Source organism: Euleptes europaea, chromosome 2 (genome assembly GCF_029931775.1).
Source record: "Euleptes europaea isolate rEulEur1 chromosome 2, rEulEur1.hap1, whole genome shotgun sequence".
In the NCBI taxonomy this organism is placed as follows: Eukaryota; Metazoa; Chordata; class Lepidosauria; order Squamata; family Sphaerodactylidae; genus Euleptes; species Euleptes europaea.
Genome location: NC_079313.1, coordinates 2,362,081 through 2,430,145, shown reverse-complemented (window position 1 = coordinate 2,430,145; position 68,065 = coordinate 2,362,081). Strand labels below are relative to the sequence as shown.

Here is a 68,065-nt window from a genome sequence, read left to right as displayed (position 1 = left end):
CGAAGCCCGGATGGGCAGCACCTCTCGGACCGCGGCCCGTCTTGCTGAAGCGACGTTCTGTCACCTCACCTCAAATGGTTATGGCATTTCAACCAGACGAGGGGGATAAACTGTGACTGACAACCAGCGCTGGAGGGTTCCCAACCTCTTGAGCAGAGCCCCTTTAATGAAACTTTAAAAAAAGAAAGAAAGAACGCGGAAAAGATAGCAGACAGCTTTGAGCTGCCCTCAGATAATTGTGCCCTTTGACAGCACAAGCGGGAATCAGACCTGACGCCCAAAGCCCGGGGGCTTAGAACGAGGGTTGCCAGCTTCCAGGTACTGTAATGAATACAGTCAATTACAGAAGACACCACGAAGGCTCTAAGTATCAATCCTGTTCATTAATCGATATAAGTAACAGTGCAAGTACAATAATACACAATGCAATATCACAATCAACAACAAAAACATAGAATCATAGAGTTGGGAGGGACCACCAGGGTCATCTAGTCCAACCCCCTGCACAATGCAGGAAACTCACAACTACCTCCCCCACACACCCCCAGTGACCCTTACTCCATGCCCAGAAGATGGCCATGATGCCCTCCCTCTCATCATCTGCCTAAGGTCACAGAATCAGCCTTGCTGACAGATGGCCATCTAGCCTCTGCTTAAAAACCTCCCGGGAAGGAGAGCTCACCACCTCCCGAGGAAGCCTGTTCCACTGAGGAACCGCTCTCACTGCTAGAAAATTGTCCCTAATGTCTAGATGGAAACCTCTTTTGATTTAATTTTAACCCCTTTGGTTCTGGTCCGACCTTCTGGGGCAACAGAAAACAACTCGGCACCCTCCTCTATATGATGCCCCCTTTACCAAACGTATGCAGATAATCTGTGCAAAGTCCACCCAAAATAGCAGTTCAAAAATTCCAGAAGTGTTCACATCTAGTCCGTTATGTCTTCTTGAGAGCTGAATAGCTTGTTCAACAGACTGATAATAATTCAGGTCACCCTTCTATTTAGCATTACGTGATACCACGGAGGGTTCACAAGAGCAGGCGTGATTCCACGAATCCTCAGTGAACCCTCCGTGGTATCATATAATGCTAAATAGAAGGCTGACCTGAGTTATTATCAGTCTGTTGAACAAGCTATTCAGCTTTTCCTCACTGGTCTTACCTAGTCATGATAAGAATCAGGGCCAGTTCCTGGTTTTGGGCCTTCCTCATGCCCTCTTTTCCACACACACCCACATCAGCATGCCCCCACCTGTCCTCCTCCTGCTTGCAAGCTAGGGTTGCCAACCTCTGGGTGGTGGCTGGAGATCTCCCACTATTACAAATGATCTCCAGGCGACAGAGATCTGTTCCCCTGGAGAAAATGGCAATTGGACTCTATGGCATTGAAGTCCCTCCCCTCCCCAAACCTCGCCCTCCTCAGGCTCCACCCCCAAAATCTCCAGGTATTTCCCAACCCGGAGCTAGCCAGCCCTATCGCAAGCCTCCCCATCGTCCATGCTCAGTTGCCAGCACGACCACCAGCACAGCCACTACTGTGCACCACCTGCATGCCTTTCCTCAATGACGCTGGCCACTTGGGAGCACAGGTATGGGCAGGTGGCAAGGGAGGTGTGTGGGGGTCAGCGGCAGTGAGCCCCCCCATAAGCCCTGGGCCCTGGCAGGTGCTCCACCTCAGGGTATGCTGACCCCAGCCCGGATAAGACGGGTTGCAGACGTGGCTTTCATAGTTCCCAAGACCTTTTAAGCAGCGGTGGAGGCTAGGAAACTACAGTTCCCAAGAACCCCGGCCCTCAGAACGCATCAGCAAGCGTGCTCAGCAACTTTCTGAGTGCCAGGATCCTAGGCAATTGTAGTTTCCTGTGACTCCTGAATCCGCAGTAAGGATCCTAAGAAACTACATTTCCCAGAGGTCTAGGGGTCTCAATGCTACTAGTTAATGAGAACTTTCGCAGCAGCCTTTCTTATGGGGCGGGGGGGGGGGGGTGCAGAAGAAGAAGCCAGCAGGGGGTATTATGAGCTGTCAAGGGATTCCTTGATGTAGGGTTGCCAGGTCCCTCTTTGCCACTGGCAGGAGGTTTTAGGGGTGGAGCCTGAGGAGGGCAGGGTTTGGGGAGGGGAGTGACCTCAACACCATAGAGTCCAATTGCCAAAGCGGCCATTTTCTCCACGGGGACTGATCTCTATCGGCTGGAGATCAGTTGTAATAGCAGGAGATCTCCAGCCAGTACCTGGGGGTTGGCAACTCTACCTTGACACCTTGCAGTGTTTGTCAGCAGAGGCCTTACAAGAGGTTTGGGAGAAGGAAGTCTCCAGGGTTCGGTAGGTTCCTGCTGTCGTTGGTACAACGCGATGGGCCTGAGCTTAAAACGAGCTGATTCGGGACTGAGCTGAGCTGAGCCCGAATTGCACCATTTAAAGCAAGCCCGTTCCGAACTGAGCACGGGGGAGTTAGTCCATCAGTAGTCACTAATTTGAGACTCGCTGCTGGGTTGTGTCCCATTAACTTACTGCTCTGTGGCCAAGTCCCTCCAGTGTTATCTAGGGATGGTTTTAAATTTTTCATCTCAAGTGTTGAGAGCCAGCGTGGTGTTACCCGAAATGCTCTTTCAATGTGGAAATTAGCTGAGCAATCGGTAACTATAATATTTATAAAGCGGCATGCAACCAACTATACCAGAGCCTTTAACTGTGACCTTAGAATAACGACAGAGACAGTGGATTCCGAATTAAGAGAGTTTATGTTTCCAAGTGTTCAATGATGCAACACAAATATACAGAGAATCTAGGAGTTCAAAAAGGGAGGAGAGAGACATTCGCCAATTTGGCAGGAGTTCGATGACGGACTATACGATACCTTTCCTGTAGAGAAGTTGTCCTGAGTTCCAATAGACTAAGATACAGAGAAATAGAGATAGGGCGAGGGTTCCCGTGGACTCGACCAGCGAGGTGGGAGGGATCGTGGCCGGGCTGCGCAAAACCCAAACCAACAGAGTAACGGCAAATATGCCAGGGAAAGACCTAAGGTAAAATTATGGGTGTGGCTGACCCCAGTTATACTGTTTCTCTGGGGGAGGGGTGATTGGATTACCGCTCCGAGGTTCCCAGGTGACAAAAGGTGACAAAAGATGGTCGGCTGCTGGGGTGGGGTGGTGAGCATTTGGAAATCTATTCTAATTCCAGTGACTTGTGCAACCCGGGAGGAATCGGGAGAATCACGGTGATGAGCTTAACGATCTGAAACAATAGGCGCGATTCTGCTAATGTCCGGGGATCGCTGCTTCGCATAGCTGGAAGAACGAGTCATCGCTATCTTAATGTCTCTGAATGGCTTAGCTTAATCAGTCCGCTGATGCAAGGGGTGTGTGTAGATGCAGCCTACGTGTCCTTGCGCCTTCTCTGACATGGCTTCTGCTGGAACGGAGATGCACAGGAAAATGGAGTCTCTCTGGTTCGCTGGAGAGGTTGACCTGGCCTCGGTTGCTCAGCTGCCGGCTGCTCGGGATACACAGGAGTGGTCGTGTCAGTTTCATTGGCGCGCGTGAGAGCCTTCCCTGTAGTGTTTGGGGCAGGTGCGCGGCTGGAACACGACGCACACGTATGCTGTTTGCGGGTGCCATGACCAGTCCGGGAGATTGGCATCCATTTGGTAACAGTGGTGTAGTAGTGGTTAAGAGCAGTGGTTTGGAGCACTGGACTCTAATCTGGAGAACTGGGTTTGATTCCCCACTCCTCCACATGAGTGGCGGAAGCTAATCTGTTGAACTGGATTTGTTTCTCCACTGCTATACATGAAGCCAGCTGGGTGACCTTGGGCTAGTCACAGCTCTCTTAGAGCTCTCTCAGCCCCGCCTACCTCACAGGGTGTCTGTTGTGGGGAGGGGAAGGGAAGGTGATTGTCAGCTGGTTTGATTCTCCCTTAAGTGGTAGAGAAAGTCGGCATATAAAAACCAAATCTTCTTCTTCAAACAGAAAAAAGAAACTCCATTTCTATTTTGCTCCTCCATTCTGTAAATTCGAAGAAGTGGTTTTTATGCCCCACTTTTCTTTACCTTTAAGGGGTCTCAAAAGGTAAAGGTCCCCTGTGCAAGCACCGGGTCATTCCTGACCCATGGGGTGACATCACATCCTGACATTTCCAAGGCAGACTTTGTTTGCGGGGTGGTTTGCCAGTGCCTTCCCCAGTCATCTTCCCTTTACCCCCAGCAAGCTGGGTCCTCCTTTTACCAACCTCGGAAGGATGGAAGGCTGAGTCAACCTTGAGCCGGCTACCTGAAACCGACTTCAGTCGGGATCGAACTCAGGTCGTGAGCTGAGCTTGGACTGCAGTACTGCAGCTGACCACTCTGCGCCACGGGGCTCTTAAGGTTTCTAAAAGTAGTTTACAATCGCTTTCCTTTCCTCTCCCCACAACAGACACCTTGTGAGGTAGGTGGGGCTGAGAGAGTTTGGAGAGAACCATGACTAGCCCAAGGTCACCCAGCTGACTTCTTGTGGAGGAGTGGGGAAACAAAACCCAGTTCACCAAATTAGCCTCTGCCGCTCTAATCCCCCGCTGCGATTATTTATTTTCCTGCCATTTTCCAATCCCTTGTGCCGAATCTTTCCTGCAAAATCTTTCCTGCATTTTTCGTTGTTACTTGTAGTAGGCCGCCAGGTTGCCCCAACCCATTAATTGCGAACAGAATTGAGCTAATAATTTCAATTACAACTGGCTGATGCAAAGAAGGTTTTCCTAATTACAACTGTGAACTCTGTCTGGCAGTCTCTTATTGCCTGGGACTAAAACCATTTGGGTTTGAGATTTCACTTTTTGGGTTTCTCTCATCTTACAGAGTCAATTTTTGGCTTGAGTAGCTTTGTTGTTTATTTCATGTTAGATAAGCCCAAGGTAACTCTGAAAGTTAACTATCTAATAATGTTTTACGTTCTATATTTTGATAAAATCGGAGGGATAGAGAAGCCGACCCATAAAATTTTTAATTTGTTACTGAAATGTAACTTTTATTAATGATTGCCATCCAGATTTGTAGTGTTTATTTTTTTAAAAAATTGTTTTTTGTTTTATTTTTTTGTAACGGCCAGTGACCCATATGCAATAAAACTGAACTGAACTGTTGTAAGTCAACAAATCAGCATTCTGTATCAGCTGTATAAATTTCGTTTAAAATAATATAACTACCAGATCCAATGTGAACAAAACTTATCTACCAAAATACAAATGGACCTCAAAAGAAGTGAAACGGGGCACGTTCACTTGACCCTAATATTATCCAGAGTTGTTGATTTTGAAAATGGAGTTCATCTATATGCATCTATTTATTTATGTATTTAGTGTACTTTTTCTATAAAGCGCTGGTTTTGCTGCTGGGTTTTCGGATACTATGGAAGGACCGCCTTCTCCCATACTAGTCCGGCCTGGCAGTTAAAGTCTTCATCTGAAGACCTATTCTGTGTGTCCTCATCCACAGAGAGGAGGTGGGTGGCGACTAGAGACAGGGCTTTTTTGGTTACAGTTATCAACCTCCATGTGGAGCCTGAAATTCTCCCAGAATTACAACTGATCTCCATAGTACGGAGCTCATTTCCACTGGAGAAAATGGCTGCATTGGAAGGTAGATTCCACCATGGTATCATGTCTCTGCTAAGCTCCCTCTCCAGACTCCATCCTCCCCAGGAACCACCCCCAACTCTCCAGGATTTTTCCATACTCTGTTTGCTTTTAGGCACCAGGTTCGATTATTATATCTGACTGGGAGAGGGCCTATGGCTCATAGGTAGAGCCTCTGCTTTGCATGCAGAAGGTCCCAGGTTCAATCCCCGGTATCTCCAGTTAAAGGGACTAGGCAAGCAGGTGATGTGAAAGACCTCTGCCTGAGACCCTAGAGAGCTGCTGCCGGTCTGAGTAGACAGTACTAACCTTGATGGACCAGTCGTCTGATTCAGTATAGGGCAGCTTCATGTGTACCTGTATTTTTTAACCTGGTTATTTTACCACCCTGCATTTTACCTGTACTTTTCTTTGGCTAGCCCAGTTTTATGGATGTAATGCTGACCTTTTTAAATATAATGCTTTGGTTTCTGTCTGCTTTTGCTGCCATGATTTGCGTGAGCATTTTTTAATGCTGGTTTGGGGCTGATTCTATTATTTGATGCGGCTGTCTGGTTATTTTAAATGGCTGGTTGGGTTTTTATTGTTTTTAAATATGTTGTAAGCCACCTAAAGCCGTTTTCTGGAGACACGATGAAGAAATAATCTGAATGTATAATAAGATGAGCTTCCTCGGAGGTCTGTTTTGCTTAAAGGCGATACAGTGACACAAGAAATGCAATAAACTGAAGTCCAAGATGCAACTTCTGAGATTAATTTGTTTCATGTGCATTCTTTTATTGCTCGTACCCTTCAATCAGATCGGGCTCAGATTCATAAATATTCACCCATCTTGCAATACATCAAACCTTTCCACCCTGCAGACTACCTTGGATTCCTGGAAGTATCCAAATATCGAATGGCCTTTACTCTGGCGCGTTTCAATGACTTACCTTCAGATCTCCTGGAAGGCAGGTATCTCCGTACTCCCTTTCGTCAACGACTATCCCCATGCAAAACAGAGAAAGTGGGAACAATAGAACATGTTCTGCTGCAATGTCCCTTCTACAACGGCATAAGATATCAGTACATTCTCCCCATATTGTCACCCTTTCCTGGGAGATCAGAAGAAGCTAAAGTTTCCCTTCTCTTAGCAGACTCCTCTCGACAGATAACCATTCAAGCAGCCAAATTCTGCCTCTGGTCTAGCGAGATTCGCAAACGGCTAACTGAAAACCTTTCCCCATAGAAGATCTTCCCTCCTCTTCTTCAAATCATCCCTCCCAGAATCGTCAACTTTTATTATTTTATTGTATTATTTTAGCCTAACTTTGATTTTTATTCAGGGCTGATATTGTATCAAAATAAAACTTGATTGATTGACAGTGCTCATAATACTCCCGTTTCCTTGAAACGGGCCAGTTTTGGCTTCCACCCCACCCACGCCCCAATCCCGAATCTTTGGGAAAAGGCTGCCGAAACCGAACAGCCTGCCTCATCTTTTCTGCAAACGAGACGAGGATTCGTCTCAGCGACGGGGAGAGCAATCGGGCTCTGCAGCAGTCGGCCGGCGGAAAAGCCATAACACCATTACATCATAATGTGAAGTGATCTTCCCAAGAGGGGGGTGGTTGCTCGAGGTTGTGGCTGCGTGTGGGGGGTGGTGGCAGCAATAGGCGAACCAGAGCACAGTGCGCGGAGGAACAGCTCGAGCACTCTAAAAGCACTTAGCCAGACACGCAGCGGCTGGGCATGCTAACAGAACCCAAGTATGATCGTTTTTGGAACGACTTGCTGACGCCCTCCGAGAAGCCAGCCATGAGCAGCAAGGTCGCCGCGGCCACCCCGTCCCCGCCGCCCCCTGCCGCCCCCCTGGCCCACCCTTGCCCTCCTTCGCTGGGCGAGGAGCAGGAGGCCGTGACCACCTTCTGCATGTTGATCCCAAGAATGCCCCAATGGAAATTCTCCAGCCCCTCGGCCTTCCTCAGCCGCAGCCCTTCTAGCGCCAGCAAAGAGCTCTCGGCCGCGGCCAAAACGGAGAGCCCCGGTGAAGCTGGGACCGGTTCGGCATCACCCTCATCCTCGTCGGGCCTGGCTGCAGTCCTCAGTGCCTGTGAGCCGGTGTGTGCCGCACCCTGTAGCTTGCAGGTGATGAACAGGCTGAGAGGAGGGGCCAGGGGTGGGCGGAAGGCCCCTCAGGCCGAGGGGGCCAAGCTGGCTGGGGAGGAGTGGAGCCGTAAAGGGAGCTTCATCAGCAAACCTGTGCAGGGCTGGCTGCATCCCGACGAGAGAGTTTTGGGCCCGGGAGTCTCCTACGTTGTTCGGGTGAGTTGCTTCTCTCATTCTCCTCCGTTTGTGAAATGGTGTAGGCTGCAGTCAACACCCCTGATCTTCTTTGAACCTGATGTGAAGGACGAGTCTTCCAGGTCCTGCCTAAGGGCCTCTGTCAGACCCCCAGGGAGCGCATGCACAAACATTTGACCCTGTCCATATGCATGGGAGAGATGGAAGTGTTTGCGAATTTAGACCTGTCTTTGGAAAGGCATCGGGTCTCGCATCTCCTAGACTGTAGTGTATGCTTAGTCAGAAGCCCTGTCCATCACTCTGAGACCTGTAATTTGGTTGTTTAGTGATAAGGGAAATGCACTCTGCACGTGCTTGAACGCTGTTTCGTTAGCATTATGTCATACGTTCCTGCGCTTCCGGTGTTCCTGGGCCTCAAACTGCAGCTGGCCCTCAAACGTTTCGATTGGAATCAGGGCCCTGAAGTTAGAAGGGGAAGCTCCCCAACAGACTTGGCTCCTACAGCCTATTGTTAAGAAGTGAACTGCTGCCTATTTAATCGGATTTCTCCCTCCCCCTTTCTGAACGCGTTGGCCCTGATGAAACCTCTTTTACCTTCAGAATTGGAAGGGCGTTGCAGGAGAGCAGAGAACAAACCGTAGTTCTGAATGCCTGGGGGATCGGGATGGCCAGGGAATTATCAATAGGTTTCATAATAACAATAACAATTCATATAACAGAGTTGGAAGGGGCCATACGGCTATCTGCTCCAACCCCTTGCCCAATGCAGGATCAGCCTAGAGCATCCCTGACATATTTGTATGGCACTTTCAATGTTCAAAGTGCTTTACATGTATTATCACAGTAACCATTACAATATCCTTGTTAGGTAGGCCAGTGTTGTTATCCCCCATGCTGCAGATACAGGGGCTGAAACTGAGACAGTAACAGACACGAGGTCTGGTGAGTTTCTCCTTGACACGAGACGTGAACCAGCGTCCTTTCTGGTCCCCAGCACCTTCTCTCGGCAGCTATACTGAACGGATTTAACATTCCGCATTTCCTGCATCACCAGCACTGGCTCGCAGTTTATTATGACAGGATTGATAGAGAGGATTTTCCTCCAGTGATTCTGGTGTAACAGCCCCTGCCTGCGCTGCGGCCTCAGATGTGTTTACACTGCCAAATCAGAGGCTGCAGGGAGTTGAAGAAGAGGCAGACCCAGCCTCGAGCGGGTTCCTGGAGTCCCGATGCCCTTCTCTTAAAGCCAAGTGATCACCAGGGCCAAAGTGGAACATCCTTGGGCAGATTCTGAAGGCCTCAACACCTCCCAGGCTCTTTGGGGCTACTCTGTGTTGCCACTCGTAGTCACTTTCTGGGCAAAGGTTTCAGCTGCCATGGCTGGCTGTTCACCCACCCTCTCCAAGAAGAGGTCGCATCAGCCGCTTCTTCTCCTTCTTGCCCCCAACAGCTTCTTGCTTACTCACCTGCCGTCCCCACTGTGTGAGCGACCGGCTTACAATCACCTGCCCCTCCCCTCCCCACAACAGACACCCTGTGAGGTAGGTGGGGCTGAGAGAGGTGGGGCTGAGAGACTAGCCCAAGGTCACCCAGCGGGCTTCATGTGGAGGAGTGGGGAAACTAATCCAGTTCACCAGATCAGAGTCCGCGGCTCATGTGGAGGAGTGGGGAATCAAACCCGGTTCTCCAGATCAGAGTCCACTGCTCCAAACCACTGCTCTTAACCACCACGCTGGTCAAAGGTGTCTTGCGCATGCAACCTGAAGAACTAGGAATCGGTATTGGTGATCCAGTGAGAGGCCGCTGACATGACACAAAAAGCATCCCGTTCCCTAGCTCTGGAAAGGTGCTGGTCCTTCGGTGAGCCTGGAAGCATTTGAATTGTGGCTTTGAATAGCAGAGAGGCAAGGTTTTTATCTCTCTGAAAGGAAGAGAGCTTTGGAGATTGCAGCCCTGTATCCCCTTCTGGAGTAGAGGCCTCTTAAGTGAATTAGATGTTGGTGGCACTGAGCTCACCCCCCTGTTCTTAATTAATTTAGGGCTCATTTACGCTGACAGATAAATTAGGGCAGTAAACCTTGGGAGCCTCTCTCTCCTTGTCTCCTCTAGCCCTGCCCGGCAAAGATTATAAATCATTTTCTCATTGAGTAGGATCCAAGGGAAATGCAAAACAGAGTTCCAGCCCTCCGCAGGCTGGAGAACCCAGCCAGCTAACAAAGGTAGGCCCAAGAAACCAGCTTCACCAGAGAGCCAGCATGGTATAGTGGTTAAGAGCAGTGGTTTGGAGCGGTGGAGTCTGATCTGGAGAATCGGGTTTGATTCCCCACTCCTCCACATGGGCGGCAGAGGCTAATCTGGTGAACTGGATTTGTTTCCCCACTCCTCCACATGAAGCCAGCTGGGTGACCTTGGGCTAGTCACACTCTCTCAGCCCCACCTACTGCGCAGGGTGTCTGTTGTGGGGAGGGGAAGGGAAGGTGATTGTAAGCCGGTTTGAGTCTCCCTTAAGTGGTAGAGAAAGTTGGCATATAAAAACCAACTATTCTTCTTCTTCATCATCACCACCATTCTCTCATAAGCATGTTGTTTGTGCATGTATCATACAGTGCAGGCGCTGGCAACCCACAGACATGCAATGAGATAATAGAATCATAGAGTTGGAAGGGACCACCAGGGTCATCCAGTCCAACCCCTCCACACAACGCAGGAAATCCAGAACTACCTCCCCCTCATACACACCCCAGTGACCCTTACTCCACGCCCAGAAGATGGCCAAGATGCCCTCCTTCTCATGATCTGCTTAAGGTCATAGAATCAGCATTGCTGACAAATGGCCATCTAACCTCTTCTTAAAAACCTCCAGGGAAGGAGAGCTCACACCTCCCGAGGAAGCCTGTTCCACTGAGGAACTGCTCTAACTGGTAGAAAATTCTTCCTAATATCTAGATGGAAACTCTTTTGATTTAATTTCAACCCGTTGGTTCTGGTCTAACCTTCTAGGGCAACAGAAAACAACTCGGCACCCTCCTCTATATGACAGCCCTTCAAGTCCTTGAAGATGGGTTATCATATCCCTGCTCAGTCTTCTCCTCTTCAGGCTAAACACACCCAGCTCCTTCAATCTTGCCTCATAGGACTTGGTCTCCAGACCCCGCACCATCTTTGTTGCCCTCCTCTGGACACATTCTAGCTTGACTACATCTTTCTTAAATTGTGGTGTTCAAAACTGAACACAATACTCTCTGCCCTTGCCCTGAGAACTTCAGCTCCACTGAGCTGCTTCCAAATAAGTGTGCCCGAGACTGCAAACTTAGGCCAGGATTCATGGGGAGGCATTGTCCTAGGAGACTATTCCACAACGTTTTGGTATATATGTGTGAGGGGTGGGATTAACTGAGAGAAAGGAGGGAATATTTTCGGCACTTTCGCCATGTGCTCTCCATGGTGCTGAATGCTCTTCCTAGAGATTGTCGAAGGCTTTCACGGTCAGAGTTCATTGGTTCTTGTAGGTTATCTGGGCTGTGTGACCGTGGTCTTGGTTTTTTCTTTCCAGCAGCTGTGGCAGGCATCTGCAGAAGAGTAACACTGAAGGACAGTGTCTCTCAGTGTCAAGTGTGTAGGAAGAGTAACATATAGTCAGAAAGGGTTGGGTTTGAGCTGAATCATTGTCCTGCAAAAAAAGTACCACACCCTCATTAGCACATTATCTGGATACTTACAGGACAATGATTAGCGCATTACCTTTGATACTTTTTGCAGGAAAATGATTCAGCTCAACCCAACCCTTTTCTGACTATATATTACTCTTCCTACACACTTGACACTGAGAGACACTGTCCTTCAGTGTTACTCCTCTGAAGATGCCGGCCACAGCTGCCGGTGAAACGTCAGGAAAGAAAAAACCAAGACCACGGTCACACAGCCTGGATAACCTACAAGAACCAATGCTCTTCCCAGAAATGAACGCTGCTACCTTTCCACCTGCAAGCCAGAGTTTGGCCCCTTGTGGACAGAATAATCTGCACAATGGGGTCAGCCACAGCTAGCCTACCTCACAGGGTTGTTATGAAGCCAGAGGGGGGTGAGAACCATGTATGCTACCCAGAGCTTCTTGAAGGAAGAGTGGGTTGAAACTGTAGGGGAGGGTGGCTGTGTGGGGTAGCGGCCAAGAGTGGCAGACTCTAATGTGGTGAGCCAGGTTGGTTTCCCCACTCCTCCACATGAAGCCTGCTGGGTGACCTTGGGCCAATCACAGTTCTCTCTGAACTCTCTCAGCCCCACCTACCTCACAAAGTGTCTGTTGTAGGTTGAGGAAGGGAAGACTTTGAGGCTCCTTAAAGGTAGAGAAAAGTGGGGTATAAAAACCAACTCTTCTTCTTTTTCTATGCCAACTCAGCAGGGGTGACAAGGGTGGAGGGCAGAAGCTGGCATCAGCAAAGGTCTTGGAGAAACCGTCTAGGCCTCATCTTTAGTTTGTCAGGTCAGAGTTCTAGCCCAGCTATCCATTACTATGTTCAGTAATGTCACTTTGGGGGTAAACCCGGAAGTGATGGGTATGCTCTAGCACATTCCTCCAAAAACTCTATGGAAACCATAGAGTTTTTGGAGGAATGTGCTAGAGCATCCCCATCACTTCCAGGATAAACCCAGAAGTGACGTTAATCGCCTCCCCATCTTCAGCTGGCCTGCCAACATCTTTTCTGGTGCCCACCAAGGGTTTTTAGAAAGTGGGTGGGGCTTTTGCCCAGCAGGCTTCTCATTGGTCTCTGAAGATCTGATTGGCAGGGCAGATAAAAAGGCATCCCAATGAACAGGGCTTCTGCCTGAAATGTTGAAAAGTTACTATTAGAGTTATGCATAACCTCATTCCCTAACAGTGTACAAAATCAGCACCACTATGCTAGAATGTGAATACAATGTAAAATAACACAGGCAGGCCGCCGTCCAAAAAATAACAATATCTGAATGAACTATCTAATTGTTGCAATGATAATTACAATGAATACTGTAATAAATGCTGAAAAGACCAACTGAAGATTCACAAGATCAAAATACCGTGTTTCAAAAAACAAGTAAATACATACAATCCCATCACAACCAACACATCACAAAAACATGAGGAGGAATAATGTTCCAAAATGAAAGGGATGTTATATAGTCCAGTTGCTGAAAGCACGTAGTAGTGTACTCAAACGGAAAGCACACCACAGAAAATGCCAAACAGAAGCATGTAGTATCCTGTTTGGAACAATGTAAATGAGTCACATGACTGTGAGTGCTGCGTGTAAGCTATGGGCTACTGTCGCAAGATTTAGCACGTATATATTAGAAACTATTTCATAGAATTACAGAATCATACAGCTGGAAGGGACCTCCAGGGTCATCTAGTCCAACCCCCTGCACAATGCAGGAAATTCACAACTACCTCTAAGCCCTACACCCCCAGTGACCCCTACTCCATGCCCAGAAGATGCCCAAGATGCCCTCCCTCTCATCATCTGCCTAAGGTCATAGAATCAGCATTGCTGACAATGGCCATCTAGACTCTGCTTAAAAACCTCCAGAGAAGGAGAGCTCACCACCTCCCGAGGAAGCCTGTTCCACTGAGCTCTGACTGTTAGAAAATTCTTCCTAATTTCTATACAGAAACTCTTTTGATTTAATTTCAACCCGATGGTTGTGGTCCGACCTTCTGGGGCAACAGAGGACAACTCAGCCCCATTTGGAACTGAAGAAGTCAGATGACGAAACGGATTGCATCTAGAAGACCATCTTTTGCTTCTGTTTATTCCTCTTCATGTTTTTGTGATGTGTTGGTTGTGCTAGGATTGTATGTATTTACTTGTGTTTTGAAACACGGTATTTTGATCTTGTGAATCTTTATCTGGTCTTTTCAGCGTTTATTACAGTACATATTCATTGTAATTATCATTGCTACAATTAGTTCATTCACATATTGTTATTTATTGGACTGTGGGCTGCCTGTGTTATTTTACACTGTAACCTCATTCCGCGCCGTTTTGTGGCGGGCTCCGCCTCTTGCGGCAGCCATTTTTTGTTTGCGGCCGCGACCCTCTGTCAGAATGCCAAAGGGGCCTGCAGGCTCAAAAAGGGGACCCTTGTATTAAGATCAACTAAAATAACATAAAATAGTGTGCAAACTTTCACATTCTCCAGACCTCTATTTTGGGCAGGGTGGTGATTTTTCAGGGCATGGCCTTCTGATCTTAGAATGCCAGGTAGGGTTGAATAGACAAGATGGTGCTGGGTGGAACGGAGTTTGGGTTTCATGCTTGGCCTTCTGCGAAGAAGCAGCAGCAGCCGGTTCTGGCCTTATAAAGTTGGTCTGGCTTTTCAGTCTGATCAACATCTCACTCGAGTGCTGGCAGATTTGCTCACAAGGACGAGCCTCCGCTTTCCTCTCCGCTGCTTTTCTCTCCAGGCAACCCATCCTGACCCTTAAGGCCAATTTATGTTTTAATTGTGCAGAATTATATCCTGCTTCGCAGCCCAGCGGGGTTTTCAAAACGTTTGACAGGGTCATAAAAATGCAATAAAAAACCCAGCCATGTATACAACTCAAATACTCAAACAGCGGCACTCGGCTGGAAAAAAATGTACCAAAAAACAACTCCGATCTAGGTAAAAAATTATCCCACGGCAAATTAAGCAGGAGCAGCCTGCCTCAAACTTCATGAAGCGTGATCGGGAGGAGGTATGCCAGGCTCCCTGGAGGAATTGTCGAGATGCATGTTTTGTAACCACCCCGTGATTTTGAGTGTGTGTGTATGTATGTGCGTACTTTAAGCAGGGTTTGTTCGGAAGACCTCTGAGCACAGGGGAGAATCCGGGGAAGCAGGGGGCTCATAAGTAGGGTTGCCATGCCAGGTCCCTCTTCGTCACTGGCGGGAGGTTTTTGGGGCAGAGCCTGAGGAGGGTCGGGGTTTGGGGAGGGGAGGGACTCCAATGCCATAGAGTAATTTTCCCCAGGGGGACTGATCTCTATTGGTTGGAGGTCAGTTGTAATAGCAGGGATCTCCAGCTAGTACCTGGAGGTTGAGAAATGAAAAAACCTATGCTGAAAATAGTGAATGCTAAGTAGGAAGACAGCACGTGGCTCAATATTCAATTTTCAATTCAATTCAAGACAAAACCAAGGGTTAATTTATTCAAATGAAATCATACAAGAATCAACCAACAAACCAAAGTAAAAGGTAGAAGTGTTAACATCACACAATTCGCCTCGCAGGGCTTAACACCGCAGCCTCGCAGGGCTTAAGGCAGCACCTCTGAAACAAACAAAGGGCTATATACTTCAAATGCATTTCAATGTAGCCAAACGGCTATGACATATAACAAGAAAAGATACAATTTCAAAGCAGCCCAAAGGCTTATGAATATATAATCACGAAGAAAGCAACCAAAATCCTGGAAGGGTCCACCGCAAGTACCTGGAGGTTGGCAACCCTACTCGTAAGGTATTGCTTGGCCGGTTCACCCAAGTTAATGACTGTTCCTCCCCCTCCTCTCCTCTTTCAGTATATGGGATGCATCGAAATCCTGCGCTCCATGAGGTCTTTGGATTTCAACACTCGGACGCAAGTCACCAAGTAAGGACTCGCTCGCCGATCTCACTTTTTCTCGCCTCTCCCGTTCTGGTTTCCCAGAATTCACTTCTAGGAATTTTTCAACCTGGAGTTGGCCAGTGTGGGAAATACCTGGACATTTTGGGGGTGGAGCCTGAAGAAGGCAGGGTTTGGGGAGGGGAGGGACCTCGAGGGGATTATAATGCCATAGAGCAGGGGTGTGAAACATAAGGCCCGAGGGCCGGATCTGGCCCCTTGAAATAGGGTTGCCAACCTCCAGATACTAGCTGGAGATCTGCTATTACAACTGATCTCCAGCCGATAGAGATCAGTTCACCTGGAGAAGATGGCTGCTTTGGCAACTGGACTCTATGGCATTGAAGTCCCTCACCTCCCCGAACCATACCCTCCTCAGGCTCCACCCCAAAAACCTCCTGCTGGTGGCAAAGAGGGACCTGGCAACATTACCTTGGAAGCTCTTATCCGGCCCGCAAGCCAGCTGAAGCAGCCACCCTCCCCCCACTTTCAATCTGGGCTGCCGAGGCATGGGCCCGACCTGACCAAGTGACATTTATGTCATATCCAGCCCTCATAACAATTGAGTTCAACAACCCTGCCATAGAGTCCACCCTCCAAAGCGTTTGCTCCAGGGGGACTGATCTCTGTCCTCTGTAAGGTTGCTAGGTCCCTCTTTGCCACCAGCGGGAGATTTTGGGGGTGGAACCTGAGGAGGGTGGGGTTTGGGGAGGGGAGGGACCTCAATGCCATAGAGTCCAATTGCCCAAGCGGCCATTTTCTCCAGGAGAACTGATCTCTTTCGGCTGGAGATCAGTTGTAATAGCAGGAGATCTCCAGCTACCACCTGGAGGTTGGCAACCCTAGCCATCTGGACATGACTTGTAATTCCAGATAATCTCCAGGCCCCACTGGGAGGTTCACAACCCTAAATTGCAGGTGCACATTTGTGTCTTTGAGAAAAGCAGCCCCAGGGTAGGAAGTTGCAGGAGGGAAGCGGGGAGTGGTGAGTTCATTCCCCCCCCCCGCCTTTCTCAGTTGGCTCTAAATTGTGCCCCCTACTTTTCAGCTGTTTGGCAGCAATCTGCCCCCCCCCCCAGACTCCACCAAATGGCTCCTTGGGCACATTGGAAAGGGTAAAAGCAGAAGCGCTTAAGAGCATTTGGGAAGAGATGTGCTTCCCTGGGGTGCCTGAAAGGCGGGAGAAGCCCTGACGACCGGCTGGGCCTCCCTTTGCCAAGGCACGATGCGGATCGATCCCGAGTAACCAGAGAGCGATGCACAGATACATAATTCATGCGCCTCTCTGGCCCTCCTCCCTCTGACCCCAATGACCCTGGAGTCAAAAGTGCCAGCAGCTGTGAAGTTATGCAGCTGAAGGGAGAGGCGGGCAGGGGTCTCTGGCAAACCCTCTGAAGTTCCAGGGCTGCCAGCCTCCAGGGGCTGGCTGGAGATCTCCTGGAACGACAACCTCTTGATTAGGGTTGCCAACCTCCAGGTAGTAGCTGGAGTTCTCCCGCTATTACAGCTGATCTCCAGCTGATAGAGATCAGTTCCCCTGTAGAAAATAGCCGCTTTGGCAATTGAACTCTATGGCATTGACGTCCCTCCTCTCCCCAAACTCCACCCTCCTCAGGCCCCGCTCCACAAATCTCCAGGTATTTCCCAACCCGGAGGTGGCAACCCTACTCCAGGTGCTGGCTAGAGATCTCCTGGAATGACATCCTCCAGGTGCTGGCTGGAGATCTCCTTAGGGTTTCCAGGTCCCACTTCACCCTCAGTGGGAGGTTTTTGGGGTGGAGCCTAAGAAGGGCGGGGTTTGGGGAGGGGAGGGACTTCAGTGCCATAGAATCCAATTGCCAAAGTCGCCTGTCACGGTCTCTGACATAAATCTGGTATTTTGTGAACATGTGCAGAATTAATTCCATATAGAGCTTAAACACATCATGCAAACTGAGCCACTGCAGAGGTTTGTATAATGAAAGCCTGTGTAATGCAAATGTCCTTAGAACAGGCTGACAGAATTCTCTCAAGGTCAGCTCTATCAAGAGCTAACTAATTATGTCACTCTGGTCTTGTCCTTGAAGGGGAAGAGCAGAGCACCTTTCCTTATCTATCAGTAAGATGTAACTAAAATCACCTTTCTGACTCAGCTGCCAGATGTCACAATCTCAAAAGCAGAACACTTTTGCCCTTCTCAAGGTCTCAAGATATCTTAATGTACTAAGAGTGCATTAAGAGCTTAAACTGTGCTTTTTATAACTTAAAGGCATTAAAGGTTCCTGCAGTCCTATCAAGTAATATGCTTTTTTGCCTTGTGTAATCTGCTCAAGGCTGTGTGTTACTAACAGATGGTCACAAAGTGACAATGTAAACAATAATTGTGTTTTATGAGTTATATAGTTAAATATTGTGCTACAGATTTCTAAATAGTCTCATTTAATGCGTATTGTCCTAACGAAGAGGATGGTATAAAAATTAAGTATATAATGTGAACCTCAGAAATAAGTGTTTATACTTTAAGCAAAGTGGACTGAAAGGAAAGGAAGCCCATATATGGTCATGGAGACATGAGCAGCTGCTACTAAAACATTACTGCACTGCTCATTATATCTGATAAGAGGGAATAAAAGGTATCCCTCTTGATGGATAAGAAAGAGGGGATAAAAGATCTCTCTTTACTCTCAGTGAGTCTAGAAACAGTATAAATACAGCTACAGTTAGCCTAGAGAATCAGAACCTTCCAAAAGGCTCTCAGAAAAGGCTGAATGGTATGTATGGTTTAAATACTTTACTCTAGACTTTGTGAATTAGATACTTTGAACTGAATCAGAATAACTTGACTGTTATATTTTATAAGTTGGATTTTGAAACTGAATAGTATGTAAGACTTGCTTGCTTTTACTGCATACATTGCAATACATACATTGTATTTTTATAAGAGTTTTTATAGAAGTGTTAAAGACTTGATAATCTGCATTTATACATATTTTACTAGAAGTATTTCAATAAAAAGACTTGCTTTTTAAAAGTAAGTAAAGTTGTTGAGTCCTGCTTAATCAATGACTGGCTGGATAAGATACCTTCTCTTCTCAGTAAGTGAAACATTCTAAGAGCCTGTCATCTGAACAGCATTACCCGCTTCAGGCCATTGTCTACAGGGGAACTGATCTCTATTGGCTGGAGATCAGGTGTAATGGCAGGAGATTTCCAGCTAGTACCTGGAGGTTGGCAACCCCAGACCTCCTGGAATTACAACTGATCTCCAGCTACAGAGATCAGTTCCCCAGGAGAAAATGATTGCTTTGGAGGGTGCACTCTATGCCATTATACCCTGCTCAGGTCTGTCTCCGGGCGCTGCCCCCCAAATCTCCAGGAATTTCCCAACCCAGAGGTGGAAACTCTGCAGAACCTCTCCAGTTCGACTGGAAACTAAGCTCTGGAAACTAAGCTCCACTCAGAGTCCCCAAATCTACAGTCGCCGATAGATACGTCTCATCCTAGAAATGTAAATCATGCCTGGCTCACTGTCCCTGTTTCCGGTCAGGGATCCGGGCATTGGAAGCTCAGTGACAGGACAAAAAGTGTCTGAGTCCTCCATATCGTGGGAGGGCTGGCTTTGGAGATCCACGAGATCCCTTCTGTGCTTCCTCCACCCTTGGCGTCAACCATCTTGGAAACTCTCCACTCTGCACTCTCGTGTCTTTTTCATTTCATTCATTACAATCCAAGAGCAGCTGACGCCAACGTAACAACACAAGCTAAAACAAATAAAACGTATAATAAAACATATGCTGATTCTGTGAACTTAGGCAGATCATGAGAGGGAGGCCAGGAAGGGTTGTGTCAGTACTTGGCTCTCGTGACCCTTTCTTATATGCCCAGGTTATTGCCGATCGCCACTTCAGGGTCAGGAAGGAATTTTCTTCCAGGCCAGATTAGCCAGGGATCCTGGAGGGTTTTTTTTTTTTTTGGCTATCTTCTGGGCATTGGGTAGCGGTCACTGGAGGTGTTTGGGGGGTGAGCCTGGAGATCTCCCTGAATTGCAACTGTAGTCTCCAGACTACAGAAATCAGTTTATCCTGGAGAAAACGGCTGCTTTGGAGGGCGGGCTCTATGGCAGTATATCCTGCTGAGGTCCCTCCCCATACTCCCTAGGCTCCACCCCCCAAATCTCCATTCATTTCCCAACCCAAAGCTGGCCACCCTACCCCAAATGACCCTCCCAGCGTCTCATGGATGCTCTAGCATCCCCTCTTGTGGGGCTCTAAGGATGTCTGAAGTCAAGGAACACCTCTTTCCCCTTGATAACAGTCTTGAAACGGTACTTTTCTTGCAGGGAAGCCATCAACAGGCTCTACGAGACAGTCCCAGGGGTCAAGGGAACTTGGAAAAGGAAGGTTAGTCGTATCTTTGCTCCTAATTTTGTTGGCCTTGATTGTAAACATATACTTTGTATGGTCATTTTCTGTTTTACCTGTTTTATCTGTCATACTAGCCGCAAATAAAATTTATTTGATTCCCCACGCCTCCACACGAGTGGCGGAGGCTAATCTGGTAAACTGGATGTGTTTCCCCACGCCTACACATGAAGCCAGCTGGGTGACCTTGGGCTAGTTACACTCTCTCAGCCCCACCCACCTCACAGGATGTCTGTTGTGGGGAGGGGAAGGGAAGGTGATTGTAAGCTGGTTTGAGTCTCCCTTAAGTGGTAGAGAAAGTCTGCATATAAAACCAACTCTTCTCCTCCTCCTCCTCCTTATTTATTTACCTTTGTTTGCAGCCTGGTCTGCAAACTTTTGCGTCTGGTCTTTGTCCTCCCACCTGCCCCCCCCCCCAAGACAATTGCACAAAGCAAAGTTGGAATTGGGCAATTTCCACAGAAGGGTATGTGGTGAGAATTAGGGCTCTCTTGCGCATAATTTGAATTAGCGGGAAACTCTGACAGGCAGGTTCCCTTGGGTGAGGCACACAGCCCCAGTTGACAGAAAACCAAAAAACCAGTAGAATTGAAAACAGCAATAATTGGAACAAATATATCAAAGATTAATTTTTTTAATGGCAGTGTTTTGCACATGGCTATTTGGGGATTTTCCAAAGGTGGCTGGCCTGACCCCGCTGCCCCTGTTCTCTTCCCAGGCTCCTAACAAGGCTCTCTTCTCCATTCTCGGCAAGAGCAATCTCCGCTTTGCTGGCATCAGCATCGTTGTGAATATATCAATCGACGGACTGAACCTCATGATCCCCACGACTCGCCAGGTGAGCCCCGCCACTCCAGATATGGTGACTTCCCTTTTTGATATGAATATATGAACATATGAAGCTGCCTTATACTGAGCCAGACCATCGGTCCATGAAAGTCAGTATTGTCTACTCAGACCAGCAGTGGCTCTCCAAGATCTCAGGCTGAGATCTTTCCCATCACCTACTTGCCTAGTCCCTTTAACTGGAGATGCCGGGGATTGAACCTGGGACCTTCTGCATGCCAAACAGATGCTCTACCACTGAGTCACAGCCCCTCTTCTAATGGGCTTGGGAGGAGTCGGTTATTTATCATCCCACAACTAGGGAGGGGAAAATATCCTCTATTTTGTTTAAAACATTAATTTTTATTTTCACCAGTGGTTTCTGGTCTCTGCTTCTCACTGTTCTGAAGATTCGTTTGTATTAGCTGTGCATGTTGTACAGTTTTTGAATGCAAGTTACGTTTAGGTGTCCAATAGATGTAATATAATGTACCCTAATAGCTTCCATGTAATGTTTGCATCATTTTAAGAAGAGGTTAGATGGCCATCCGTCAGCAATGCTGATTCTGTGACCTTAGGCAGATGATGAGAGGGAGGGCATCTTGGCCATCCTCTGGGCATGGAGTAGGGGTCACTGGGGGCGGGGAGGTAGTTGTGAATTTCCTGAATTGTGCAGGGGGTTGGACTAGATGACCCTGGTGGTCTCTTCCAACTCTATGATTCTATGATTTAATGTGTCATGTTAATACTTTTGCCTTGCTTCAGTTCTGTTTTTAGATTTCTGGTTGGTTCACCAATCCTAGTTGTATTGCTTTGTTGATTGACTATCCCATCCCGTGGATTATATTGACTCACTCTACATAATTCTCCTTGAGTCCAAGTGAGAAAGGCGGACTATAAATGATGGAAACAAACAAACAAACAAACAAATAATATACAACGCTGATTTACTGATGCAGAAACTGTGTTGGAAAACGGGAAAATCTGGAGGAAAAATTCAGTGCAGAAAATGGCACAGAATTAAAGAACCACAAATCTGATATGCCCTTGGGGGGAAGCAAAATTGAAGCAAGGATTTAGGGCTCAAAACCACAGGGAGGACACCTTTGAAATGCATCCTTGTGCACCAGAGACGTGTCGCAACGAGGGTGTGCATGTGTGAATGAATCTTCCGATTGCAAGCAGCGTCTCCCCAGGCCTGGACCCAGGGATTGCTGAGAAGTGGCAGGGCTGTTGCCCTGTCTCCAAATGCATCCTGGCTGGATTTTGGTCCTGTTGCAAACTCTGTGGCCTCGTTTGTTCAAACGATACCAATATCCTAGGGCTGTGACTAATGTGTACCCCGTTCAGTTTTCAGGGTGAAAGTAGTGGTTTGGGGCATGTCCAGAATGCAAAACCAACATTTATTTTCAAAGGTGTCTTTTTTTTAACCCCCAAATTATCTCTGGGGTGAGCTGTCATTTCTCTACCCCTTTATGTCAAGTGTGACCAGGTGATCGGAGCATCCTCAGGAAAGCGAGGTTGCCCTGAGCTGCTCGGGATGCTGACCTTTGAATCATGAAGCTCTTTCAGATCCCTTCCCCATCTCTGCTTGTCTGTTTCCATCACAGATCATCGCGAACCACCACATGCAGTCCATCTCCTTTGCCTCAGGGGGCGATACGGTAAGGGGGTGCAGTGTTCGGTGCCAGAGGGGTGCGGAGGCGGGGGGGCACTGATAATAAAATTCAGGGGTCACAAAAATGGGGCTCACTTCTACTTATTTTAGCATTTGGGCCACCTTTCCATTCAAGCAGATGCTGACGATGATGCACGATTTGACAATCCATCAGTGCAAATCTTTGAAGAGGAAAAAAATAACACAGTAAAATCAGACTAAAACCTGTCAGTAAAAGCATAAGACAGAAAAGCTAGCACCAAGCTGGCAAACTACACCAGGGTGTTTTCTCCACAGGGACATGTGTTTATAGTTTTCCTGTGGCTGTGGATACAGAACAGAGGCAACAGGGCTTATACATGGTAGGTTTCCCTACCCTAGGCACTGTCCATATTTCTCACACACACTCACACACACACACTCACACAGGTTGCCACCAGGGCTTTCTCAGGTTCTTAAAAAAATCTGCAATTAAATATTGTTATATTATTATTGTAATATAACAATATCAGGCTTTCTGAATTCACAGATCTCCTTTTTTTTAAAGAAAGTCTCTAGCTCTTTTTTTGTCATGGGGATATATATGTGTGTGTGTGTTAAGTGCCGTCACGTCGCTTCCGACTCATGGCGACCCTATGAATGAAAGTCCTCCAAAATGTCCTATCTTTGACAGCCTTGCTCAGATCTTGCAAATTGAAGGCTGTGGCTTCCTTTATTGAGTCCATCTATCTCTTGTTGGGTCTTCCTCTTTTCCTGCTGCCCTCAACTTTTCCTGGCATGACTGTCTTCTCCAGTGACTCTTGTCGTCTCATGACGTGACCAAAATACAACAGCCTCAGTTGAGTCATTTTAACTTCTAGGGTCAGTCCAGGCTTGATTTGATCTATAACCCACTGATTTTTTTTTTTTTGGGCGGTCCGCAGTATCCGTAACCCTCTCCTCCAACCCCACATTTCAAAGGAATCTATTTTCTTCCTATCAGCTTTCTTCACTGTCCACCTTTCACACCCATACATAGTAATAGGGAATACTATGGCATGAATTAATCTAGTCTTGTTGGCCAGTGACACATCCTTACACTTCAAAATCTTTTCTAGCTCCTTCATGGCTGCCCTTCCCAGTCTCAATCTCCTTCTGATATATATATGTGTGTATACATATATGTGTGTATATTCTGATATATATATATGTGTGTGTGTGTGTGTGTATATATATATATATATGCCTCTCCCCTTATATCTCCACAACAAAAGGGGTCAGAGACTTTCTTTTTAAAAAAAGACATGAAAGCTATGAATTAAGAGAACTCGATAAACAGATTATCGTTATGACCGTATTGTGATACTCAATTGTTGACTTATTTTTTACAAACCTGGTGGCAAGGGGTGGAGGAAACAGCTGCTGCACTTACAGGGTCAGAGAAAACAGCTGCTGTGTGGACGGGGCTTGAAAAATCTGAATTTCCCTCCCACATAGCTACCTTTCAGGCTTTGCTGAAATCTTTGCCACAGGCTAGCCCGTCTCATCAGATTTTGGAAGCTAAGCCGGGTCGACCCTGGTTAGTACTTGAATGGGCGACCACTGAAGAAACCACTGAGGCTGGAGAATTGGGCTATAACTAACAAAATGCACTTCAACCAAGATAAATGTAAAGTTCTGCATTTAGGTAGGAAAAATCAAATGTATATTTATAGGATGGGGGAGACTTGCCTTAGCAGTAGTGGCAGGCCAAGTCCTATGAGGAAAGGTTGAGGGAGCTGGGTATGTTTAGCCTGAAGAGGAGAAGACCAAGAGGTGATATGATAAGCATATTCCAATCCTTGAAGGGCTGTCATATAGAGGAGGGTGCCGAGTTGTTTTCTGTTGCTCCAGAAGGTCGGACCAGAACCAACGGGTTGAAATTAAATCAAAAGAGTTTCCCTCTAGACATTAGGAAGAACTTTCTGACAGTTGGAGCTGTTCCTCAGTGGAACAGGCTTCCTTGTGAGGTGGTAAGCTCTCCTTCCTTGGAGGTTTTTAAGAAGAGGCTAGATGACCATCTGTCAGCAATGCTGATTCTGTGACCTTAGGCAGATGATGAGAGGGAGGGCACCTTGGCCATCTTCTGGGTATGGAGTAGGGGTCACGGGGGTGTGGAGGGAGGTAGTTGTGAATTTCCTGCATTGTGCAGGGGGTTGGACTAGATGGCCCTTGGTGGTCCCTTCCAACTCTATGATTCTATGAAAGCTAAAACATTGGCTTAGGCAAATCTTGCAGTCACTGCATTGTGGGACATTCTAGAAGCTGCCGGAGTCGGGATTTGGCAAGCACCCTCCAAGGAGCTGTTTGATACAGCCAAGCAGTGGCAAAGAAAGAGCCTTTGCTGGATGGTTTCCCAGAGTGCACTTTCTGTCCCTCCAGGGAGAGCACGTCTGGGTCAGAGTAGTTAGGGAAATGGGTCTTTTTGCAACTTGGAGAAGACTCCTGTTCACTTAACAGCTGAGTAGAAGAGAAAAGTGGAGTGTCATTTTACAGGGGTAAGAAACGGCACCTGCCATGATTCTCCGTAGAAGTTTGAGCCTAATAGGGAATGGGAGCAGCTGTTGCAGCGCACAAAATAATTGTCTGTCCGCCCCTCACCTCACCCCCTTGAGCCCATGAAGCTGCCTTCTACTGAATCAGACCATCAAGGTCCATCAAAGGCAGTACTGTCTACTCAGACCGGCAGCAGCTCTCCAGGGTCTCAGACAGAGGGTCTTTCACATCACCTAACTGTCTGGTCCCTTTAACTGGAGATGCTGGGGATTGAACCTGGGACGTTCTGCATGCCAAGCGGATGCTCCACCACTGAGTTACGGCCCCTCCTCAAATGTCTTAGACTGAATCAGACCATCAAGGTCCATCAAAGTCAGTCTTGTCTACTCCGACCGGCAGCGGCTCTCCAGGGTCTCAGGCAGGGGTCTTTCACATCAGCTACCTGCCTTGTCCCTTTAACTGGAGATGCCGGGGATTGAACCTGGACCTTCTGCATGTCAAGTAGATGTTCTACCACTGAGCCACAGCCCCTTCCTATCTGCCTTGTACTGAATCAGGCCCTTGGTCCATCAAAGTTAGTATCGTCTACTCAGACTGGCAGCGACTTTCCAGGGTCTCAGGCAGAGGTCTTTCCCATCACCTACTTGCCTGGTCCCTTTAACTGGAGATGCCAGGGATTGAACCTGGGACCTTCTGCATGCCAAGCAGATGCTCTACCACTGAGCCACAGCCCCTCCCCTTAGTGGGTCATGTACCCTCTTTGCCAGTTCATCACCAGTTGGGCCTGGTCCACATAGCAATGCCAGTAGGATTGTTTAGTCTTTTGACTGTGCCTGCTTTACATCTGCGTTCTGCAGCACCTGCCTCATTTTCCAGCCTCGCTTTCTAAAAATCCTCCTTCTGTTTGTGCCCTTGGGGGACGGTTCTTCGTGAATTAATGCTTCATCCACCTGATGGTAGCATTCTGGGCCAGAAATTTCATCACAAAAAAAATCGCTCGGTCTTTAAGGTGAACGCAAGATTCTTTGTTGTTTTGGCAGCCTGAAATCTTCGGCAGACGAGGGAATTAGTGCAGAAGAGGGATTTTCCCACAGGTACTGGTTTTCTCAGCCCCTGAAAAATAAGTGTCACCTCTCCAAATTAAATCCTCTTTCCTACACGACTGAAGAGTCTTTGCATCTGGTTATGCTCTGAGTGGTGTTTTGCAGATGTGACCCAACAAATTGTATCACTCTTATTTCCATCCCAAAGGAACTTTGGTTCCGTATTCATCCCAACTACTTTTAAGAAAACTTTCACGGTAAGCTCAGTCAAAAGAGCAAACGTTCCTACCACCAATGCAAGGGTTTGTCAGCTTTCAATCATCGGTCTCGCGCAACCGAGTTGGCCTTTTGCGACAGCAACCCTCTCCTTTCTTCCATGTCCAGGACACAACCGACTATGTGGCCTATGTGGCAAAGGATCCCATCAACCAACGAGGTGAGCGCCTGCCCCCCCGTCCCTCCCCATTGTGCCTGCCCCACTGCTTTAAGAAAAATAATTATGGCTGCGTGAAGAATTAAATAAAACAATGAAATATATTTATTATAAAGCGCTTATGCACAAGCACTTTATAATCAATATATTTCATTGTTTTATCTAGGTCTTGTTTCAGTCCATCTTTTGGGTACCCAACTTTGTTTTTTGGTTGGGTCTTTCCCCCCTCTGTTTAATCCACTTGCGTGAGGAATTAGCCACCTTCATGGCAACAGCTGTACTTTTCAAAACTTAAATTGTGTTGAATGTTTTTTTTTTTTGCATGTATAACTGAAACAGTACCATGCTATATTTATTTATTCATTTAATTGAAAACATTGATATCCAGCCTTTCCTGCCTAGTGCTGCCAACTCCAGGTGGAGAATTTCCTGAAGATTTTGGAGGTGGAGCCTGGAAGGGTAGAGTTTGGGGAAGAGAAGGGTGTCAGGGGGGAGTTTGGGGGAGGGCCTCAGTTGGGTAGGATGCCATAGGGCACCCCTCTCCAAATCAGCCATTTTCTCCAGGGGAATTTATTTCTGCCGTCTGGAGAGCAGTTATAATTCTGAAATCTTTGAGGATGGCAACCCCTATCCCTACCATCTGTTGTGGTTTAAGGCAGCCTTCCAGAAGCCAGAGAAGCACGCAAGGGAGGAGGGACTAAAAACCCCATGCAGTCCCCTGAGAAGAAACACCATCCAGCTATAAGAACACTTTTAGCCCAGTTCCCTCCTAGCAGAAGGGGGGGTGTATTAGAGAGAGGGGGCAGATTGAAAACCAAAAGGGCTGTCTCCTCCTCTATGAACCTGTGAAGAAACCACGGTTGTTCTATCAGGGTCTGCTTTCTGCCTCCATGTGTCAGAACTGCCGCCATATGGATAGGGGCCTTTGCAGTGGTGGCCCACACGTTGAGGGACAGGCTTCCAAAAACGCCCGGAAAGCGCCCTACCCTACTCTCCTTTCCGAGGCTGAATTGCTTAGGAGGGCTTTGGAAAGCAGCTAACAGAATTTTACGGTAGTTCTCTTTTCTGCCTGGCTTCTCTTACCTCATTTGGTTTTGTCTACAGTTTTTTTTTTTAATGTTGTCATGAGTTGCTTTGAATCCCCCCCTCTCACTTTGAGGAGAAGGGTGGACTTTAAAACATCTTAAATGCATACATTAAAATGCTGGGCACAACACCGGCTTCTCCAATCTTGGACGGAAACATAAGAACCTCAGAAGAGCCCTGCTGGATCAGACCAGTGGCCCATCTAGTCCAGCATCCTGTCTCACACAGTGGCCAAAAAGGTTCCTCTGGAGGTCCCACAACAGGCTGTAGAAACCGAGGCCTTCCCCTGATACTGCCTCCTGGCTCTGGGATTTAGAGGTTGACTGCCTCTGAACATGGAGGTTCCCTGTAATCACCATGGCTACTAGCCACTGCTAGTATACTCCAGTTGCTGAGCAGGGAGAGATCCTGGGGGCAGAGCTACACAGGAGCCTCCTGGCCTCTCTGCTATATTAGATGTGATCCAGCAGGGCCCTCCTTGTTTTGGGGAGGGATGAACCTCACCAAGTCTCGGGTACGAATTTTTCACTGCCCATGACTTCAAAACCACACCTAGGGCTGTGCAATTTTTTTAAAAACTGGATTCGGGTTTATCAAGCCTGGATCTTAATGAAGCCCACCCCGCCTGGCTTCCCCAGAGTCCAGGGAAGCGTGGGGTGGGTGGTGGGTGGACTTCATTCAGAGGCAGGTAAATAAGGGGAGAGAGAAGAGGGGGAAATTTGGCATTATTCGGGATACACTTTTTCGGCTCCCTTTATGGTCTTTGACTTGGATAACGCTCTTCTTCCTTCCTTTCCTTCCTTCCTTCCTTCCTTCCTTCCTTCCTTCCTTCCTTCCTTCCTTCCTTCCTTCCTTCCTTCCCTGAAGCGTGCCACATCTTGGAATGTTGCGACGGGCTGGCCCAAAGCGTTATCAACACCGTGGGGCAGGCCTTTGAGCTCCGCTTCAAGCAGTATCTCCATAGCCCCCCCAAGACCATGGCGCCGCAGGACAGGTGGGTCGCGGTGGCGCGAGAGACCCCTTTCCGGGCAGCGGGTGCCTCCCTTTCCCTTCCATGTTCTAAAGTGTCTGGAATACTTAGAACAGGGGGGTCGAACCGTCGAGCTGACTTGTTACGAGGGCTGGAGATGACATAAGTGTAGGGTTGCCAGGGTCCCTCATCGCCACCTTCTTCCTTTGCTGCTGCTGTTGCCACCTCAGGAGAACCAGAAACCCTCCCGAAATTCTCAGAGATAAATTTTCATCGCTCCAGGAACTTCGGAAGCGTTCTGCTTCATTTTTAATACCTTTGAGATGACACCCCCCCAAAAAAAAAATCAAATTTGGGTATAATTTTTGGCTCCGGAATACCTAAATGCACACACCCCTAATAGGGTTGCCCAGAGGCGGATCTGCTGTGAAACTAATGAAGCTTAAGCCTCAGGGCCCTGAATCCCGGAGGGGCCCCCGAAGCAACTTTTTTTAAATGAGTGAATTTCTCAACAAAATCGATGGAGTTTTTTAGTGATAGAATCATAAGCCAATGGGTTGAAGTACTTAATATTGACTTTAGAATATGCTCTAACACCCATTTCACATGGCCTCAAAATGTCCCTGTAATTGCCAGAAGCTATTCATAGCCTACATTTTGGCAGCTGGATCCTCAGATCCTTTGTTGGTTATGGCTTAATAGTTCTGTAGTTTTATTTCATCACTGTGTGTGTAAGTGCCGTCAAGTCGCTTCCGACTCATGGCGACCCTATGAATGAAAGTCCTCCAAAATGTCCTATCTTTGACAGCCTTGCTCAGATCTTGCAAATTGAAGGCTGTGGCTTCCTTTATTGAGTCCATCCATCGCTTGTTGGGTCTTCCTCTTTTCATCACTGCATGGCTCATTTTCAAGGGCTCCACCCCACCAACCTGTTCACCACCATTTGGGCCTCGAGGTGCAGAAAAGAGCAACCAAAATGATTAAGGGACTAGAGCAACTGTCCTATGGGGAGCAGTTAGGACGCTTAGGGCTGTTTAGCTTGGAAAGAAGGCGGCTAAGGGGAGACATGATAGAGGTCTATAAAATTATGCATGGTTTGGAGAGAGTGGACAGGGAGAGGTTTTTCTCCCTCTCCCATAATACTAGAACACGGGGTCATCTGCTAAAGCTGGAGGGTGAGAGATTCAAAACAGATAAAAGGAAGTATTTTTTCACACAACGCATAGTTAAATTGTGGAACTCCCTGCCCCAGGATGTGGTGATGGCTGCCAGCTTGGAGGGCTTTAAGAGGGGAGTGGACATATTCATGGAGGAGAGGGGTATTCATGGCTGTTAGTTAGAGTGGATATTAGTCATGCTGTATACCTATTCTCTCTAGTATCAGAGGAGCAGGCCTATTATTTTGGGTGCGGTGGAACACAGGCAGGATGACGCTGCTGCAGTCGTCTTGCTTGTGGGCTTCCTAGAGGCACCTGGTTGGCCACTGTGTGAACAGACTGCTGGACTTGATGGATCCTGGTCTGATCCAGCAGGGCCTTTCTTATGTTCTTATGTTCTTAAGGCCCTTTGGACCTTGTTGGATGTTGCCCTATTGTTGCTGGTTGCAAAGGGCCCCCCATAACAGTTCAAGCTTCAGTGCCCCAGAAATGTAGGTCCGCCACTGGGGTTGCCACCGGCTGGTTGGGAAATACCTGGAGATTTCAGGGGTGGAGCCTGAGGAGGGTGGGGTTTGGGGAGGGGAGGGACTTCCATAGAGTCCACCTTCCAAAGCAGCCATTTTCTCTGGGGGAACTGATCTCTGTCGCCTGGAGATGTGTTGTCATAGCGGGAGATCTTCCGCCACCACCTGGAGGCTGGCAACCCTACTCATCAGACCCTCTGAAGAAGTGAGCTGTGACTCACGAAAGCTCCTACCCTGCCAGAAATTTTTATTAGTCTTTAAGGTGCTACTGGACTCCTGCTGTTTTCTGCTATTATCAGACCGGTCCCTCAGTCCATCGAAATCAGCAACCCTACCCCCTATCTTTTTGGATCACCCACACAATATGTCATCCTCCGATCGCTGACCTTCCAGATTTTGCTTTGCTTTGCTCCGACATCTCCCCGACCCTCTTTGCTTCGTTGGTTCCCTAAATGCCAAAGTTTCTTTGCATGCCGTGTGGACAGGAAACGGTGCTCTTTTCAAAGTCCTGCCCACACCTGTACCGCTTTCCTCCTCTCATCCCCACTGGCCCTCATTTTGCCTGCTGTGCTCCAGAGGGCTTTAAAAATAATAATAGTGGCAATTGCTATATCCCCATAGAGGGGGTGCAGGGGAATGGCAACAGCAGCTGGCGAGGAAGAGCTCCAAAATATCCATTGGCATCTGAACGCCTCTGTAGGGAATGCTCCACGGAGAATCAAAGAATCATAGAGTTGGAAGGGACCACCTGGGTCATCTAGTCCACCCCCCTACACAATTCAGGAAATTCACAACTACCTCTCCCACCCACCCACCCCAGTGACCCCTACTCCATGCCCAGAAGATGGCCAAGGTGCCCTCCCTCTCATCATCTGCCTGAGGTCACAGAATCAGCATTGCTGACAGGTGGCCAGCAAGCCTCTGCTTAAAAACCTCCAGGGAAGGAGAGCATACCACCTCCCGAAGAAGCCTGTTCCACTGAGGAACCACTCTGATTGTTAGAAAATTGTTCCTAATGTCTAGACGGAAACTCTTTTGATTTAATTTCAACCATTGGTTCTGGTCCGACCTTCTCTATGACAGCCCTTCAAGTCCTTGAAGATGGTTCTCATGTCCCCTCTCAAGTCTTCTCCTCTCCAGGCTAAACATACCCAGCTTCTTCAACCTTTCCCCATAGGACTTCGTCTCCAGACCCTACCCCCTGTCATCCCTACTGGCCCTCCTTTTGCCTGCTGTGCTCCAGAGGGCTTTTAAAAAATAATAATGGTAATTGCTATATCCCTATAGAGGGGGTGCAGGGGAATGGCGATGGCCGCTGGTCGCCTCTGCAGGGAGAGCTCCGTGGAGAGCCATTGCCCTTTGGACGAAGGCAGACCTCTCTGTGCGCAACGGGATCTCTGCCAAAGTCTCAGCAATATCCTCTCCTTTTCCCTTCTGGTCAGAGCAATGGGAACGGAAGAGGCCACCTGGGGCGAGGACGACGAGACCTCCGAGCACGACTACTACAACAGCATCCCGGGAAAGGAGCCGCCTCTCGGGGGGCTGGTGGACTCGCGCCTCTGGCCCGGCACGTCTCTCTGCCATGCGCCCACTCAGCTTTCGTGCAGCAGTCATTTTGGCCAGGTGAGAAGGAAGGTCCCCCGGTGGGGCTGCAAAGTCTAGTCCAAGTCAGTTCTGGGTTTTAAAAAAATCCCTTTGGTTATCAAAAAAGTGTTGACGGAGTATGCTAAGTACTCAGAGAAGGGCCGGACTCACTGATTAAAGATAAAGTTGCCTTTATTGAGGGAACTACATTTTAGGATGGGAAAGTTAGGAGACAACGCCTCTAGCTGCCCATCTAGCTAAGGAGGGAGAGAGAGGGTAGAATGACTTCCAGAACCAGCATGGTGTAGTGGTTAAGAGCGGTGGTTTGGAGCGGTGGACTCTGATCTGGAGAACCGGGTTTGATTCCCCCACTCCTCCATGTGAGCGGCGGAGGCTAATCTGGTGAACTGGATTCGTTTCCCCACTCTTCCACATGGTGCCTGCTGGATGACCTTGGGCTAGTCACAGCTCTCTCAGTCCCGCCTACCTCACAGGGTTTCTGTTGTGGGGAGGGGAAGGGAAGGGGATTGTATGCCGGGTTGAGTCTCCCTTAAGTGGTAGAGAAACTCGGCATATAAAAACCAACTCTTGTTGTTGTTGTTGTTGTTGTTGTTGTTGTTGTCGTCGTCCTTCTTCTTCTTCTTCTTCTTCTTCTTCTTCTTCTTCTTCTTCTTCTTCTTCTTCTTCTTCTTCTTCTTCTTCGTGCCATTCTTCTAACATGAAATTCCTCCCGGGAGACACAGTTTGTCTCACTGGGGAAACTGCTGTTTAGCCCAGTATTACATGTGTAGGCTACCAATGAGACAGACAGTGTCTTCCTAGGGCCATGTTGGGTCAGGAGAATGAGGTGCGTGGGGGGGGGGGGGCTAAGCCCCCTGGCCGTGCATGTCATGATCCTGCTCCAAATAAGGGCTGCATACATTGGGAATTCAGTGGTGAACATCACTTCACAGAGTCCATTTGAATGAATGGGCCAGAGCAGGCCTAGGGGCCTAGGACCTGCTTACACACCTGGCTGTCCTGGGAAATCCTCCTCTCATACCAACCGCTGGCTGTTCACCCATTCTAGGAGATCTGCAGTCAAACCAGTGGTCAGGAAGCTGCCCGCTCTGGTGAGATCGAGGGCTCTGGGCGTACTTCTGCTCTGCCTGGCCCAGGAGACCTCGCTGGCAGCTGGGTGGTTATCTGTAGCGGGCAAAACCTCACCGGGGCTGGCAACCCCACGAAAGAGCTGTAGATGACGGATTGCCTTTATAAGCCATTTGCTCAGTTCATTTATCTGCATTAACCCTCTTTTGAAGAAAAGGTCATTAATATAAGAGTGATACATTAAAAATGAAGCAGTTCGCGAATCAATTAAATTTAACTAAATTAACCGTGCAATCCTCTGCAGAATTACTCCCGGCAAAGCGCATCGGTTTCAAAAGGAACTTTGCAGAGGATTGCGCTGTTTAACTGCATCTCGCAATAATGAGTTTAAATTGCGGGCGGAAAGGTACCGGCTGTATATTAGGGTAAGAGTTGTTCGACAGTGGAATCGGTTACCTAGGGAGGGGATGAGCTCCCCCTTTCTGGCAGTCTTTAAGCAGAGGCTGGACAGACACTTGTCAGGGATGCTCTAGGCGGATCCTGCATTAAGCAGGGGGTTGGAATAGATGGCCTCTATGGCCCCTTCCAACTTTATGGACTAGGATCTGTGAGTCTCAGGTTCGAATCTTTACTCTGCCATGGAAACTTGCCGGGGGTGGGGTGGGGGCGGTCACATACTTTCAACCTAACCTATCTCACAGGATAAAATGGGGGAGAGGAGGAGGAGAAGAAGAAGATTTGGTTTTTATACCTCAATTTTCTTCACCTTAATGAGTCTCAAACCAGCTTACAATTGCCTTCCCTTCCTCTCCCCACAATAGACACCTTGTAAGGTAGGTGGAGCTGAGAGAGTTCGGAGAGAACCGTGACTAGCCCAGGGTCACCCATCTGACAGCAATGCTGATTCTGTGAACTTGGGCAGATCACAAGAGGGAGGGCAGGAAGGGTTGCGTCAGTGTTTGGCTCTCGTGGCCCTTTCTTACAAGCCCAGGGAAATGCCGATCGCCACTTTGGGGTCAGGAAGCAATTTCCCTCCAGGCCAGATTGGCCAGGGTTCCTGGAGGTTTTTTTTTTTTTTGCCATCTTCTGGTAGGGTTGCCAGGTCCCCCTTTGCCACCAGTGGGAGGTTTTTGGGGCAGAGACTGAGGATGGAGGGGTTTGGGAAGAGGAGGGACCTCAATGCCATAGAGTCCATTTGCCAAAGTGGCCATTTTCTCCAGGGGAACTGATCTCTGTCAGATGGAGATCAGTTGTAATAGCAGGAAATCTCCAGCTAGTACCTGGAGGTTGGCAACCCTATCTTCTGGGCATGGTGTGGGGGTCACTGTGTGTGTGTGTGTGTGTGTGTGTGTGTGAGAGACAGTTGTTAATTTCTTGCATTGTGCAGGGGGTGGTACTAGATGACCTGCTGGTACCTTCCAACTCTATGATTCTACCGAACCTTTTTTGCTTCCAAGATCTAAGGAGATCGGGCTATACCATGCTGCCTTCCTTCCCACACACATGCGCCAATATCTCTAACAAACTTTGCATGTGGATGAAGACTCAAACCACCGGGCTTCCTTATTCATGGAGTCAGGGGTTGCTAATCTCCAAACAGAAGACGGCCATCCTGTGATTGACAGCTGCCTAGGTTGTGCTAACCTGGTTTCAGAACAGGCAGTAACTTCCGTATTTTTTGTTCCACAGGTTGGAAGTCCTGCCAGGAGAGACCATAGCAGTCATTCAAACCTGCACTGGGACAATGACCCACATGGTAATAATAATGTTTATTATGTGAGGAGGTGGGGAAGACACACACACAGGGTGCCTGATGACAGCTAACCTGAGATTTCCCAGCTCATACTCTGTATTTCATGTCCCTGTGGGGATAAATAATAGTGCCCTACCTTTCAGGGCTCTTGTAAGGATGAGCAGTTAACCGTGCACTTCAAACTCTGCAAGTGCTTTCTTTATAGTGATGGCAACGACCGTGGGCACTTTCACACATTCCGAATAATGCACCTTCAATCCACTCTAATCTGGAGAACCGGGTTCGATTCCCCACTCCTCCACATGAACGGCGGACTCTAATCTGGAGAACCAGGTTGGTTTCCCCGCTCCTCCTCATGAAGCCTGCTGGGTGACCTTGGGCCAGTCACAGTTCTCTCAGAACTCTCTCAGCCCCACCTACAGGGTGTCTGTTGTGGGGAAGGTAAGGGGAGGTGATTGTAAGACGGTTTGATTCTTCCTTAAGTGGTAGAGAAAGCATATAAAAACTCAACTCTTCTTCTTCTCCTCCTTCTCCTCCTCCTTCTTCTTCTCTGCTCTTTAGCGATCATTTGCAAGTGGATTTTGCCGTTTCACACAGTAAAATCCAGCTGCAAAGTGCATTGAAAGTGGATTGAAAGGGCATTATTTAGCATGTGTGAAAGTGCCCTATGACTCCCTTGCCCCCAGGAGATCTGGGTGGCAGAAGTGGGGGCGATTTTTCCTACCCTCCAAATCCACATGGCAAATCTGTGCAGCCCAGCAATCCCTCCTCCCAGACTGAGCTCTCCGAAATAACTCCACCCCCCTCAAAGGTTTTGTTCTATATGGAACCGACGTGTTTTTACATATTAGCTTTTGGGGGCTGGCGTTTCAACGTGACTTTATTTTTAGCGTTTGAAGTTTGTTGCCAAGTTGGATTTTAGCACATGGTTTTAGGGTGCATTATTGTCATAAGCCACCCTGAGCTTTAAAAGCCCCCCTGATTTTGATCCTCACATCAGCCCTTTGAGGCAGATTAGGCGCAAAAGATAGTGAGCTGAGGGGGGATTCAAAACCAGGTTTCCGCAGTCCCACTTGGCCACGCTGCCCCCCCGAGTTCTTCCGATGCACTTTGTGCCGTAGAGATGCCCTTTGTGTCTTCCAGGCCAGAGCTGCGACGGTTACCTGCAGGCCGACGGGAAGCCGCTGTGCTCCCGAGACTATGAAGAGCACATGTATGTGAACACCCAGAATCTGGAGAACGGTGAAGCAGATGCCGTGCGGCACCGTGGGCCTGATGAGAGCCCCACGAAAGACCTCTTTGATATGAGTAAGAGAGGGGGCCGGGAGAGACAGGGAGGGCTCTGGTTCTAATTTCGAAGTTGTAAAAACACACACGCACACACACACACAAGTGTTGGGAGCACCGAACACAACACTCCTCCCACCCTGCAAAGTTGAATAATAATTTTATTAATATCATCTGCCCACTCCGAGTGATGCTCAAGGTGCGTTACATAAGAAGGGTGCAAAAAACATACTAATCGCAGCGGGTGGGGGGCTGGGGAGAGAGTTTTACAATTCTTTTTTCGGGGGGTAAAGTCTGAGCATGAATTTGGGGGGTGCGGATGGCAAAGTGCGGCGCCAGCGTGGTGTGGTGGTTAAGAGCAGTGGTTTGGATTGGTGGGCTCTGATCTGGAGAACCAGAGAATCTTCACAACAACCTTGTGAAGGTGGGTTAGGCCGAGAGATGGCGATGGGCCCCAAGCCCATTTGGAAGGGTCCTGTGGTTGAGCGAGGGATTTGAACCTGGCCATCCCAGGTCCTAGTCCGACGCTCGGACCACTGCACCAAACCAGTCCCACGTCCTCCGGGAAGAGGCACTGCCCCTGGGGTTTTCCTCCCTCCAAGGACTCCCAAAGCCAAGAACTCCCAAAGAGAAAGTTCTCATAGTGACTTTTCCCTGACATAGTCCAATTGTATTGCTTGCTCCAGTGCAGTCAGAATATCCCAGGCCCCTTGAACCACAAAGAGTAGAAATTTCTTTCTTCTTCAAGCTGAGCTTCTCACGAGTCGGAACTCTGTCCTTTGTACGTGCCCGGAGTATACAGGGTGGTCTTGGAAAGGGTGCCTTTACACGGTTGCGACCAAACCCGAGCACACCCCAGTCTCTTTCTTCCTCAGGGCCTTTCGAAGATGCCTTAAAGCTTCACGAGTCCATGTCGGCTTGCGGGGCGGGCAGCAGCCCCCCGATCGAGGACCAGTGGCCCAGCCCCCCGACCCGGAAGGCCCCGATTGCCCCCACGGAAGACCAGCTGAAGCAGGAGCCTTGGTACCACGGCAAGATGAGCCGGCGGGATGCGGAGAGGTTGCTGCAGACGGACGGGGACTTCCTTGTGCGGGACAGCATTACCAACCCTGGCCAGTATGTCCTGACGGGCATGCACAACGGGCAACCCAAACACCTGCTCCTGGTGGATCCCGAAGGAGTGGTAAGCAGCTGAGGATGGAAGGGCCATGGAGGCCTTTTCCTTTGGCCCACTCCAACGCATGGTTGCCTACTCGTGGGAATGGTCCACTCAGTCAAACCACCTGTCCCTTTGGGAAGGATCCCCTGCCGTGCGTTGGCTCTGACCTTCCAAAGAAAGCGATTCCATAATGCAATCGCATGCTTTCCAGAGCTGAGGCAGAATCCCCACTCTTGCACATAAAGCCAGCTTGGGGACCTTGGGCCGGTCGCAGCCCTCTGAGAACAAATTCTCGACACACAGGAAACTAACCTTAAGAGGAAGTCAAAGCTAGAGCCCTGGTATATATTTTATTTTTTATTTATTTTGACAAGCAGTCTGTCATGCAAGTCCTAGACATGGTTAGGCTGAAGTCGTTCTGGAGAGCCGGGTTCGATTCCCCACTCCTCCACATGAGCGGCGGACGCTAATCTGGTGAACTGGGTTTGTTTCCCTGCTCCTCCACGTGAAGCCAGCTGGGTGGCCTTGGGCGAGTCACAGTCCTAGCAAGTGTGGTGTAGTGGAGAAGAGGGGTGTTTGGGAGCAGTGGTCTCTGATCTGGAGAACCGGGTTTGATTCCCCGCTCCTCCACAGGGCGGCGGCTAATCTGGTGAACTGCACTTGTTTCCCCACTCCTCCAAATGAAGCCAGTAGGGTGACCATGGGCTAGTCACGGCTCTCTCAGCCCCACCTACCTCACAGGGTGTCTGTTGTGGGGAGTGGGAGGGAAGGTGATTGTAAGCCGATTTGATTCTTCCTTAAGTGGTAGACGAAGTCGGCATATAAAAACCAACTCTTCTTCTTCTTAGCTGCTCGTTGCCTCCCTGTGTGAGTCACTGTTCCTTCCCATCTGGAATTGTGCTCATCCACTGAGACTTCAGTGGAAACCTTCCCCTTTGGAAATGTACCAGTAGATCTTTTCGGCTGCTGAGCATGGCATTCCTCTGGTTTTAATCGAGGGTTGTGTGTGTGGGGTGTGGGGGACACTGTGTCTTCGCTGCCAGCCGTTTGGGAAGCCCCCTGGGGGTACCAGCGTGAGTTTTGGTGATGATATGGGGATATCGCTGTGAGCGTTAAAACAATATTTTGGAGAATTCGGGATGTTGGCCAGAGAGAGTTGGGGGCAGAGCTTAATTTCCCAAAGGAGAAGGCCATCGACCATAAAAGGAGGGTTGTTCCTCCATTCCCAGTGCGCTGATGGTTTCCGAGCTGCGGAAAGGCACTCTGTGTGTGCTCAGAGGCTCTTTCCTTATACAGTGTGGCTTCTTGTTCTTTAAGAAAGGGTGTGGCCACAGATGGGGGCATGGCGTAGCTGCTGAGTGGGCGCGTGGTTGAAGGAAGAGGGGTAAGGGGACCAGACCAATTCTGCAGTCCCTGCATGAGATTTCCCGCCCCCTTCCGTTCAGCACTCTGACTCAGATTAAGCCGGATGGCAGAGACAGACCTGGGACCCTCTCGCCCCACAGAGGCTAAGCCCCCTTTCCTCTTCTGCCGCCCCAGGTGAGAACCAAGGACGCCTTATTTGAAAGCATCAGCCACCTCATTAACTACCACCTACAAAACCAACAGCCCATCGTGGCTGCCGAGAGTGAGCTGCACCTACGGCAGGTGGTGAAAGGGAAGCTGTGACGATCCGGAAGGTACCTGATGATTCCTCCCTCCCTTCGGAGGAGGGCGCCTTTGTCAAGTTGCGCATGACCCAATGCGCTTGCGGAACTCCCGGCCACTGGGCGCGATGACGGCTCCCTAGCAGAGGCGGCTTTTTTGAAAGAGTTTGCGCAGACTCACGGAGGAGAGGGCTACTGACGGAAAATTAGCCGCGATAGCTAAATGGAACCTCCCTGTTCAGAGGCAGTAGACCTCCAAATCCCGCCAAGCGGAAGGTGAGCAAAGCCAATCGGACACATTCAGGGCCTGCTTTTGAGCGCTAGACTGGGTGGGATTCTGACCCAGAAAGAAGGTGATGTGAGGATACCACCGTCGCTCTACCATAATCCAGACGAGTACAGTGTGTCAAAAGCACAAAACAAGAATCTTTTGATGACAGTAAATTAAAACAATAAATTTAAATTGAATTCTCTCGATATTTCTGTTATTTTCTGTTACCGTAATGGAGGGCCCCCACAAGGGACCACAGGACCGATCAGAAACCTTTCTGGGCAAGAGCCCCACCTGGCCCCACCCAGTATCTAAAAACGCTTGCTGGGCACCAAGAAAGGTGCCGTCGGGAATCACGGCACCCCACGGGCCCCACGTTAGGCAGCCCTGCTGCAACGCGAGGTTAAAAGTTAAACAGGCCCTCGAGACAGCAGCGGGATGTGGAGTGGGTGACGGGGAACATCCCAGCCCCCCGCCCTGAGCGCCACTGAAGTGGGAGGGAGAAGCAGCAGATTTATGGGCAGGCAAGGGGAGGTATCAGCCACATGAAGCTGCCTTATACTGAACCAGACCCTTGGTCCATCACAGTCAGTATTGTCTACCCAGACCGGCAGCGGCTCTCCAGGGTCTCAGGCAGGGGTCTTTCACATCACCTACCTGCCCGGTCCCTTTAACTGGAGATGCCTGGGGTTGAACCTGGGACCTTCTGCATGCCGAGCAGATGCTCTACCACTGAGCTATGGCCCTTCCCCAGAACACATGAAGCTGCCTCATGCTGAATCAGACCCCTGGTCCATCAAAGTCAGTATTGTCTACTCAGACTGGCAGCGGCTCTCCAGGGTCTCAGGCAGAGGTCTATTCACATCACCTACCTGCCTGGTCCCTTTAACTGGAGATGCAGGGGATGGAACCTGGGACCTTCTGCATGCCAAGAAGATGCTCTGCCACTGAGCCACAGCCCCTCCCCTAGGTGGCATCGGGGCTGCCAGGGCTCCTGCTGAAGCGCCATGTCGGCACCCAGCTGTTAGTGGAAACCGGTGTGGTAGCCGCAGCCGTGGCCCTGACTCCCCACTCTCTGCCTACTGATGCCTGCTGGTAACAGCCCAGAGAGCCAGCGTGGTATAGTGGTTAAGAGCGGTGGTTTGGAGAGGTGGACGCTGACCTGGAGAGCCGGGGTTGATTCCCCACTCCCCCACATGAGCGGCGGAGGCTAATCTGGAGAACCGGGTTCGATTCCCTACTCCTCCTAGGATTGCCAACCTCCAGGTAATAGCTGGAGATCTCCTGCTATTACAACCAATCTCCAGTTGATAGAGATCAGTTCCCCTGGAGAAAATGGCCACTTTGGCCATTGGACTCTATGGCATTGAAGACCCTCCCCTCCCCAAACCTCGCCCTCCTCAGGCTCCGCCCCAAAAACCTCCCGCTGGTGGGGAGGAGGGACCTGGCTACCCTAACTCCTCCACCTGTGCGGTGGAGGCTAATCTGGAGAAATGGATTTGTTTCCCCACTCCTACACACGAGGCCAGCTGGGTGACCTTGGGCTAGTCACAGCTCTCTTAGAGCTCTCTCAGCCCCACCTACCTCACAGGGTGTCTGTTGTGGGGAGGGGAAGGGAAGGAGATTGTAAGCCGGTTTGATTCTCCCTTAAGTGGCAGAGAAAGGGGGTTACCGCACTTTGTATTCCCAGCGATGTATTAAGGGTTTGAAAATGTTATAAAAAACATCGCTTTAAAAGGGTTTTTGGATACCATGGCTTATAAATGGTTGGAAGACTTCTTCACAGCTAAAGGGGCCAAACAAAGTGCAAACAGTATTTTTTATAACGTTTTCAAACTCTTAATACATCGGTGGGAATACATAGAAAGTGCGAACAGTATTTTTTTATAACATTTTAAACTCTTAATACATCGTTGGGAATACAAGTGCGGTAATCCCCAATGTCGGCATATAAAACCCAACTCTTCTTCTCTTCCTCCCCCTTCAGTGGTGCTCATTGGTGGCGGCCAGGACATTTCCCTGCAAGGCATCCCACAAGCCACTCCTGCCACTAGATGACGGTGGCTAGGTGGGCTGTGGGGGCAACCCCCGTAAAATAACTAGGCGTGTCGACCTCACTCTGAATCCCACCCCCCCTTCTCGGGGCATCTGGCTGGCCACCGTTGGAGACAGGATACCGGGGAAGAGGGGGGCTCTCTTTGTTCTGGTCCACCCCAGTCCTCTGCTGCTCTCCGATCCCAAGTGCTCCTTGGTTTCTGCGGACTGGGTCCCTGCCAGCCGCTGTCGGCTCTCCAGTTCCGCCTACTCTTTTTTGGTTTGTGGTTTTTTGGGACTGGCGCCCGTTCTTTTCTCCTCCCTGTCACACCTCAGGATCATCACTTTCTCTGGTTATTTTAGCTTTCGCTCCTGCAGGCCACGGTTGGCTGCTCCCCTTCCTCTTCCTCCTCCAGCTTCTGTGCCATCCCTGCTCCCGAGCTTGGGAGGGAGGACCCGGGGGGAGATGCCTCCTTCGCCGAGCGGAGTTGTTGCCCAAATTTCATCTTGCGTGAATCCGATGGTTCCTTCTTGAGTGAAAAAAACTGGGGGAAGCAAAAAAATAATATTTTTTTTTAAGTGCCACAAAAGCCTACCCTGTCTGGTGCCGACTTTCTCTACCACTTAAGGAAGAATTAAACCGGCTTACAATCACCTTCCCTTCCCCTCCCTGTAACAAACACCCTGTGAGGTAGGTGGGACTGAGAGAGCTGTGACTAGCTCAAGGTGACCCAGCATGCTTCATGTGTAGGAGTGGGGAAACAAATCCCGTTCACCAGATTAGCCTCCTCCGCTCATGTGGAGGAGCGGGGAATCAAACCTGGTTCTCCAGATCAGAGTCCGCCGCTCCAAACCACCGCTCTTAACCACTACACCACACTGGCTGAAAGGAGCAAAGAGACATTGTTTAACCTGCAGAGACCAAGTGGAAAGAAGACAGAGGAACAGCAGTAGTCGTGCGCAGGAACATGAGACATCCTTAGCTGCAAGGGTTGCCAGATCCCTCTTCGCAACCAGCGGGAGGTTTTTGGGACAAAGCCTGAGGAGGGAGGGGTTTGGGGAGTGGAGGGACTTTAATGCCATAGAGTCCAATTGCCCAAGCAGCCATTTTCTCCAGGTGAACTGATCTCTATCGGCTGGAGATCAGTTGTAATAGCAGGAGATCTCCAGCTATTACCTGGAGGTTGGTAACCCTATTAGCTGGTAAAGTGTTTTCTCTTTCCTGAGCTTCTGTTTCTAATTCTGGACTTGCGAGTTGGAGAAGTTGTCTGGAACCATCGTCTCACTTGCCTGGTTTTTCTAGGTGTGCTATAGCTCCTCTGAGACGACGGAGGACGAGAGAGTTTCCCTACTACTACGGCGAGGAAATAATTCTGCAAAACCCCTCCCATAAACTTTTATTAGAAATGGCTATTGGGGAAGCTCAACCGTGAAATTTGGATAGATAGTATTTGGTCTCTTGAAAACAACAGGTTGAAATGTACTGATATCTGGGTTTTTTTTATATAAGCTGGAAATGTTATATTGATGGAGATGGCTTTTTGTACTTTGGGGAGAATGGTGAAAAAGCAAAATAGTATGGGAAAATAATTTTGGAGATGGTTAAACGGCACAACAAGTCACAACCCTTAAGTGGTATTTTGAAAAGGCCGGTTTGATTAATTAATAGTGGCTATAGGTATTCTGCCCTTACCTGGATGGCCCAGGCTAACCTGATCTTGTCAGATCTCAGAAGCTAAGCAGGGTCAGCCCTGGTTAGTATTTGGATGGGAGACCCCCAGGGTTGCTGTGCAAAGGAAGGCACTGGCAAAACCACCTCTGTTAGTCTCTTGCCATGAAAACCCCAAAAAGGGGTCGCCGTAAGTCGGCTGCGACGCACTTTGCACACCCACATTGGGGAAGAATAGGCTGGGGTGAATTTCCACCAGGGGGCACTGTGGCACTAGGACAGCATTTTGGGGCCTTTTAGGATTCAAAAGTACCTCCTCTAGGAATGCAACACTTGTTTCTCTCTGATCTATGATGTTGCTACATAGAAAGGATGTTTTTTTTTGTTTTGTTACATTTTTGTTGTTTTGGCTTTTTTCCCCCAGGCAAAGGTCATGGAATTTAAACACACACACACACACACACACACACACAGACACACAAACGTATGGGTTATTATTCTACAATACAATCATCCACAGAAACACTCAACGATCCGAAAGAGCTGCAGTTTCGAATATGCTTCTAATTAAATGTGGAAATGTTTAATGATGCCAGAGGTCTTTTTGCTCAGCATCTAATGTATTTATGATTATCACACACCCTTGAAATGGCTTGAAATAGATGTAATTTTTAAATCAACTATGCAATGAATAGGGTTGCCAGGTCCCTCTTGGCCACCAGCAGGAGGATTTTGGGGTGGAGCCTGAGGAGGGGGGAGTTTGGGGAGGGACTTCGATGCCATAGAGTCCAATGGCCAAAGCGGCCGTTTCCTCCAGGTGAACTGATCTCTATCGGCTAGAGATCAGTTGTAAAAGCAGATCTCCAGCTAGTACCTGGAGGTTGTCAACCTTAATAATGCCATAGAGTCCACCTTCCAAAGCAGTCATTTCCTCTGGGGGAACTGATCTCTCTAGTCTGGAGATAGGGTTGCCAACCTCCAGAATTCTCCCAGAATTACAACTGATCTGCAGCCTACAGAGATGAGTTCCCACAGAGTCCAATTGCCATAAGCGGCCACTTTCTCCAGGGGAGCTGATCTCTGTCGCCTGGAGATCAGTTGTAATAGCAGGAGATCTCCAGCCACCACCTGGGGGTTGATAAGCCTATACAGACTCCCCCGTCAGAAGGTGGGGTTTGGGACAGTGTCGAGGGTTTCCCTTCTTGGTGCTGTTGTCTGAGCTGCCCCTGCCTGCCTGTCAAGATAATTGCACCGTCCTCTGTTGTGGAGACGTATTACCAAGGCTGCATCTTTGCTTCCACCAGCGCCGGCGAGGCAGAGCCTCTCTCCAATTACTGCCTGTAGTTGAAGCCGAGGCCTTTGGGATGCTAGAATCGCCGCAGTCTGGTTTGCGGGGAGGCTCTCTCTCTCCCTCCCCACCCGTGGTAGGGTTTAATTGCCGAGCGATACGTGTGCATTTTCAAAGGCGGCACTTAAAAATAAATAAGGTGGGGAAAGCAGAACAACGTCGTAAGCAGGTTAGTTTAAGTTGCCCATTTGTGCTCGTGTTTCTCCCCCCCTGCTCATTTACGTGGTCCGCTTTTCAATCTTTCTGCGTGAGCTTTGGAACTATCAAGAGATGCTTTTGTTGTTGTTGCAGGTAATAATTCAGTATTGCGGTTTCTTGGTTCTTACTTTCATTTGATTTGATTTGCTTCCTCCTCCCAATTTCCCCCTACTCCCCCCTGCCTTTTTCCAGGCAACGATGGATTTTCTCTCTCCCCATAACTGACAGTTCATCATTGTTGTTATACACTTTCACAGGTATGTGGAACTTTACATGAGGGCGGGGAGGAGATCTTTAGCCCAAAGAACTTGGGGGTCAATCCAGCCAAGGCCCAGGTAGATCTAGGAATGGCTCTCTGGCACAGTTTTTTTTTTGGTAAATAGTGGCCATGCCGGCTGTTTTGGATGGGGCTGCGCGTGGGGCAGGTAAACTCTTACCTCCAATTGCATCCTCAAGAAGAAGAAGAAGAAGAAGAGGAAGAAGAAGAAGAAGAAGAAGAAGAAGAAGAGTTGGGTTTTATATGCCGACTTTCTTTACCACTTAAGGGAAAATCAAACCAGCTCACAATCACCTTCCCCCCCCCACACACACAACAGACACCCTGTGAGGAAGGTGGAGCTGAGAGAGTGTGACTAGCCCAAGGTCGCCCAGCTGGCTTCATGTGGAGGAGTGGGGAAACAAATCCAGTTCACCAGATTAGCATCCGCTGCTCATGTGGAGGTGTGTGTGTGTAAAGTGCCGTCAAGTCACAGCAGACTTATGGCAACCCCTTTTGGGGGGGTTTTCATGGCAAGAGACTAACAGAGGTGGTTTGCCAGTGCCTTCCTCTGCACAGCAACCCTGGTATTCCTTGGTGGTCTCCCATCCAAATGCTAACCAGCGCTGACCCTGCTTAGCTTCTGAGATCAGACAAGATCAGGCTAGCCTGGGCCATCCAGGTCAGGGCTCATGTGAAAGAGTGGGGGATCAAACCCAGTTCACCAGGTTAGAGTCCTCTGCCCATGTGGAGGAGTGGGGAATCAAACCCGGTTCTCCAGGTCAGACTCCACTGCTTAGGGTCACCAGGTCCCTCTTTGCCACCAGCTGGAGGTTTTTGGGGCGGAGCTTGAGGAGGGTGGTGTTTGGGGAGGGGAGGGACTTCAGTGCCATAGAGTCCAATTGCCAAAGCAGCCATTTTCTCCAGGTGAGCTGATCTCAATCAGCTGGAGATCAGTTGAAACAGCAGGAGATCTCCTGCTAATGCCTGGAGGTTGGCAACCCTACCAGTGACGTTACCTGTCACTCACAAACTCATCTAAACCTCCACCGACGTCATCTAAAGCAGCTGCTGTCCCCATTTGTATGTTAATTTCGGCTCGGGTTACGTAGGCCAATTGGCTTCATGGGGTATTAGGAATGAAAGAAGGAGGAAAACCATTTATAATTTTACAAACCTCCGTAATGCCGTTCCCCACCCGCTTGGTCATCTTTTCTGTAAATTAAAACACACACAAACACTTTAGCTTTTTCCTCGCTGGGAAGATGCTCCGAGTCTTTGATCATTTGGGCTGACATTTTCTTTTTTTGAACATCCTTTCCGAGGCAAAGGCGAACCGTACGGGCCGCCGTCTTTGATTCCTGCCGCCTGTTTCTATTTATCCGGCAACTTTCTCCCTCTCTCCACTCTCACCTTTTGCTTTGCTATTGTGCCAGGAACAAAAGGAGAGATAAAAAGGACGCCGGGCGTTTCATCGGCAGGATGGAAATAGCTTCCTGGAGGAGAATAAAGGTGTCGGCGCATAGTGATGGGAAAGAAAAGACACCGGGACCCTAGGACCTGTGGGGCTGTATCGGTGATGGGTTCGAATTCCGCTCGTGGGAGCCAGCCTCTCCAGGAGGACCGCATCTCTTGCAGGGCGGGCCCAAGACATCATGGCGGCCTGAGACGGGAAACCCAAAAGGTTCAAACGAGGGATGGGCCGGCCCTTTCACCTCCTGGGAAAATTCCAGGCGGGCCTCTAAAGTCCAAGTCGGCTGAGACAAGCCACAAGCCAGGGGCACTCACCTCGGCTTGCTCTCAGTCGGTGTTAAGAACATAAGAAAGGCCCTTCTGGATCAGACCAAGGTCCATCAAGTCCAGTGGTCTGTCCACACAGTGGCCAACCAGTGGAAGCCCACAAGCAAGACGACTGCCGCAGCACTATCCTGCCGGTGCTCCAAAGCACCTAAGATAATAGGCATGTTCCTCTGATCCTGGAGACAATAGGTGTGCATCACGACTAGTATTCATTTTTACTAATAGGCATTGATAGCCCTGTCCTCCATAAGAACATAAGGAAAGGGAACACAACGGACCACAGCTGCGAGAATCGTCTATGCAGCTAAATGGAAAATGACTGACATACCGGACAAAACTGATTGGATTTATAAAATGTTTGAACTAGCAGAAATGGCAAAATGGACTGAGTTAGTAAATCAAAAAGATAATGATGAATTTGTTAAGGAGTGGGAGGCGTGGATTTGTTTATTGCAAAAATGAACTTAACGTGCAAAATGTTAAAGGTTATAACTTAGACTAGGTTAATTTTCTTGTTTCTGCTTTCCTTTCTTTTTTAATAACAGTAGAAGGTTTTATAAAAAAAAATTTATATAAAGAATTAGAAAATAATTGCTAAGAGGATTACGAAGATAAGTTAGAGATAGAAGAAGGAAGGGGGGAAGTCAAAGTAGGGGAAGATAATTGTTATATATGTGTTAGTTTTAATTGAGAATTAGAAAATTGAAAGGCAGTGTTAATTGATTGTATCGAATGTATGAAAAAACAATAAAAAAAATTTTAAAAAAAAGAACATAAGAAAAGCCCTGCTGGATCAGACCCAGGCCCATCAAGTCCAGCAGTCTGTTCACACAGTGGCCAACCAGGAGCCTCCAGGAAGCCCACAAGCAAGACAAGAGCAGCATCATCATCCTGCCTTTGTTCCAAAGCACCTAATGTACTAAGCATGCTCCTCTGATCCTGGAGAGAACATAAGAAAAGCCCTGCTGGATCAGACCCAGGCCCATCCAGTCCAGCAGTCTGTTCACACAGTGGGCTCCCTAGAGGCACCCGGTTGGCCACTGTGTGAACAGACAGCTGGACTTGATGGGCTTTTGGTCTGATCCAGCAGGGCTTTTCTTATGTTCTCTCCAGAATCAGAGGAGCATGCCTAACATATTAGGTGCTGTGGAACACAGGCAGGACAATGCTGCTGCAGCCGTCTTCTTTGGGGGCTTCCTAGAGGCCCCTGGCTGGCCTTCGTGTGAACAGACTGCTGGACTGGGTCTGATCCAGCAGGGCTTTTCTTACGTTCTTATGGAGGAGAGGGCTATTCATGGCTACTAGTCAAAATGGCTACTAGTCATGATGCATCCCTATTCTCTCCGGTACCAGAGGAGCATGTCTATTATTTTAGGTGCTGTGGAACACAGGCAGGATGACGCTGATGCAGTCGTCTTGTTTGGGGGCTTCCTAGAGGCACCTGGTTGGCCTCTGTGTGAACAGACTGCTGGACTTGATGGGTCTGGGTCTGATCCAGCAGGGCCTTTCTTATGTTCTTTTGTTCAACTTCAATGGCTCTCCCTTCTTGGGCTTCCCAGAAGAGTTCTCCCTAGCTCCTTGCCGGCTGTGGGGCTGCCCAAGTGCCAGTCGCTTGCCAGCTGCTGGGCACGGATGGAGTCTGCCCAGCCATGCAAGGTTTCTTTTTCTGAAGCTATTCGAGGCAGGTCCTGCTCTTGGAATTTCCTCCTCCCACCTGAGAGAAGGTAAACACCTTTTGTTAGCTCCCTTTCTGTCCCTACTGAGGCCTCCTCCTCCTCCCCCCCCCCACCAGGCCCTTCCTTGTTACCGTAAGGTCTGCAAAAGAGAGTCCCGTACCAGCTTTGTGAGACTTTTCAAAATCCCACATAGCCTACAGCGAAAAAGGGTGCTATCACACATGCTAAATAATGCACTTTCAATCCACTTTCAGTGCACTTTAACAATCGTTTGCAAGTGGGTTTTGCCATTTCACACAGTAAAATCCAGCTGCAAAGTGCATTGAAAGTGGATTGAAAGTGCATTATTTGTAGGATTGACAGGTCCCTCTTTGCCTCCAGCGGGAGGTTTTTGGGGCGGAGCCTGAGGAGGGGAGGGTTTGGAGAGGGGACTTCAATGCCATAGAGTCCAATTGCCAAAGAAGCCATTTTCTCCAGGGAAACTGATCTCTATTGGCTGGAGATCAGTTGTAATTGCAGGAAGGGGCCATCATGCAGGAAATTCACAACTACCTTCCCCCCCCCACACCCCCAGTGACCCCTACTCCATGCCCAGAAGATGTAAAAAAAAACACAAAAAACTCTCCAGGATCCCTGTCCAATTTGGTTTGGAGGAAAATTGCTTCCTGACCCCAAAGTGGCGATTGGCACTACCCTGGGCATGCAAGAAACCAGATCAGTGGTACCATCCCTTTGCCAGCATGCATATGTTCAAAACCACTTCTGCAAAATGTGCTTCAGATTTCACTTCAGGAGGGAGATTTTCTTTTGACGGCGCCTCTATTTTAAACATATGTCTGGAGTTACATCAGGCACAGACGATCCCCCCTCCCAATTTACCTGCTTGTCAGGCAGGCATGTGCTGAAAGCGCCGCAGGTAATTTATGAGATGTCCTCACATGCGGAGCCAGTGTGGCGGTGAAATGCAGGTTTAACAAGTGTTGGACTTTTAATGAGACGAACAACAGTGCCATGAATCTTTTAATTTCCTCCGGTATGACGCGAAATGCGGCCTTTCGTCGCCTGTCTGTCCCCCTCCCCTCTCTCCGTCTGCAAAACTCGCTTGCGGCGACGGTTGGGGAATAGGGCTGCCAGCCTGTACCCATAAGAACATAAGAACATAAGAAAGGCCCTGCTGGATCAGACCCAGGCCCATCAAGTCCAGCAGTCTGCTCACACAGTGGCCAACCAGGTGCTTCTAGGAAGCCCACAAGCAAGACGATTGCAGCAGCACCATCCTGCCTGTGTTCCACCGCACCCAAAATAATAGGCCTGCTCCTCTGATACTAAAGAGAATAGGGATGCAGCATGACTAGTATCCATTCTAACTAACAGCCATGAATACCCCTCTCCTTCATGAATATGTCCACTCCCCTCTTAAAGCCCTCCAAGCTGGCAGCCATCACCACATCCTGGGGCAGGGAGTTCCACAATTTAACTATGCGTTGTGTGAAAAAATACTTCCTTTTATCTGTTTTGAATCTCTCCCCCTCCAGCTTTAGCAGATGACCCCGTGTTCTAGTATTATGGGAGAGGGAGAAAAACTTCTCCCTATCCACTCTCTCCAAACCATGCATAATTTTGTAGACCTCTATCATGTCTCCCCTCAGCCGCCTTCTTTCCAAGCTAAACAGCCCTAAGCGTCCTAACCGCTCCCCATAGGACAGTTGCTCTAGTCCCCTCATCATTTTGGTTGCTCTTTTCTGCACCTTCTCAAGCTCTGCAATATCCTTTTTTAGGTGCGGTGACCAGAACTGTACACAGTATTCCAAGAGTGGTCTCACCATAGATTTGTACAAGGGCAGGATGATATCAGCAGTTTTATTCTCTATTCCTCATCTAATTATGCCCAGCATGGAATTTGCCTTTTTTACAGCAGCCGCACACTGGGTTGACATCTTCATTGAGCTATCCACTACCACCCCAAGATCCCTTCCTTGGTCTGTTGCTGCCAGCACAGATCCCATCAGTGTATATGTGAAGTTGGGATTTTTTGCCCCAATATGCATCAGTTTACATTTACTCACATTGAATCTCATTTGCCATTTTAATGCCCATTCTTCCAGTATGCAGAGATCCTCCTGGAGCTCTTCACAGTTCGATTTTGTTTTAACTACCCTAAATAATTTGGTGTCGTCTGCAAACTTGGCTACTTCACTGTTTAACCCCAACTCCAGGTCATTGATGAACAGGTTGAAAAGCACCGGTCCCAACACAGATCCCTGAGGCACCCCACTGCTCACATCCCGCCATTGGGAGAACTGACCATTGATTCCTACTCTCTGCTTCCTATTTTTCAGCCAGCTCTCAATCCATCAGAGGACTTGTCCTCTTATCCCGTGACTATGAAGTTTGCTTAGCAGTCTTTGGTGGGGGACTTTGTCAAAAGCTTTTTGGAAATCCAAATACACAATATCCACAGGCTCATTCCTGTCCACATGCTTATTGACGCTTTCAGAAAACTCTAATAGGTTAGTGAGACAGGACCTACCCTTACAGAAGCCATGTTGGGTTTTGCCCAGCAGACCTTGCCCTTCTATATGCTTGACAATTCTATCTTTAATAATGCTTTCCACCAATTTACCCGGAACAGACGTTAAGCTAACTGGCCTGTAATTTCCTGGGTCCCCCCTGGAACCTTTTTTTTATAAATGGGTGTTACATTGGCCATTCTCCAGTCCTCTGGTACAGAGGCTGATCTGAGCGGTAACAACTCAGTAATGTGGCAAACCTGGAGCCGAGAGGCAGAACCTGAAATGCTGGAAGTCAGAGTCAGGTGGAGCCAAAAACGTCGGTCGAGCCAACTGTGATGTTTACTGCCATTCCAAACCCAAAATGTCTGACCCAAACACGGTTTTATTAATTGACGCAGCAGAAACAATGCGGAGAAATGACCGACACCCTTGTGATCACCATGATTATTCAGTCAGAGCCAGTGTGGTGTAGTGGTTAAGAGTGGTGGTTTGGAGCGGTGGAGTCTGATCTGGAGAACCGGGTTGGTTTCCCCACTCCTCCACCTGAAGCCAGCTGGGTGACCTTGGGCAAGTTACAGCTCTCGTAGAGCTCTCTCAGCCCCACCTACCTCACAGGGTGTCTTCTTTTTCTCTTTATGCATGGGGACCCAGCTGCCAAATTGTAGCTGGCAGAAAAGGGGGGAAGGGATCAACCATCAAGACTCATCATGGTGTAGTGGTTAAGAGCGGTAGTTTGGAGCGGTGGGCTCTAATCTGGAGAACCGGGTTTGAGTCCCCACTCCCCCCATATGAGCGGTGGACACTAATCTGGTGAACCAGGTTGGTTTTCCCACTCCTCCACCTGAAGCCAGCTGGGTGACTTTGGGCTAGTCACAGTTCTCTCCGAACTCTCTCAGCCACACCTACCTCACTGGGTGTCTGTTGTGGGGAGGGGAGGGGAAGGTGATCTTAAGCCGGTTTGATTCTTCCTTAAGTGGTAGAGAAAGCTGGCATATAAAACCCAACTCCTCCTCCTCCTCCTCCTCCTCCTCCTCCTCCTCCTCCTCCTCCTCCTCCTCTCTTCTTCTTCTTCTTCTTCTTCTTCTTCTTCTTCTTCTTCTTCTTCTTCTTCTTCTTCTTCTTCTTCTTCTTCTTCTTCTTCTACCACAGAACCACAACCCAGGACAGGATGGCCCTTCTTTAACCATCCTGCCCCTCTTGCTCAGGGCTCAGCCAGACATATACCGTCTTTGCGCATGGAGAGCTGTACGTGACATGCATGAGTGCATGCATGTGCCCATGTAGCCTCTTTAAAACACTCCTGAAAGAAAGGAATACAAACGCTATTGCTTTGACCCACCTTTGGTCAGGGTTTGACCCACTTCTGTTTGCCAGTGAAAAACAGATGGACTGTGGTTGTGTGTGTTTGGGTGGGAACTCTTCAGTCCCAGAGCGTCCGCCCAGCATTCTCGCCCTCCCCAGCCCAGTTCCAAAGCAGGCATGAACCGCTGGTTGCACCTCGTTGAACTGAAGGGTGCTTGAAAGCAGATGAGTGCAACAGAGCCCAACCTGAGCATCGCCGTCCATCAATGCGCCTAACAAAGTGGAGGGCACTCGGCGGCCGCGTTCAAGAGCCGGCTGAGTGTATTAAGTGTTTTAATATTGTAGAGGGGAAGAACAGCAGAAGGGCGGGGAGGGGGAGGCCTGGGGGGGGGGACGGCGACAACGGGGAGAGACAGAACAGCGTGCCATCTGGAAGGAATCATGACAGCCGGAGGCGACGAGGGGAGGACGCGACCGGCTGGTGCAAGTCAATAAGCCGGAGAAGAATCTGCCGCACGGGCCCAAAACTAAGATTCAGGGGTGCGAGGAATCCATGCGGCTGCTCGTGGAACCCCGGAGGACAAAATGGGAGAACAGCTCAATCTGAGCATGACTTGGTAGTTTTATATGGCCAGCTCCATGCCAGCCAGCTCCTGTCTGTCCATCAGCCCCTGCTGAACTAGGGTTGCCAGTAGGGTTGCCAACCTCCAGGTACTAGCTGGCGATCTCCTGCTATTACCACTGATCTCCAGCCGATAGAGATCAGTTCCCCTGGAGAAAATGTAGATCAGGCTCTGCCCCAAACCCCCTACCCCCCGCCAGTCAGGTCCCTCTTTGCCACCGGCAGGAGGTTTTTGAGCGTGTGCATTTATGTACAGTCTTAAGGGAGTTGTAATTCCCGCCTCCCAGCATAATGTAAGTTACTGGTCTCAGGCACCTGTGATCCTGGGGGAGAATCAATCCCATCTGCCGGGCAGGTGCAGAAGAAAGAGGAACTCCACCACTACGGCTGCAAAGCTGTTCGGCGGAGCGTCTGCTGACACGGCGTCCAGGGGAGGAGATCCCAGCCTCGGCTGGTGACCGACGGCGGCTGTCGAAAACAGTCTGTTCACCTGTCGATCACATTTGCTGCAAAGTTCACTGTGTCCTTTGCTCGGAGACGTTTTGGAAATGCGGCGATAAAGAATGAGTGGTTTCCTTCACCCAGCGCTGAAAGCCGGAGGGCAGGGCCTGCCAGGTCAAAGCACGAAGAGCCGGTCTGGCAGACGGGAGTCAGGCTGGCATAGTGATGAGCATGTTGGACTAAGAGTGAGGGAGCCTGGGTTCCACTGTACGCTGCATTGGGTCAGGCCACACCCGGAGTATTGGGTGCAGCTCTGGAGGCCTCACTTCAGCGTGGTACTGTGGTTAAGAGCGGTGGTTTGGAGAGGTGGACTCAGATCTGGAGAACCGGGTTCGATTCCCCACTCCTCCACATGAGCGGCAGAGGCTAATCTGGTTGAATTGCATTTGTTTCCCCACTGCTACACGCAAAGCCAGCTGGGTGACCTTGGGCAAGTCACAGCTCTGTTAGAGCTCTCTCAGCCTCACCTGTTGTGGGGAGGGGAAGGGGAGGTGATTGTAAGCCGGTTTGAGTCTCCTGTAAGTGGTAGAGAAAGCCGGCATATAAAAACCAACTCTTCTTCTTCTTCTTCAAGTTGGACTAAGAGTGATGGAGCCTGGGTTACACTGTACGCTGCATTGGTCAGGCCACACCTGGAGTATTGTGTGCAGTTCTGGAGGCCTCACTTCAAAAAGAATGTGGACAGAATGGAGCTGGTGGCGGAGGAGAGCCACGAGGATGATCCGGGGCCTGGAGACCAAGCCCTACGAGGAAAGGCGGAGGGACTTGGGAATGTTCAGTCTGGAGAAGAGGAGGTTGAGGGGAGACAGGATGGCTCTCTTCAAGTATTTGAAGGGCTGTCACTTAGAGGAGGGCAGGGAGCTGTTCCTGTTGGCAGCAGAGGATCATAGGACTCGCAAGAATGGGTTTAAATTCTGGGTGGAAAGGTACCGACTGGATATTAGGGATTTTTTCCCCCCGTGAGAGTTGTTGGACAGTGGAATTGGCTACCTGGGGAGGTGGTGAGCTCCCCCTCACTGGCAGTCTTCAAGCAGCAGCTGGACAAACACTTGTCAGGGGTGCTCTAGGCTGATCCTGCATTGAGCAGGGGGTTGGGCTAGATGGCCTCTATGGTCCCTTCCAACTCTATGATTCTAAGTCCTTACTCAGCCACAAAACTCACAGAGTGACCAGGAGATAGTTATTCTTTCCAACCTATCTCACAGGGTTGTTGCGAGGACAAAACAGAGGAAAGGGGAATCGTGAATGTAATCCTGCTTTCTCCTGAGGAAGGAAGGGGTGCTTTTTCTTTCGTGGATGCCGGTGCCTCTTTCCTCCCCCTTCCTCAACAGCGGCACCCTGGCAGCAGCCTGAGGCATCCCAAGTCTCATTTCAATCTGTGGGGGGCATTTTAAAATTGGGGGGGGGAATGGATGGGATGTTTTATGTCCCTTCAGGACAGGAACACTGGAGGCACCTGTCCTCAGCGAAAACTAGATAGAGGTGCAAAGATGTGGAGGGGCTGTGGCTCAGTGGTAGAGCATCTGCTTGGCATGCAGAAGGTCCCAGGTTCAATCCCCGGCATCTCCAGTTAAAGGGACTAGGTGGGTAGGTGATGTGAAAGACCCCTGCCCAAGACCCTGGAGAGCCACTGCCGGTCTGAGTAGACAAGACTGACTTTGATGGACCAAGGGGGTCTGATTCAGTATAAGGCAGCTTCATGTGTGTTCATGAGATGGCCATCCAAGTATGTGTAATACATCATCCAGTATTTAAATAATGTCATGTTTCCTTTTTGGTAGTGAAGAAATTAGTTATGACTACCCATTTTCAAGATGGCACGAGAAAAAGAAATTCCGGCCTGGCCAGAGGCTTACGGAGGGCAGCAGGCTGAGCAGTTGGTATTTCTCAGTTAACGGTAAACCCCTTCCCCCATAAACGCAAAGCACTTTATATATTAATAAAGCATCATAAATAAAATGCATAACCATCACACAAAGCTTCCCCCCAAAAAGTTCAGGCTCAGCATCCTCTAACTCTCCAGTCAGGTCCTAGCAGCCTAGCAAATCCTAAGCAACCAAACTGTACACTGACAGGGAGGAACGGAGACGCCTCACAGCCTTTCCCAGACGCAACCCAAGAGGTGCGACTTTGCACCTTTCTCCAGTCTTCCCTGCAACCGCTGTGAAGGTTTTGCTTCTAGCAGCCAGGGCTCTCACCTTCCCTCCTGACAGAGCAGACTTTGCCAGTAACCAGACACAAGCAAGTCCATTCGGCCACCGGATTCTGCTGGCAGGCGTGGAAACATTTGGAGCAGGGGGGAATGGCAGGGCCAGCTCCAGGTTTTGGGAGCATTGGGCAGAATGCCCTGCGATGCACTCCTCCCCGTAAGTGTGCCGTCAACCGTGGCATGCTCCTATCTGCCCCATATGTAGATGCCTTACCTTTCACCCCTTTCTGAGAGCCAGCGTGGTGTAATGGTTAAGAGCGGTGGACTCTAATCTGGAGAACCAGGTTTGATTCCCCACTCCTCCACATGAGCAGCAGACTCTAATCTGGAGAACCAGGTTTGATTCCCCACTCCTCCAAATGAGCGGCAGACTCTAATCTGGAGAACCGGATTTGATTCCCTACTCCTCCAAATGAGCGGCAGACTCTAATGTGGAGAACTGGGTTCAATTTCTCACTCCTCCAAATGAGCGGCAGACTCTAATCTGGAGAACTGGGTTCAATTCCCCACTCCTCCAAATGAGCAGCGGACTCCAATCTGGAGAACTGGGTTTGATTCCCCACTCCTCCAAATGAGCGGCAGACTCTAATGTGGAGAACTGGGTTCAATTTCTCACTCCTCCAAATGAGCGGCAGACTCTAATCTGGAGAACTGGGTTCAATTCCCCACTCCTCCAAATGAGCAGCGGACTCCAATCTGGAGAACTGGGTTTGATTCCCCACTCCTCCAAATGAGCGGCAGACTCTAATGTGGAGAACTGGGTTCAATTTCTCACTCCTCCAAATGAGCGGCAGACTCTAATCTGGAGAACTGGGTTCAATTCCCCACTCCTCCAAATGAGCAGCGGACTCCAATCTGGAGAACTGGGTTTGATTCCCCACTCCTTCAAATGAGCGGCAGACTCTTAATCTGGAGAACTGGGTTCAATTTCCCACTCCTCCAAATGAGTGGTGGATTCTAATCTGGAGAACTGGGTTGGTTTCCCCTCTCCTACACATGAAGCCACCTGGATGACCTTGGGCCAATCACAGTTCACTCCAAACTCTCTGCCACCCCACCAACCAGGACCTTGGGCTAGTCACAGTCTCTCAGCCCCACCTACCTCACAGGGTGTCTGTTGTGGGGAGAAGAAGGGAAGGTGATTGTAAACTCCTTAAACGTACAGAAAAGTGGGGTATAAAACCAACTCTTCTTCTTCTTGAAGAAAGCCAAACGATCGCTGCTCCATTCCCTGTAGCGTCTCCCTCTGCCCAGGTGATGGGGCATTGTGCCCAAGGAAGCATGCCTCCCTTGTGCCAACTAGGCTCTTTCGCTGCTGCCCCTGCCACCCTTTCCTTGGGAGATTGCCCCAGGGGCAACAGCGACATCACAACGGCCCGTTTCCTGGAAGGAGTGGAGAGCCATTCTTGCCTAGAAAAGTGGTGATCTTCTGCCACCCTACCAACCAGGACATGAGAAATTGTGCCAGAGGTCACTACGATGGTGGATAGGGTTACCAGGTTCCTCTTCGCCATCGGCGGGATATTTTTGGGGCAGAGCCTGGGGAAGGCGGGGTTTGGGAGGGGAGGGGCTTCAATGCCATAGAGTTCAATTGCCAAAGCAGCCATTTTTCTCCAGGTGATCTGATCTCTATCAGCTGGAGATCAGTTGAATTAGCAGGAGATCTCCTGCTACTACTTGGCAGTTGGCAACCCTAATGGTGGAGGAGATCTCTGGGGCAAGGCCCCATTTCCTGGTGGGAGAGGCTGGGCCAAGCGGTTCTGGTTGGCGACGTGCCCTCTGCCGGGCTGGACTTGGGGCCGGAGCGGCTGGCAGCCGCCCAGATGAGAAACCAGGAGCCAGGAAATCAGCAGCGTCTCCCATAAGGCCAAATATTGTGCATTCTCTCCAGCATGATGCCCGCTGGAGGCAGGAGACCGGGCTGGGAAGAAAAGCACTGAGGGAGAAACAATCTGTAATGACAGCTATAGCTAAGGAAACCGACTGGGAAGCTCTCTCTCTCTCTCTCTGTGTGTGTGTGTGTGTGAGTGTGAGTGTGTGTGTGTGTTGATGCCCTACGCCGCGAAGGGTTGAGAACATAAGAAAAGCCACGTTGGTTTTTAATTCTCCCTTCTCCCCCCACGCCCTCCAAGGGGTTCCTTTTATTATTCTAGTGTCTCACTTGATCTTAAACCTACACCAGCATGCCTTTTTACATCCTGGTGGATCTGCTCTGCAGCAAAGAGTAGGAAATGCACTCGTCATATGCTCAGAGGCACTCTCCTCTTTATTTTGGCACACCCAAATCTGAAATCAGATCTCTGAAACCTGAAAACAAATCTGAAAACAGCGGGCCAGCGTGGTGCAGTGGTTAAAGTGCTGGACTAGGATCCAGGAGACCCTGGATCCAAGAAAGGAGTGGACATGTTCGTGGAGGAGGGAGGAGAGAGCCAGCATGATGTAGTGGTTAAGAACAGTGGTTTGGAGCAGTGGACTCTGGAGAACTGGGTTTGTTCCCCCACATGAGTGACGGAGGCTAATCTGGTGAACGGGGTTTGTTTCCCCACTCCTACACACAAAGCCAGCTGGGTGACCTTGGGCTAGTCACGGTTCTCTCCGAACTCTCTCAGCCCCACCTACCTCACAAGGTTTCTGTTGTGGGAAGAGGAAGGGAAGGCGATTGGAAGCCGGTTTGATTCTTCCTTAAGTGGTAGAGAATGTTGGCATATAGAAACCAAATTTTCTTCTTTTATCCATGGCTACTAGCCAAAATGGATACTAGTCATGATGCATACCTATTCTCTCCAGTCTCAGAGGAGTGTGCCTATTATATTAGGGGAGTGGACATGTTCACGGAGGAGAGGGGTATTCATGGCTGCTAGTCAAAATGGATACGAGTCATGATGCATTGAAACGAGGAAGACCCAACAAGAGATGGATTGACTCTATAAAGGAAGCCACGGCCCTCAGTCTGCAAGATCTGAGCAAGGCTGTCAAAGACAGGACATTCTGGAGGACTTTCGTTCATAGGGTCGCCATGAGTCGGAAGCGACTTGACGGCACTTAACACACACACACATATGGAGAGAGTCACTAGAAAAGACAGTCATGCTAGGAAAAGTTGAGGGCAGCAGGAAAAGAGGGAGACCCAACAAGAGATGGATTGACTCTATAAAGGAAGCCACGGCCCTCAGTCTGCAAGATCTGAGCAAGGCTGTCAAAGACAGGACGTTTTGGAGGACTTTCGTTCATAGGGTCGCCATGAGTCGGAAGCGACTTGACGGCACTTAACACACAACACACACAGACATGATGCATTGTGGAGAGGGTTGGACTAGATGACCCTGGTGGCCCCTTCCAACTCTAGGAATCTGTAAAAAGAGGGTGAAGATGAAGCCCAGCTCCTCCTCCTCCTCCTCTCCCCCTCCTTTCTTGTGTGCAGGGCAAAAGACAGCAGGGAAAGAAATGAACGACTTTCTCTTCTTTGCTTTTGCAAACTCTCCCCGATGAGGCTTGGCTGTGCTGGTCGCGGCGCAACGGAGCTTGGGGGGGGGGGGAGAAGCCGGGAGAGCACAAAGCCGGCGGCCCCCCTCTTCGGAGGAATACGGCCTCATACGGGGAGATGAATGGACGGGGCTGAGCCGGCGCCCATAAAAGGCGGCCGCCGCTCCCCGCGCCCCTCATTGCCAGCCAGAGAGGAGGAGGAGACAGGTGAGGCTGGCCAGCCCGCCCCGGGAAGAGTTGGCATCCCGCAGGTACTTATCCCCCACCCCACCCCAGGCATCTCAAGAGGGAGAGGGGAGCTGCTAGAAGGTCCTGGGCTTTAGCCCTGACACCTGTTGGGACTGTTCCTCCCCCTCCAAAGCCCCTGCTTTCTGATCATAGAGCGTTGGAAGGGACCCCCCAGGGTCATCTAGTCCAACCCCCTGCGCAATGCAGGAGATTCACAACTACCTCCCGGCCCAGTGACCCCTACTCCATGCCCAGAAGGTGGCCAAGATGCCCTCCCTCTCAGATGTTGGGACTGTTCCTACCCCCACCCCCGGCAATAACCCCCTGCTTTCTGAGTTTAGCACTCTGGGGACTCTCCCCCCCCCCCCAATAACCCACCCCCTGCTTTCTGAGGTTGGGTCTCTTAGGACTCTTCCCCCAATAACCCCCTGCTTTCTGAGTTTGGGACTCTCTGGACTCTTCCCCCCCCCCCCAATAACCCACTGCTTTCTGAGGTTGGGACTCTGGGGACTCTTCCTTCCCCCCCCAAATAATCCACCCCTCCCCTTTCAGAGGCTGGGTCTCTCTGGACTCTTCCTCCCCCCACCAAATAACCCACCCCCTGCTTTCTGAGGTTGGGTCTCTCTGGACTCTCTCCCCCCTCCAATAACCCGCTGCTTTCTGAGGTTGGGACTCTGGGGACTCTTCCTCCCCCCTTCCCAAATAATCCACCCCTTCGCTTTCAGAGGCTGGGTCTCTCTGGACTCTTCCTCCCCCCCCCGAATAACCCACCCCCCTCTTTCTGAGGTTGGGTCTCTCTGGATTCCTTCCCCCCCCCAAAAAAAAATGCCCCCTCCTGCTTTCTGAGATTGGGTCTCTCTGGACTCTTTCTCTCCCTGACCCCTACCCCTTTCTGAGGTTGGAGTGGGCACCATTGGGGCCAGGGACGCAGCTCGCTTGGCATGCCGCCTCTGGAATATGCTCTGCTGGAAGAAAGAACCAGAGAGCCTCTAAGCATGTGCAGAGGACTCTCCCCTTGCTGATGGGAAACTGCAGCTAGTCCTCTCCCCCTCCCCTTCCAGCGGGGTGACCGGCCACCCCCCTGGGAAGGGAGCTTGTTTGCAAGCAAAGGAACAAACAGAGAGAACTTTTGCCTGGATTTCCAGCGCTTGTTTTGCAGGGAACAGAACATTCGCGAGGCTTACCGGCTGCCCGCTTGATAGCGCGACCAAATATTTGACAAGCGGCAGGCAGACGGGCCAACTGGCTGCTTGCTGCCTGCACACGGGCCCGCACTCAGCCCCTGAACCTGTTTACAACTCAGGAGTCACTCCGGACTGCATCGAGTCCTGAGAAGGGTGCCTCTGAGCCAGCGCGGAGTGCAGCTCTCTTGCGGCCGAGCCAGGCTCTTGGGGGTTGCTTCCAAGCTGGCCTGGGACCCCCACCCCAGGCCATTTATTCGTTTGCTAAAATTCATTGTTGGGATAACTGGCCTTCTGAGGCCTTTGTGCAATGTATGGATTTGCAAAAGCTGTTATAAAAGGGACCTGCGAGAACCCAAAAAATGTTTGCGGGCAAATTGTTCTTCTTTTCCTTTTTTTAAAAACAAAAACTACCTGTAGAAACAGGCAGCGGGGTCCCTGCAACTTGCGTTTTGCCAGAAGGGTTTGAAGGCCATGTCTTTGGGTTCCTTCTGGGCCGTCTGGATACCCTCTGTTTGTCCCCCGAGAATGTAGGGATGACCGGGGGGCTTGAAGGTCCATCTTCCAAAGGGGAGATCGGGCTGCCCTACCTGGAAGCCGAAGAACAGTTTGAGGAAGGCTCTATGCCCCACTTTTCAAGACCCTACCCAAATGCTCCTCTGGAGCATCTCTACCCCTGGACAGCTGGCTGGCTTTACCCACCGAGCGTCTATTGCTGTAAATGATGATGAGCAAATATACAAATCCCTTTGCTTTCCCCCAGACCTTCGCAATGATGATTCTTTGAGTCAACAACAATGATGTATGTATTGGGAGAGATAATAATGGAAAATAAACATACCCCGTGGTCATAAAATATATGATTTTCTCTATTGTGCCCTCAGAGGCACCGTTCAGGATCTACTGGATTTTAAAAGGAGGAGGGGTTTTTGCCGTCAGGTCACAGCTGATTTATGGCAACCCCATAGCGTTACCCTAAGTAGGCAGTCTCCACTTTAGTTGGAGGCATTAGATGGGGAAACAGAACGAGAGGGGGTAACTGGGATCGATAACCTATGTATACCGGGATAGTCCTGGGTGAAAACTCTCAAATGAGCAGGCGGTTGTATAATTAAAATTGATTTTTTATTAAAGAATAGAAATAGTAAAAACAAAAAATATATTTTAAGCAATGAACTTAATGCACACAAAGCATACAAGAGCTGACTAAGAGAAAAGGGAGGAGGTTTGGATTGGGTTTCAGGGATGGGCGATAGTTACCAGTCTTGAAGGGATGTCCAGGGAAAGCAGCGCTGAAGAGGGAAACAACCAGCGTTTCTAGGAGCAGAGGAAAGAGCCGCCACGCAAGTGGGGGTGCACGCACAGATCCCGAACATGCACACGCTATGAATGGCCAAAGGACCGATATTTATACCCCAAAATGCGTCCTGAGGCGGTATAAGGTGAGCTGGCAGGAAAGTCAGAGATTCTTTGATTGCTTTTCCGGGGTTCGAATGAAAAGATCGGAGAGGCTTGATGAGCTGTCAGGTCCCGAGAGAATGCCTGGGCTATTCTCTTGAATACAGATTGATTGCTGGAATGGGCGCAGATAGCAGTAATGGTCGGCTCAGAGCATTGATTGAATCACCTTAAGGTGACATAATGGGGATTAGCTAGCCCCGTTGTCCAGCCAGGCATACTTTAGGACTAGGGGGAAAGTTCAGCGGCCAACCGTCTTCCTGCCCAGGCGTGACACACAAAATGGATCCCAAAACACTCCGAGAGGTATCCATTTTGCAGGGAGCAGTATCTAGCTCTTACGCCAGTCTTTGGCCCCCGTGCCTTTGTGGCACCCCTTAGCGGGAGGAGGGGTGCGACTGCTTACAGTAGGGGGTTTCAGACAAGAGATGAGCAGAGGTGGTTTGCCGTTGCCTGCGCCCGCATCACAACCCTGGTAATCCTTGGAGGTCTCCCGTCAAAATACTAACCAGGGTCAACCTTGCTTAGCTTCTGAGATCTGACGAGATCTGGCAAGCCTAAGGCTGTCCAGGTCAGGGTGGATCTTAATGTACAGATCCACTATCAAAATCCCAAATCCCCTCTCACCGCCCTTCTTGGAAGAGGTTAGTCACATCCCAGTAGGACTTCGAAAATAAGCACATAAGAGTTCTCCAGGAAAGATGCGTTCGTGGAGAATCAAGGGGAAGAACTTCGCAAAACGACTACAACAATACCCACGTTAAGCTGCGGTGCACACAACGTTTCTGTCTACACAGCCTAGATCTCCGAGGTGTCTGGCAGAAGGATTTCCCAGTCTGGTGACCCCCTGGTCCTTTTAACTGGCTGGGCCAGGTCTTTCATTCTTTGGTGGACAAAGCGAATGTACACCTCAACTGCAGTGCCTGAAGGCAAGGCTTTCTTTCCCCTCTTTTTCTTTTGGCTGATGTCTAGCGCCATGCGCTGTAATCAGATCATTCCATGGGTTTTGCTTATTCAAAGCTTTCACAGTAGCCTGTTCCCCCCCCTAGTCATAACGCTGAAATTCCAAAACAAGATCCTCTTAAGCTGTCCCCCCCCTCTTTCTGCCATCTTCCAACGATAACAATATTTTGGAGATGCTGTCAGAATTCATTTCTCTGAGGTCTCTTTCTGCCGGCGCTCACTCGAGATACTTCCAAAATATTCCTCCACCAGATTTCTCCCTGGATTTTGGAGTTCCCCATGACCTGGTTTAGTTTCCGAAGTGGAACGGATGCATTTAGAAGCCTCCACTGTTTTCGCTGTTGATTCGCTAATAGTGTTCAACAGGCTGTGTACGTGCACACCGCTTTCTCTTCCGGCAGCATCTTTCGCACCCTTCTCTTCCTCTGTGTTATGGGTGCACAAGAATTCAAGGATAACATGGTTTTCAAACGGGAATCGTCAAGGGGACATGAAGAAGAAGAAGAGTTGGTTTTTATATGCTGACTTTCTCCACCACTTAAGGAAGAACCAAACCGGCTTACAATCACCTTCCCCTCCCCAGAACAGACACCCTGTGAGGTAGGTGGGGCTGAGAGAGCTCTAAGAGAGCTGTGACTGGCCCAAGGTCACCCAACCGGCTTTGCATGTAGGAGTGGGGAAACCAACCCAGTTCACCAGATTAGCGTCCGCTGCTCACGTGGAGGAGTGGGGGATCAAACCCCGTTCTCCAGATTAGAGTCTGTCACTCCAAACCACCGCTCTTAACTACTACACTACGTTGGCTCTCCGTTAGACCTCCATTCAGATTTTTTCTGTGGTGTTTTACCAATGTGCGGAAATGAACGCGCTTATCAACAGAAGATGACACAAAAAGAATCTCCGTTGCACGTCAAGGTTGCTTTGGGAGGGGGGGGGGACACAGTACTTTATCACCATGCACGCATGCACCGGAAAAAGAGATGCAAATCCTCAAAAGGTCTGGAAAGCTACATGCAATTGCGTACAATCCAATTAAGTTGTGGAACTCCCTGCCCCAGGATGTGGTGATGGCTGCCAACTTGGAAGGCTTGAAGAGAGGAGTGGACATGTTCATGGAGGAGAGGGCTATCCATGGCTACTAGTAAAAATGGATGCTGGTCATGATGCATACCTGTTCTCTCCAGGATCAGAGGAGCATGCTGAATATATCAGGTCCCATGGAACACAGGCAGAAAAATGCTGCTGCAGTCGTTTTGCTTGTGGGCTTCCTAGAGGCACCTGGTTGGCCACTGTGAGAACAGACTGCTGGACTTGTTGGGCCTGGGTCTGATTCAATATGGCTTTTCTTCTGTTCTTATGTTCTAAGGCTTTAAGAGGGGAGTGGACATGTTCATGGAGGAGAGGGCTACTAGTCCAAATGGATACTAGTCATGATGCATACCTATTCTCTCCAGGATCAGAGGAGCAGGCCTGTTATATGAGGTGCTGTGGAACGCAGGCAGGATGGTGCTGCTGCAGTCGTCTTGTTTGTGGCCTTCCTAGAGGCACTTGGTTGGCTTTAGTCTGATTCAGCAAGGCCTTTCTTATGAGTCCGTCCTGTTAGCAGAAAGAAAACCCTGCAGCAAGACTTGTGCAAGACAAACTCCTGCCTACCCCCCCCCCCAAAAAAAAGTGCATGGAAACTCTTGTTCATCGTCCCCTCGGCTTCAGCCCCCCGCCCCCGTGCCAACTGAAACATTAAAAAAAACTAAATCAGAGCTCCCTGCCAGGTAGGAACATTGAGAATCCACGGACAGATGGCAAAAATCCCTTCTTGGGCCAAAATCTGCAGAACTAACAGGGAGTCTTGAGAAGACAAGTAATATTTTGAAGGGGGGGTGGGGGTGGAGCAGGACAGAGGCAGTGGCTCAGTGGTAGAGCTTCTGCTTGGCATGACCCAGGTTCAGTCCCCAACATCTCCAGTTAAAGGGCTCAGAGAGGAAGTGATGTGAAAGACTTCCGCTTGAGACCCGCTGCCAGTCTGAGTAGACAATACTGACTGTGATGGACCGAGGCTCTGATTCAGTACAAGGCAGATAGGAAGGGGCTGTGGCTCAGTGGTGGAGCATCTGCTTGGTGTGCAGAAGGTCCCAGGTTCAATCCCCGGCATCTCTAGTTTAAAGGATGCGGTAGCAGGTGATGGGAAAGGACTCTGCCCGAGATCCTGGAGAGCTGCTGCCAGTCCAAGCAGACAACACAGACTTAGATAGAATAATAGAATCATAAGTTGGAAGGGACCACCAGGGTCATCTAGACCAGTGGTTGTCAACCTGGGGCCATATGGCGCCCCGGAGGCCCCCCAGGATATTCCAAGGGGATAACAGGTGAAAACTGCTGTGTGCATTTTGTGTGGCTGTTTATGCTTCTTTGTTCCATGGCTATTTACAAACAAATCATTTAAAATATTGCCGAAGGGTTTCACGGTCAGAGTTCATTGGTTCTTGTGGGTTATCCGGGCTGTGTAACCATGGTCTTGGTATTTTCTTTCCTGACGTTTCGCCAGCAGCTGTGGCCGGCATCTTCAGAGGAGTAACACTGAAGGACAGTGTCTCTCAGTGTCAAGTGTGTAGGAAGAGTAATAGATAGTCAGAAAGGGGTGGGTTTGAGCTGAATCATTGTCCTGCAAAAAGTATCAAAGGTAATGTGCTAATCATTGTCCTGTAAGTATCCAGATAATGTCCTAATGAGGGTGTGGTATGTTAATGTGGAACCATTGTATCCTGAAGTGATCTGTTAATGTGTGAAATCCAAAGCTAATCTGCATGGCTAATGTGGACTGTAGTCTTTGTTAGTCTGGAGGTTTTCAGGACAGGAAGCCAAGCCTCATTACCACATTGTCTTGATACTTACAGGACAATGATTAGCACCTTACCTTTGATACTTTTTGCAGGACAATGATTCAGCTCAACCCAACCCCTTTCTGACTATATATTACTCTTCCTACACACTTGACACTGAGAGACACTGTCCTTCAGTGTTACTCCTCTGAAGATGCCTGCCACAGCTGCTGGCAAAACGTCAGGAAAGAAAATACCAAGACCACGGTTACACAGCCCAGATAACCCACAAGAAACAAAAAACATTTAAATAGCTACCTTTCTACCCATAGGGCCGGGGGGGGGGGGGACACAGGAAGGAAACAAGGTCGGAAGGGGGCCATGGACTGAAAAAGGTTGAGAACCACTGATCTAGTCCAACCCCCTGCAAAATGCAGAAAATTCACAACTACCTCCCCCCCACACCCACAGTGACCCCTACTCCAATGCCCAGAAGATGGCCAAGACACCCTCCCTCTCATGAACTGCCTAAGGTCATAGAATCAGCATTGCTGACAGATGGCCATCTAGCCTCTGCTTAAACACCTCCAGGGAAGGAGAGCTTACCACCTCCCGAGGAAGCCTGTTCCACTGAGGAACCGCTCTCACTGTTAGGAAATTCTTCCTAATGACTAGATGGAGACTGTTTTGATTTAATTTCAACCCGTTGGTTCTGGTCCAACCAGATGGATCAGCCGTCTGATTCAGTAGAAGGCCCCTTGGTCCGTATGATCCATGCTGCCCTGCAGTGTTCTTAGACATTGCCTGGAACTCAGATGAGACGCGTCTCCTCTGGCACAACATATGCATGAAAACAGGAACACATGAAGCTGACTTATACTGAATCAGACCCTTGGTCCATCAAGGTCAGTATTGTCTACTCAGACTGGCAGCGGCTCTCCAGGGTCTCAGGCAGAGAAAGATCTTTCACATCACCTACTTGCCTGGTCCCTTTAACTGGAGATGCCGGGGACTGAACCTGGGACCTTCTGCATACCAAGCAGATGCTCAACCACTGAGCCACAGCCCCTCCCCTGGTTCCACCACAAACACTTTGCATGCTTGAACATAACCCCCTCGCCCTGGGAACCCCCCTCCCGAGGTACCCATTACTTGCCTCTGCTCTTTTTGTTTTGCCAGTTTCGCACGGCTGCTTTGACTGGCTTGGGCTGTATATTTGTCAGCCTCCCCGGGTGGCATTGATTTTTTTTCCCTCCCCACCAAACGCTGCTGCCAGAGAAAGGCAGGCGAGAAAAAGCCGCATTAAAGGAATCCGGCGTCTTTCGAAGTGCCTTTGTGCTTGGTAAAGAAGTTAAAGCCGGGGAGCATTTGACTGACGGCGCTGGACTTTTCGCAAAGGCATTTTGGTCTCGGTGGAGCGATCTTAGGCCACAGTTGCTGCCTGTGAAAAGAGCCGGGGGCGGCTCCAGTCTGTCGGGAAAATACCTGTTTAGTTAGACCTCGAATGGGGTTGGGAAATACCTGGATATTGGGGGGGGGCACCTGGGGAGGACAGGGTTTGGAGAGGGACCTCGGCCGAGTATAAGGAAGTTTTCTCCAGGGGAATTGCTCTCTTTAGTCTGGAGCCGAGTTGTTATTCCTGGAGGACTCCAGGCTCCGCCTGGAAGTTGGCAACCCTAACCTGGAATCCCTCTCTTCCAGGGGAGGGTGGGCGTTGGCCGGCAGTGGCTGATAGCAGCGATAGAAGTGAGGCAATCGGTGTATGCTCTGATCTTATCCCTGTAGTGAAATGAGTATTAGTTTGATGAGAAGGAGAGAGAGATAGAAAGAAAGAGAGCAGGATCCCCAGAGAGGCACCGCGTTTCTCTTCTCTCTGTGCACAGAGGCACATGGGCCCGCACGGATGTACGCGCATGCAGCCACGCACCCTGGGATCCTGCCGTTAAGGGCCTGGCCACCCACCATCAGAGGTGGGGGGGCAGGTTTTCCCTTCATGGCAACCCCAAGGACTGCATTTCCACCCATTGCATTTCCACTGCATTGGGGAGGGGCTGTGGTTCAGTGGCAGAGCATCTGCTTGGCATGCAGAAGGTCCCAGGTTCGATCCCCGGCATCTCCAGTTAAAGGGACCAAGCAAGTAGGTGATGTGAAAGACCCCTGCCTGAGACCCTGGAGAGCCACTGCCGGTCTGAGTAGACAATACTGACATTGGTGGACCAAGGGTCTGATTCGGTAGAAGGCAGCTTCATGTGTTCATGTGTGTTCAACGGGCGGGGTTCGGTGTCCTGGCCTCCCAAGCGAATCTGCATCGCCCCACATCTGCCTCTGCAGTAGCTGCTTCCTGCAATTCTGTGCTCACCAAAGGCCCACGATTAAACGGGGGAGAGCTTGTGGCCTTTATATTTCAAGAGATCACCGGGGGGGGGGCAATCTGCAGCGTGCCGATCATGACCCGTTACAGACTGTCCATCCCACGGGGTCCTCGCGGATGGCCCTATTCAAGAGAAAGGGAATGTCAAGGAAGAATTCTGAGATGGAATTGCATGCAGGAGGGGCAGCAAGGGTGGGTCCATTTAGGGTCTCGAGAGATCATTGGGGCTCTGGGAGGGAGTTTATTTTATTTATTTATTTATTTACCTTCTTTACACCCTGCCTTTCTCCCCCAGCGAGGACACAAGGTGGCTTACGTGATTCTCCTCTCCTCCAGTTTATCTTCACAGCAGCAACACTGGTGAGGTAGGGGAGGCTGAGACTGCATGAACTGGCCCGAGGACGCCCAGCGAACTTCTATGGCAGAGCGGGGATTTAAACCTGGTTCTCCCAGATCCTAGTCTGACATGCTAACCAGTACACTGGTTCTCAAAAGTCCAATTCATGGCATAAGAGGCAGGAAGA

At 49.6% G+C, this 68,065-nt stretch overlaps 1 protein-coding gene across 1 annotated transcript; it reads left to right on the top strand.

The window, feature by feature from the left end:
* The first annotated feature begins 7,328 nt into the window (after positions 1–7,328).
* Positions 7,329–38,664, top strand: SHC2 (SHC adaptor protein 2). The gene is made up of 10 exons (XM_056844470.1): positions 7,329–7,914; positions 15,433–15,503; positions 19,834–19,894; positions 20,634–20,753; positions 22,351–22,404; positions 26,339–26,390; positions 28,341–28,467; positions 31,567–31,747; positions 36,655–37,020; positions 38,536–38,664. The coding sequence occupies exons 1-10, from the start codon at positions 7,342–7,344 to the stop codon at positions 38,662–38,664; spliced, it is 1,734 nt and encodes a 577-aa protein (XP_056700448.1). The 5' UTR covers positions 7,329–7,341.
* Positions 38,665–68,065: the final 29,401 nt, after the last annotated feature.

What these genes read in the sequence shown, in the direction of transcription:
- SHC2 (XM_056844470.1), top strand. Translation starts at nt 7,342, where the DNA reads ATGCTAACAGAACCCAAGTATGATCGTTTTTGGAACGACTTGCTGACG. An exon ending in ACTCGGACGCAAGTCACCAA is followed by an intron (nt 15,504 to 19,833) that starts GTAAGGACTCGC and finishes CTTTTCTTGCAG; the next exon opens with GGAAGCCATCAACAGGCTCT. An exon ending in AGGGAACTTGGAAAAGGAAG is followed by an intron (nt 19,895 to 20,633) that starts GTTAGTCGTATC and finishes TTCTCTTCCCAG; the next exon opens with GCTCCTAACAAGGCTCTCTT.